General features: G+C 36.1%; 3 protein-coding genes across 5 annotated transcripts; 2 read left to right on the top strand and 1 right to left on the bottom strand.

Moving 5' to 3' along the window:
- The first annotated feature begins 26642 nt into the window (after positions 1 to 26642).
- LOC125469216 (phospholipid-transporting ATPase 2) lies at positions 26643 to 50232 on the top strand. Of its 2 annotated transcripts, XM_048566296.1 has the most exons (25): positions 26643 to 26872; positions 27526 to 27746; positions 28270 to 28483; positions 29533 to 29649; positions 30336 to 30428; positions 30565 to 30739; positions 31469 to 31635; positions 32543 to 32647; positions 33831 to 33928; positions 34033 to 34175; positions 34963 to 35059; positions 35188 to 35297; positions 35377 to 35541; positions 38473 to 38627; positions 38787 to 38867; positions 39015 to 39135; positions 39626 to 39732; positions 40261 to 40392; positions 46429 to 46582; positions 47423 to 47540; positions 47701 to 47874; positions 48027 to 48078; positions 48835 to 48962; positions 49180 to 49330; positions 49719 to 50232. In XM_048566296.1, exons 2-25 carry the CDS (start codon positions 27622 to 27624, stop codon positions 50055 to 50057), a joined length of 3321 nt encoding a protein of 1106 aa, XP_048422253.1. In that variant the 5' UTR covers positions 26643 to 26872; positions 27526 to 27621; the 3' UTR covers positions 50058 to 50232. The 2 variants fall into 2 exon arrangements, with proteins under 2 accessions (XP_048422253.1, XP_048422254.1); XM_048566297.1 differs by lacking the exons at positions 26643 to 26872; positions 27526 to 27746; positions 28270 to 28483 and adding an exon at positions 29751 to 29864 and having other exon boundaries at positions 29555 to 29649.
- Positions 50233 to 56747: 6515 nt separating this feature from the next.
- Positions 56748 to 58922, bottom strand: LOC125469297 (zinc finger CCCH domain-containing protein 2-like). The gene has a single exon (XM_048566484.1). It carries the CDS (start codon positions 58543 to 58545, stop codon positions 57211 to 57213), a length of 1335 nt encoding a protein of 444 aa, XP_048422441.1. The 5' UTR covers positions 58546 to 58922; the 3' UTR covers positions 56748 to 57210.
- A 1823-nt stretch (positions 58923 to 60745) lies between these two features.
- On the top strand, positions 60746 to 65076 carry LOC125469294 (double-stranded RNA-binding protein 4-like). Of its 2 annotated transcripts, none has more exons than XM_048566474.1 (6): positions 60746 to 61202; positions 61464 to 61640; positions 61971 to 62206; positions 62316 to 62535; positions 62930 to 63109; positions 64564 to 65076. In XM_048566474.1, exons 1-6 carry the CDS (start codon positions 60899 to 60901, stop codon positions 64869 to 64871), a joined length of 1425 nt encoding a protein of 474 aa, XP_048422431.1. In that variant the 5' UTR covers positions 60746 to 60898; the 3' UTR covers positions 64872 to 65076. The 2 variants fall into 2 exon arrangements, with proteins under 2 accessions (XP_048422431.1, XP_048422432.1); XM_048566475.1 differs by having other exon boundaries at positions 60748 to 61202; positions 61464 to 61631.
- Positions 65077 to 72089: the final 7013 nt, after the last annotated feature.

Raw genomic sequence — 72089 nt, 5'->3', positions numbered from 1 at the left:
AATTATTTCCGAATATTCTAACTACCTGTTCTAACTTTTTTGTTCACAAACAATAAGATATTCTATACTAGCTTTATCTAATTGGCAAGGAGACTAAATCAAGTGCACGTAATGTTTGCATATTCGCTAACTACCAGACTACAATATAAATCCAAATCAATTTTTGACAATTTTAGTGTGATCAGCTGACAGCATTCTAGATTTAAACCTGAAAATTATCAAACAAATGGTCATCCATGCAGGCTGTTTTTAAGTTCTTTATCCATCTTGGGGTACGTCTACCTTAAAAAAATATCACTAGAGTTAAAATTTTGCATAGTCTTCTCACAATTCACATCAAAATTTGGAAGCTTTGAAAATCATTGAGAAAGAAAATTTAAAATATGACCACACCGCGTCACCATAATATTAATCAATTCACTCAAAAGAAAATGCTGCAAATTGAAAAAAAAAATAATTAAAAAAATATAAACGAGGGTTTTCTCGAACACAGGGGACTATTATAAAATCAATACACAGTGAATAAGATAACTACAAAGACCTGCAACAGGCCAGATATGACCTGGCAGTTGAATTTAAAAAACATAAATAAAGAAGACCTGATTGATTAGTTGAAGTTGATATTCCATATCTCGACAAATTAAATCTTTTTAGATTTTTGGGTGGGACCAACAAAATCTTTTTTAGTCATAGGAAAATTCAGATTTAATATGAAATTGGATTTATGTTATTAATTTTTTGTTGGATTGGAATTATGTATTAACAAATATTTGGGCTTTTGTCAAAAGAAGGTTTGATGTCGCCCCAGGAAGAAGGAATTTCAGCATTAGTGTGGGTTGAACTTGATGCCCAAAATTCTATACTAACTAAGTTCAAAGGTTTTTCTACAAACGGGCTTATGGTAGTTTGGTTCAAGATATTTCAGACACGGTTCATGGATTTTATAGCACATAGTTTCAAATGAGATTCTGCATTTGGGCACCCCTTCGTTAATGTCATTTTTGTTGAATGCTTCTAGTGATTTAAACGCTAATATGTTTTGATTTGGTGTGTGGTGCTTTTTTCCTTGCCTGTGTTTTGTTTCTTTTAGGAAGCATTTTTGTCCAATTAGGTATTAGTGATGCCATTTGTTAGCATTGTATTTCGTATTGTACGTTGACAAATAATAGATACTTCAATTAAGCAAAATAAGGTGTATAAGAAATGCTCAAGTAAAGGCCCTGGGCAATGAGTATGGAGCCTGTATTAAATAAATATAAAAAGAAAAAATACGAAGGCCAACCCAACGAAACGTCATGGCCTTGGGTTTCAAGGTTGGTGTTGTTGATGCTGCTGTTACCCTATGATTATGTGATGAACTAAATGAAAAGGATAAACTAAAAGGTAAGAACAAAAGGTAAAAACGAACAGAAAAACTGATAAGGATGAACTATAAGGTAAGAACAAAGTCTCATAACTTGCCTTGAGTTAAAGCATCAAGTATGATTTCTTATTTTGAATTTTATCAAAATAGCATAAAAACTAAAAGCTATTGTGTTAGCATGTGTGATTGTGGAAATCTGTTAAAGCGATAATAGAGATAATGTACTAGTCTTAAAGGACCTAGAAGATTTATTCAATTAGTATTAGTATCTGTATTACTTGGGGTGTAAGTAATTATGTTCTTTAACTAGTATTAATAGATGTTAGGGGTGGGCATTTTAGTGGGTCTACTTGCCAACCCACCCAATATGGGTTGTGTTCTTAGCGTTAAAACTTTATTTTTTGGTAAAAACTCAACCACCCGTTTAATAGTTGGGTTGGGTTGAGTTGAAGCATTTTAACCTGATTGAGATTGACCCACCTGAACGACAATAATTCTTAAACATAATTGTATATTAAATAGATTTCTACAAAAATTTGAATGCATTTGTTTCTTATTGCTTGATTTGACTAATGAATTTATGTATTAATAGCATGTAGATTTTATGTATTAGTAACTTGTAGTGATATAATGTGACGACCCGTCCATACTTTTCATTGCAATTTCTTTTTTGTTGGTGTGAGTTGACGATTTTACCCTTTTTGGACAAAAGTGGAATCTGACGTAGACATGGTTTTCAGGTTTCAGTTTCATTTTCCTGGGTTCATACTATATTAGTATTCGTCACTACGAACGCGTGTTGGACTCAAATCGGATTTGTAACGAGAAAGTTACGCTCCGTTAAAGTACTTTAATCATGGGTAATTTTGTACATGCACGTACATATTTACTGTATCAGAAACACTGTCAAGTGGACAGATTTTGTACATTTAAAATTGTACAAAAACCATCAAATCTCTAAAAAGTGGATCCGGTCCCCAATCAACCACCAATCAAATTATTTAATTTTTTTTTTTTTCACCATTCACATTCCACCTTTTACTCCCCTTCAATCCTTTCCCCGATTTCCCTCCACACCAATCAAATTGTTTCCTTTCAACTGGCACCCAATCAAAACACTTGACTTCTCCGGCGAGTTAAACCGTCGGACCACCACCATGCCCTGTCCTTGCCTATTTTTGTAAGCTTAGGCCGTGAGCATCAATCCAGACGTGGAGCTCGACACTGCACAGGAACGTTGCCACTGTTCATCATCTCTTTCATGGAACTCCGGCAAGATTTCTTGGTTTTCCGACTTGGGTAAGTTCTGTCTTCCTTCCTTTGGACCTTAATGATGTTTTTGTTCTGCTCTAAACCTTAAGACTGTGTCGTGGTAGTGTTTTGTTACAGTTACACAGACCACAATTGAACTTTCAGTAAATATAGATCAACACGGACCACAATCAAACTTTCAGTAAATATAGATCAATTCATTACATTCCTAGCTTTAAATTGGTCTTTGTAGAATTGAATTTGGTTGAGAATCGAGCTCGTTAGGAGCTTTGGAAGTTGAACCAAAACCTGCAAAAATTGCAAGTTTTCACGAGGAAGGCGAGTATGGTTGTACTCGCGGTGCGTGGGCTAACGTGGACCTTCGATATTTGCAACGCGTGGCTGCCAGTGTAGCCACTTATGGCGGTGTGTCTGACCTCTGGCTGGCGTGTGGTCGACGTGTGTAAGGGAAACGTATCCCGAAGGCATACGAGATTAAGCAAGGTTCAGAGGATTTGTTTCGATTGCGTATTTGTGAGTGGGCAGTTTGTTTTTATATCTATGCATAGTTATGGTTTCCATAAATGCGTATTTACTCCATTGTTACGCTCATATTGCCAAGTATCGTTATTGTGATATTAAATGTGATAAATGTCGTTATATGGTTGGGATATTACTGTCATGACATTCATACATATTTGTACATGCTCATCTTGCTGCACCCTGGTGTTAGTACTCGTCTCAAGCCAGGGCCAGTCCTTCACGCGTATGTTCACATCTGCACCATTTGCTTGCCTTGGATCCAAGTTAGGTGCCAGTCTTGTCGTACATATTGCATTAGGCAATCCCGACTCATAAGTGACCGTGCTTCTGCACCAACCTTCACGTAATCGTAGTACTAGAGCATATTGATTACACCCAATCATGTTCATGTCAGAAATCATCTGTACAAACTCGTGTGTTAGCTTAGATGGATGAGCACTTGGTTATACTTGATTATCACATGATTATATTATTGCGGCATTTGAGATATCATGACTTGCCATATTTCTGGTTATATTACTGTTGTATACATACTTACGTAGTATATTTTAAGGAAACTATAAGTGTTTTATAGCAAAGGGTTACTATGTTCGAAAATAAATGTTTTCTTACAAACGTTGTTTTGCTGACCCACTCAACTTTGTTTTTCGCCCTTTCAGGTTTAGTATCTATGCTTACGTGTAAACGAGGATTCTAGCAAATCTCAGGAAATAGTTATCTCCAGTGGTATAACCCTCATCCTATTTTTATACTGTCTTATGCTCTGACATCACGTGTGAAATGGGTTCAATCCCGTTCACCTACACAGTTTTTTGATTAGGCACTTTTAGGTTTAAATTAATTCACATCCTTTTTCCACTACACTACACTTTTATGCTTCGTCACCCTCCAGATGTCGGCCAACATAACTCGATTCGAAGTCCAAGTGGCCATTCCAGGTCAGGGTGTGTCATATAAAAACACGATATAGGCCTCATTTGACATAAATATTGATTATTTGTCTCTCATACTCATAATAGGAATAAGAAAAGAAACCAAACAAGCCCAACCTGTGAAACCTGCCCAACCCAACTCTCCTAAGCATGGTTTGAGTGTTAGGTTTCCGAGAATATTATAGGGATAAGTTTGATTTGAATAATTAAATACACCCTGAAAAATAATAAATAGCGTACAATATGTTATTCATTATATAACCCATTGATTGTAATCAATAAAGCAACAAAGAAAGATGACAAAGAGAATTACTTACAAGATTCCTTAGTCATGTGTATGTCACTTCGTAGGATCATCATTATGCTTGTGGTCTTCTTTATGGTTGATCACGTTAAGCTACCTAAATGTTAAACCTCTAGAAGTATCCATAATGATACACCAACGACGAATGATGGAGAGATTGTTGTCCACTAGGTTCAACTTACATCTTTTAGACATTCATGTTGGCCATCAGTCTTCATGGGATTTATACATTTCTCCTTGCCATAATATCCACATTGAGCGTTGTGCAACCTATCATAATCAATCTTCAAGTCATTTCTTTTTCTTAAACCATTTCAAGCATGTTGAACAGACCAATTTCCTGTAAATTCCAACAACATTCTTAACATATTTGAACAAAGATAGTGGATGAGCATTACAAATGTCACATTTGAACTAAGGCAAGGAGAAAATCAATTGTCAACCAAAAAAAGTTGTTCAATTTCATAAAACAAAGTAAGTCAATATTAATGATAAGCTATTTGTCAAATGTACAAAGAAAACTACAAAAAAGAAAATCTTAAACTGAATAGAGAATAACAATCAAAATTTGGAACAAAGTTCTCCTAAAATATAAGCTATTTCCTAAATGAATAGAGGAAACAACATTGAAAAAAAAAATCAAAAGAAAAAAGAAGAAGCAAAATCTATATCAAAAAGTTACACTAAAACATGAAACATTTGCCAAATGAACAAATCAAACAACATTCAAAGGAACAAACAAAATCTATATCAGAAGTCACTTAAATAGGAGTTATTTACCAAATTTCACATATGTAAAAAAATAACATTACACAACCTATAAGAAACACAAAATCTTATTCTTCAATAATCAAGTGATATACAACCAAATTGCTAGATCTAGCTCCTACAAGAAATACAAAAAACACAATGCTCACATTCTTTAGAAATCAATCGATACTACTACTAGATAACCAGATTTAGCTCTTTTAGGAAATACCAAAAACACAAAGATAAGTATTCTTCTAAAAGTAAGCGATACTACTACTAAATGGCCAGATCTAGCTCCTAGAGGAAATTAAAAAAACACAAAGCAAATATTCTTAAAAAAATCAAGCGATACTATTATTAAATTGCGAGATCTAGCTCCTACTAGACAAGGATGATGTGGATTATGATTCGATCCCTATGTGTTTCCAAAAGTTGGAATGTTTTAATCTAATTGCAGCACTTTATCAAAGCACATATCAAAACGGTCTCTGGAGGTCAATTATTTATTCTATCATTTACTTGCGCAACTAGACCCTTATGAGTATTGATAACTTTCTAATGAATATGACAACCTGTCCAAATGATTGACAACTTGGCTTAAGAAGACTTTAAGAGACCATATACATACTTGCATTTGGGTTGTTTTAATGGTTTGATTTATGATGTGGTACAAACTAACACACAAATTAAACCTCTTTTTGATAGTTGTAGTATGTGAAAGTAGGGATCATTCTAGGCCGAGGATTAGGAGGGATGCTAGTCTACACTTATTTAACTCAAAAACAGAAAACTAGACTCAAACAACTCAAAACAAACTAAATTGACTCAAATAACACAAAACTAAGTTAAATTGACTCAAATAAGCACTAGAAAGAAGTTTGGACGAAAATTAAACTAAAAAGACTCAGAATACTAAATGAGGGTTGTTTTGACGAATTTTAACTAAAACTAAGTAGATTGCAAAAACAAACTAAAGTGTACGAAATTGGGTGAATTAAGGGGGTGAAAGGCTAGCTAAAGGGTCCTTCTCCACACATGACACATATGCATACAAATTGATTTCCAGTTATTATTCCTATAAACCATGAATGACAATGCCCCAAGTTAATCTTGAACTGCATAAATTAACCATCAAATTTTCCTAAATTCATTGAATTGGACTCAGCGACGCAATCAAATTATTCTTATCAAGTTTCTTATATGAACTGCATGATAGAGATACATATCAAAGATCATTAAGTTCTATGAAAATCATAAGCATTGACAAGGCATTCGTAACTATGAACTGCATTATACTCCTGCCACGAATTTACTTAACACAATCATGACTAGTGATTTCCGCTACTTATAAATATAAGTTCATAACTATTAGGTGAAATTCCCTTATATTTTAGCATCAGATTCATGCATGCAAACTAAGTGTGCACCCTTAATCAACATACAAGAATAAGTTATCAATCAAGCAGATAAGTAAATCACACTCATGTTTTACAAAACAATAATTGGATGTAATCAATTTATATAAAACATATGTCCATGACTTTGAATTCACCTCTAGCTAAAAAGAAATTAGTTCGACATGTCCATCATAATTGAAAACCAAATTAAAACAAACATTGGACTAAAACTAAGGATCGAATACACCTAGAAACGCTCTAACACTCTAATGGCCTTGGATGGCAGGCATGGCTTTAAGCTTCTTCTTCTCCTTCCTTCCTTCCTTGCAAAGATGCGGCACTCTTTGTATTTTTCTCACTTAAATTCTCTCTAAAAACTCTTTATCTTGTGCACTAGATATGTTATGTATTTATAGGCTAGGGTTTCATTGCAGAAATCCTTGGAGAACAAGGATAGGGTAAGGCAGATTTGTATTGGAAAAATGATTAGTTACATGGTAGAAACCAGGGAGAATAAGGAGAGAGTGCAGCATATTCTAGGGCTTCTAGAAAGGGAATATTGTGATAGGTTTCTAGAAGGACAAGAGATAGGATATGCGGCACCAATCTAGGGCAAGGGATAGGGTTTCTAAAACCAGATATTTAGGAGATTTAATGTGAAATTGAGTCCTTTTTGCAGCTGGAATTAAGGTAGGATAAGATAGGATAAGGTTTGGATAATATTCCTTCTTTTTAGCTGATTCCTTATCTTCAATGTCTTGAATCAATTCTTCCAGATGTTAAGTACATTCCTAGCCTTTTTTGATCTTCAAAAACATCCATCCACCTTGCTCCATGCATATGCTATCCATTCCAAGCCTAAAACTACTCTAAAATGCTCCAAATTGCCTTTTCTTGCCAACTTTACCATTTGGACCAACAAACACACAAAATGGCTTAAAACACTCTAATAAATAGAAACTAACTGAGTAAATGCAAGGAAATAGGCTAACAAAGTCACATAAATATGCTCTTATCAATTTACCTTCATTGTACATATTTTAATCAAATTGCTTTCTGAAATTCCTCCATTCAAAGGTTCAAAATGGTTCCCCGAAGTAGTTCCTCAAAGGCGGATATGGATAATGCGTTGCAACAGTTGCTATTATGCTATGATACAGATAATGATGATTATAAATTTGTGACATTTTCAAAATTATTAGATGTTTTACTTATGAAGTCCTGTGTTGACAACTTTCTGTTTATAGTTTGAAATCAAATTCTTGGAAAATGATGGATGACTTACCTTGTAATGATTTTTATCTGTATACAGGATGTCAATCTGCATTATTTGAGTGTGTTGATGTTTTATATGGTATTCTTTGTTGGCTGATGCACAAAAGATTAGGATGATGGGGAATGAAAACTTTGATCGTTTTTACACTTTATTAGACCATTGAGACATATCAATCATTTCTGGCTCCGGTAAAATGAATATTTAGATTTATCAACTCATGGGTTGGTGGTTTTGAGATGATCTTTGTGTTTTTGTGTTAATAATATCAACGTCGTTCATCATGTGTGGATTATGAAGAAATGTGGATTAGAACCTTCTTGGAATATGCTTTATTACATTAAGTTGGACGAGATCTTATATGAGTTTAAACATTTCCAACCTCTTTTGCTATCATATGATGGTAAAATTGTTTTTGAGGTGGATTGTTGTGCAACCAAGTCAACTTCATTTTAGTATGATTTGAAAAGGAAGATAGTCAAACATCTCAAGATTTTTGGGGTGCAAGAGGGATAACTTTATTTTTGTTTGCTCATTAATGGAAATGGTGTCTATTTGATGTAACCCTAATTTAAATGATCGCTACACTTGAATTTTATTTCACACAAGCAAGAAACAACAAAAATTGGAGTGCATGCAAAGCAAGAAAGACTAGAAAATGGATTCCTCAAAATAATAATTGTTGCTGACCGATGTTTGGGCAAAGATACCAAAATGAGTAGAGCGGACGATGTTTTACATCTATGAACAAGAGGGGCTTGACATGTGATGAGGAGGGCAGATGATAAAAAATCTGTAATTGAAAAGACATGCGTGAATGGGCACATGAGATGCCTAATTAATGGAACAAAATACCTATAAAATAAAAAATTAGATTCTAAGACAAATTCTTAGATGCAAAAAATGTCATGCATGTTCAAACATTCAATGAAGATCTTGAGAAAAGGGTTAGGAGATTAAGAAGATGCACATCATTGTGTGGCAAACTTTACTAAACATGTATGCAACTTAATTAATTTGTATGACAGAGGAATAACCATCGTGCTATGTCTATGGTGCATTCAAAGTAGACTGACTAATGCTCTATATGCATATTTTGTTTGGAAATGTTTTGCTTCTATGCCATGGTTTATCATGTGTGAGATGTTTCAAGATTGGCTCAAGGAGCACGAATGATGAGTTGGTGTGTTACAAAGTGTAGCATGAAGGTCTTAGTAGATGTACATGAAATGTTAGTGTTTGGTACTTCTAATTAAGTGTAGCTTGATAATTATAATTGTAATTTTGCAAGTGTACGCCTTCTATATTATTATGTAAATACCTTTTATGACTGTTTCCGCTATAAAATCATATTTATTATTTGGAAACCATTAGAGGATATTGTTTGGTTAATTTGCTCAGTGGAGGTAAATGTCCTTCACATTTACAATGTGGTCAACCTCACAAATCAGAAAATGTACAAACAACTTAATTTCACTAAATCATCCTTATCATGGCAACTATTAAACGCAGTTTACAATATTTTTCTAATCACATACCCTTGACAAGAGGGTATTTGTTCTTCATATTTAAACCGTTCATATTTGACACATTTATGTTCAGCTCTTTGTCATATTGCAACCCAGTAATCAAAGCAAAGTCTTAGTCGGTGAATTTTGCAACATTGTCGTTGCTAATAGCGTAACTATGTCCAATGTTGTCACTTACACCCTTCTTTGCTACTCAGTGCAATTTCATACTATAGACAATTTGACCACTAAAATTTATACGACTCAGATCTGCTAAAATTTGACCACTAGTATTTAATCATCTATCCTTCGTTGCCATCAAACCTCTTATGTAAGTCCTTCAGGCATGTATCAACCTTTGAATTGTTGTTAATCCATACCTTATATGTCTTAGATTCAAGCTATATGAGCTCTCTTTTCAATGCCATATCTTAATATAATTGTAAAAATCCCTAAACTTAGATTTCTTCAAGTACGATGAACCCTTAATTTCTAGGTAGAAAGGTTAACAACTCACATACCCAGATTTTTCTAATTTTTAAACCCCAACTTGAGCATAAAGATAGTGCGAAGGGAGATGACTACCTTTGTTCACAAGGGAATAACTTTGATATTGCTTGCTAAACCCAAGGGTAGATGCCGCGTATGATTATAAACTCGAAGTTCAAGTATCATATTCCTCAGAGCATTAAAAAACAATGTATAATTTATCGAAACTGAAACGAAGAACAATATCGAATGATATATAACTTTAAAAAAAAATTCAATAATTAAAAACATTAAAGCATCAAGTTCCACCCACATACAACTATACAATTTCACTGTTTGTGTAGTGATGGTTGGACATATGCTCACAGGAGACCACTTACTAATATATTTGGCAACTTGTGAAAGTAGGCCTATGTTCTTGAGGGCAAATAATTGCAAATGTGAATATGAAGACAAGCATTGTATTGCCAATTTCCTTGCAGAAGCCATTAAAGAAATTGATTATGAAAATGTAGTTCTAGTGATCACTGACAATGCCCCCGTTAGTAGAAATGCTGGATTACTTATTAAGGCTCACTATGCTAACATCTTTTGGACACCATGTGTTGTTCAAATCATTAATCTTTCTTTGAGATGTTTGGTATGATGAATGCAATTGGATTTCAACCATTGTTAGTGATGCTTGGTCCATAAATTTTTTTAAACTATAGCATGAGATTGTCTATGTTTAAAGAAGACTGCAAACTAAAGTTGCTCTCCATCTGAAACAAGGTTTGTTTACTCTGCTTTTTTTTTTTTAATTCAATTATGAGTTGTACTAATTTTTTTTTTTTTTTAATTTTTAGATTTTCGTCCATACTTGTGATGCTTAAAAGATTTAAGAAAGTAAACAGAGATTTACTACAAATGATCATTAGTCCAAATTGGTCATTGTACAAAGAAGAATATTTGGTTAAAGCAAACATGGTGAAGCAAAAGATATTGGATGAGTATTTTTGGGAGAAGATTAATTATATTCTTTTCTTTACAACTGCTGAAACAAATAAACCTTGTCTCTAATTGGTGAATGAATGATGGGATGCTATGATAGAAAAGGTGAAAGTTGTTATCTATAGGTATGAATGCAAGGCACAACATAAAAAATCAACTTTTTTATTGGAGAGATGGACTAAAAATAGCACTCCACTTCATTGTTTGACACATTTTTTAAATTCAAGGTTATGATTGTTTGCTAATTTTCTTGAACTTTTTTTTTTAATTTAACTTTAGCTCTATACTTATATTCTTAAAGTGCTATTTCTTTTGTTTTAGGTATTATAGTTCAAAATGGATTGGAACTATTGATGCTATGAATGATATGTTGCATTTGGAACCAGTGATGTGGTGGATTGTCCATGAAGCTTCTACACCTAGTCTGCAAACCATAACATTGAAGCTACTTGGACAACCTTGTGCCTCCTCGTGTTGTGTATTTGTAAATCCTCATTACCTGGTGAAATACAAATACAAACACAATCCTAGTGGAAGTAACCAAATTGGTGAACCACTTAAATCTCCGTGTTCGTTTGTCTAATTGAAATAAATTTCAGTTAAGCAAACCATTTATTAATAAAACACTGAGTTTTAAATAAGAAACATAATGGAAAATGAGGATCAACAAAAGAACAAATGGTAATATATTGCTTATCATTTATATTAAAGATTATTGCTTTGTTGTTAATATTATGATTATATTACTCTTGTTACTAACCAATTTGATTTATGGTGAAGCTTGCAAGCTTGTTAGAGAAAATGTTATTATTCATATCTAAGTGAACATAACATATACATATATATGCATTGCAAAGCAAGAAAAATAGTGTTGTGTCAAGCGCTCACTTGTGTAAAGTGTTTGAGTTGTGAAGATATTCATGGGCTGGGGAATGCCTTGAATCTAAAATAATGAACCTTGTATATGTCAGGTGTCGGGGGAAGGGCTTGAGTATACAATTGGATGATTATAAAATAATGAAATCTTGTATATGTCAAGGGGCTGAATATACAATTGGGCGTAGGGAGAAGTTCTTATATAAATAAAGTGGAAATTGAGAATTTAATTATAAAAATTGGACTTAAAGAATGAACGGGAGTTAACTCATATGCTATGGTATTCGGAGCCAAGTGATATAAGTATGGTATAGGACGTGCATGCTTAGATGCCTTAGGTATGTGTTAGTGAGATTAGAAGGGAGTGAGTACATTCATGCATCTTAGCATACATTTTATTTCAGTTAGTATTTTGTTGTTACTTTCATTTGTAAAGTAATTTGTGCACTAATGCTATTTCCGCTGCATATTAAATGAATTTTATTTAGTAAACTCAAGCGTTTATTATGTAAAATTTTGCCGTATGATGTATTGTGTTCCAGTTTTTTTTTTCATTTCTTCACCATGTCTTGGTTATAGAATTTATTTCTATAGCTAAGATATGGCTCATACCTTAACTCATGAATAGTCCTTATTTGCTGGTTGGGGTGTGATAGGGATAGTAAAACTTGTCTACTTAGGTTAACACATCCTCAATAACCCATCTTGGAGTTTTAGTAGAACGATTAGCCAACTACAATTTTACATGTGTCGCCTTTAATTCACCAAGACCTAGCTGCAAATACACTGAGTAAGGCAGTAAATTCACATTAGCACCTAGTCAAGCAAAAAATTATCAATAAAATTAATTCCAATGACAGAATAGATGGGAACCTACTTAATAGAATCTAACAGAGGAATATTTATCTTTATTTGCTTAAAAAACTAAAGAATATTAGACTTATAAATGACTTTCTTTACAGAAGCTTTCAAAAAAGGTACAAGTGCATGATATTCATTGTCATTTTCAAATTCTTTGAGCTTGTCAAGTTTATCATTACTCTTAATTTTCTCAACTGCCTTGTAAAGGCTATTTTACCACTCTTAAGAGTAACCACAAACTTAGCATGCTCAAATTCGGTCTTAGTTAAATTAACATTTTTAGGATTAGCTTGAGTGTTTGCTAAGAACCATCCTTTTTGATTAACGAACATAAAATTAATTATTTGGAAAGTGGACTCTTGATTTATTTATTTCCTCAACAAGTTGACCGAACAATGAATCTACTTTTTGACCTAATGCTTGAACATGATTTGCATATGATTGTTTATGTTGAAACGAAACGAACTAGGAGCATAAAATTTGTGGTTAGGGCACTTAAGGTTATGAATCATTCCTCCAAAGTAAATTTAGATGATTTCTAGTTGTCGAATTGTATGTCTCCGAAAAAGGAGAATACTGATTTTGATAGCTTCCAGTGGCAACATATTGTTCTTCATGAACCCATTTCATTTTCTGCAACATTTGACAATTTTTAGTGGAGTGACCAATCTCACAATAAACATCACAAACTTAATCAGCATCAGATTAATAAACTTGTTGAAATGTATTATATTTTTCAATTTTTTAATGCAACTACCTCTTTGGCAAGATTATTGTATTTTACTATCAATTCATCTTCTTCCCTTCATTGATAAATTCCTTCGCTACTAGAAGATATGGGAGGCTTAGAGCCAATCAACGCTCTTAAGTGGGTTAAGACCTTCCCATTGATGGGTTTTCTTAGCAATATGATCTAAGAATTTTAAAGGATCATCAGGTTCCTTTGACATAAAATTCCCATCACATAGACTCAAGAAATTGACGATCTCGAGCAAGAAGACTGTCGTAGATGAAACTAGCAAGGCGCCAATTTTCAAAATCATGATATGGGCACAAACTCAAGAGATTTTTACATATTTGCTACGTTTGGTACAATGATTCACTCTTTTTGATAATAGTAGAAATTTGTTGCTTTAGATGTAGTCTTATGATTCGGAAAAAAGTTTTGAAAAAATTCATCAGTCATTTCAAACCACGAATAAATAGACCTAGCCTTTAATTCATACGATCAACTTTTTGCTTTGTCTTTCAAGGAGAATGGAAAAAATTTAATCTCACTCCATTCAGTTGATCAGGTTCAATATTATAAAAAGTGCTAACGACATCTTCATATTCCCTAACATGCACATAAGGATCCTTATTCTCCAAACCATGAAAAATAAGGAAAAAGATGAATCATTCCATATTTAAATTCATAGTTTGGCATATTAGCAAGAAAGAGATGCAACACGAGTTGGATGCAAATAGTCTTTGAATGTTCTGGAGGGGGGAGGGGGAAGGGTTTCCCTCACTCCCATGACTGTACGATCACCCATGTTGACAAACTCACATCATTATAAAAAAGATCTCCAAACAAAGTTTTAGTTAAGGTTTGGATGCTTAACAAATATGCCTCGGTATATCACATGAAAATTGAAGAAACAAAGAGTACAATATGCTAAAAACAATACAAAACAAACAAATAAAAAAGAAACAAAAATACAAATAAATGGAAATAATTTACCAGCCTACCAAGTGGAGAAAAATCATGCACTATTTGCCAAGTTAATGTCTTAGCAACAATGCCAAAAATTGCTTGCTAAACCCAAGTGTCACATCCCAGGCCCGCTCCACCACCGTAGCATGATATTGTCCGCTTTGAGCTTACCATTCCCTCACGGTTTTGTTTTTGGGAACTCACGAGCAACTTCCCAGTGGGTCACCCATCATGGGATTGCTCTACCCTCCTTCTCGCTTAACTTCGGAGTTCCTACGAAACCCAAAGCCAGTGAGCTCCCAAAAAGCCTCGTGCTAGGTAGGGATGGGAATATACATTTAAGGATCACTCCCTTGGGCGATGTGGGATGTCACAATCCACCCCCCTTAGGAGCCCGACGTCTTCGTCGGCACACCACGACCAGGGTTAGGCTCTGATACCAAACTGTCACATCCCGACCCGGGGGGGACCACTCCCCAGCCCCGCTCCACCACCGTAGCACGATATTGTCGGCTTTGGGCTTACCATTCTCTCACGGTTTTGTTTTTGGGAACTCACGAGCAACTTCCCAGCGGGTCACCCATCATGGGATTACTCTAGCCTCCTTCTCGCTTAACTTTGGAGTTCCTACGAAACCCGAAGCCAATGAACTCCCAAAAGGCCTCGTGCTAGGTACGGATGAGAATATACATTTAAGGATCACTCCCCTGGGCGATGTGAGATGTCACACAAGTGCAAGTGTTGCATAGCAGTATAAATTTGAAGTCTGAGTGTCGTATTCCTCAAAGAGCATTGAAAAAGAATGCCAAATTTATCAAAACTGAAGCAAAGAACAAGACCGAATGAGATATAACTTGTAGAAGAAAAATTCAACAACGAAAAACATTAAAGCATCATGGTTCCTCTCACATACAACTATGCAATTTTACTATTCCTGTTCCTTTTTATAATTCAAATGAGATAAAAAAAAATGAGTGCTCTCAATTGGAAGATATAGCAATTGAGTTTTATCCATATAAAACAACTTGAAAAGTGATTTTCATTAGATATATTCAAAACAAAATGTCCATTCAATTCCTTATAGAAATAATCCCAAATATAATTTGTACCTCCAACATCAGATTATTAAGAAATTACTCTGTCGAAATCGTACCATTCTGTTCACTAAAAACATGAATGTGAAACAAAAGTACAAGAAACACATGATTAAACTTATGAATCATAACTAGCATTCACCAATTCAAATATAGAATAAATTAGATGTTGTAGGTACAAATTATATTTGTTTCACATTCATGTTTTTACTCTGTCACAAAAATGAGGGCCATAGAGCCAAATATAATTTATTATTTAAAAACTACAACTTAAATTCAAATCCAACGGCTAAGTTTTATGTTGTTAAATGTTTTTAAAAATGTTGTTTAAGTTTGTTGTTAAATGTTTTATTTTTATGTTGTATAATTTTCATGTTGTTTAATGTTATTTAATGTTGTTTAATATTGTTTAATGTTGTTTCATATTATTTAATGTTATGTAATGTTTAATGGTTTAGGAAGTTATAGGGAAAAGAAAAAGAATTTTTAAAACAAATTTTGAAAAGAAAAAAAGAACTGTAAAAATAAAAAAAAAAATTAAATAACAATTAGCTGCGTTAGTAGCTAGCCATTGCAAATTTGAATTTCAGCTTGGCCCGGGGCTGGCTGGCTGGTTGGTTTGAGCCGGCCGGTTGGCCCTTTGACCATTTTTTGTCCAATGGGACCCACGAGCTCTTTCGCTTGACCTTCGGTTGGAGACAATTTTAGAGTTATTGTCGGTCATCTGACCCTCTGGACCCTTAGGTTGGAGATCGCCTTAGTTCACCATGAAAAAAAAACACACTGTAAAAAGTTTAAGGGTAAAATACAAAAAACTACCTCAACTATTGGTGTCACAACACTTTCATACCTTATCTTTTAAAATTGACAATGTCATACCTCATCTTTAGAATTTGGTCCAATGTTATACCTTCCGTTACTTGGCCATTTACTTTTCAATTAAATGCTGACGTAGCTTGATTTGGGGCCCACTTTGTATTAAAAAATCATTAAAAATATTATTAAAAACTAAAAAAAAAATATTAAATATTAAATAATAATAAAAAGTAAAAATAAATAAAAAAATTAAAAAAAAAACCCTCATTTCGTCCCTCCTCTCTCTTCTCCCTATCTTCATCTTCATCCCCCACCTGCAAACCCCCAAAAAAAAAAAAAAAAAGAAAATTTCCAATTTGTCTTCCCCCACACCCATACTCAGTTTCCCTACCCCCTCTTCTCCCTCTTGCAACCCAAAAAAAAAAAAAAAAAAAAAAAAACCCCAAATCACATCGATGGGAAAATGGGTGCATAGAGAAGGTGGAGGATGGGTGCATAGAGAAGGTGGATTTGGGGTTTAGTGGGTTTTCAAAATTTTTTTTTCTTCCTCCTTCTCCTTTTTTTCTCTTATTCTTCTTCTTCCCCTTCTCCTTCTCCTTCTCCTTCTTTTTCTTTTGTAGCGGGGTTTGATGGTTTTCAAAAATTTTTTTTTTTTCTTCCTCCTTCTCCTTTTTTTCCTCTTCTCCTTCTTCTTCTTCCGTAGGGGGGTTGATGGGTTTTCAAATTTTTTTTTCCTTCCTCCTTCTCCTTTTCTTCCTCTTCTTCTTCTCCCTCCTTCTCCTTCTCCTTCTTCTTCTTCCGCGCCCGTGCGCACCTCGGGGGGGGGGGGGGGGCGGAATTTTTTTTCTTCCTATCTCCTTCTCTTTCTTCCGCAAGGAGGGGTTGATGGGTTTTCAAAATTTCTTTTTTCTTTTTTTTTTTTGGGGTTTGCAGGTAAGGGGATGAGGATGAAGATGGGGAGAAGAGAGAGGAGGGGGAGGGGGAGGGGAGTGATGAACTGAGGGTTTTTTTTTTATTTATTTTTTTTACTTTTTATTATTATTTTAATATTTCAATATTTTTTTTTAGTTTTTAATACTATTTTAATAATTTTTTAATAGAAAGTGGGCCCTGAATCAAGCCACATTAGCATTTAACTGAAAAGCAAACGGTCAAGTAACGGAAGGTATAACATTGGACCAAATTCTAAAAATGAGGTATGACATTGTCAATTTTAAAAGATGAGGTATGAAAGTGTCGTTGACACACCCCGACCGAGGTCAGGGCATGCTGGCCGTCATGTGGAAGTGACGTAGCCATGTGCACAGTGCGGAAGCTAATAAAGTAGTAACGTAAAAGTACGAATAAATAAAAACTAGCATACAAGGTAATAGTAATAAGTGCTTGAAGGGAAAATATGAGATTTATGTGGGATTTCTATTGACTAGCATGCATATATAATTCAAGATTTATATACGAAAACAACGGAAGCATGTCATCAATTAATATCAAAGCTCTAGTCATGAAAATCCCCTTCAAGATTCATAGGTTTATTTATGATGCATCAAAAACAATTTATTGAAGAACAAAGTTTAGGAGTAGTTTTATACCTCTTGATCTAGATCTTAGACCAAGGATGAACCACCTCCAAGCTCTTTGCTCCTTGAACTCCTTGAGCCTAGCCTCCCTCCTTGCCTCCTCCACTTTGTTGAGAATGAGTGCTCCTAGGTCCTCTTCAAGTTTCCAAATTTGAAAACCTCTAAAGATCCTCACCCACTAGTGTAGTGAGAAGGATGAAGGAATAACCAAAGGGGTGATAAAATGATTAGCTAAAATCCCCTTATGGTGGCCGGCCCTTTGAGTGTTAGAGAGAGTTATTTTCTTTTCTCTTTTGTTGTTTTGAACACCAAAAAAAAACCCCCATTTTAAACTTTCATTATAAAGTTCCTTTTATAACATAAAGAAACAAGTCAACAATTGACCTTCTCTCTCCCTCTCTTTGCCCGGCCTTCTTAGTGTTGTTTGGGCCTTGGGCTTTTATTATTTCAAGTCATCCAATGCTTGAATAAAAGCCCAATGGGTTAGGCCCAATGGGCCCAATTAAACTCGAACATTTCTTTAAGCCAAAAATGATCTTTTATCGCTTTTATGATTTCTTTAGACTTTCTAAATTAATCACAACACTTAATTAATCCAATTAATTATTTCCATCATCCATTAGTTACTCACTACAAGAGTGTATTGGTGAACAATCTTTTAGGTTCTAATTAGCAAGGCAGTGAGGTGATTGGCACCAATCCAATTGATTATATTTAATCCATCCACTTAGTGAATTAAAACTTACTTTTAATTCACCTTCTTCTTTGATGACTACATTTAATCATCTAGAAGAACTCACAAGCCATGAGTGACATCTAAACATATATCATGGCTACCCAAGCTAATGTAGAAGTTCATTCGGAGAACCTATTCAGTTGGAATTACAATGTAATTCGATCCTTCTCTAAAACAATACTCTCAATCACATCACTAGGGTATGGATATACTATGTCAAACCCCTAATGTGATTATACTTTCTTATATGATTCAATTGAGTCGCATAGGAACGTTTTCCTTTATTACGCTCGAGACTTCGGCTGAAGATTCCTGAATCATATCTCAGAGTATTCTTCCTCTCATAACAAGGATCAGAGATTCCTTGTTGATCATTCACATGCCTACATGTTTAGATACCTTAACCCCAACAATGCCGTGGACACTCCAATGGAATGTCGTTTGACATGATCAAAGATCAAGGACCTAATCATTAGACATCTACGATGTCTCAGGTCAAAGGATTACTTACATTATTCCAACCTTCAGAGTTACTTGTTTGACATGTGAGTAGACCTCCATGCAAGTACTCTCGTTCGATTGTGTTCAGTGAACTCATTCCCTTAATGAGCACCTATATACTTGTCTTAGTGTCACTACACGAATGGGATGAGACTTTCCATCCTTCCATTTGAAGCAGACATAGTATGTACCGGTCTATGCATTGTCAGTATCCCTCCGACAATCCTATGACCAGGAACCTTTTTGGACATAATGGTTATGAGAAGAAGGTCTCTGTGGTCTAATCATCATTAGATTACTTATTCCATCAATCCATTGTCCATGGATTTATCATTTAGGACATATTTCGTTCATTGAGATAGTCCTAATTAGTGTCTTTGCCTTCCGATGTATAAGAGTCATATATACATCATTACATTGTCCTGAAAGGTTTCTTCCAAATATTGACTTTCAGGGCATATTTCCAACAGTGCTAGCGTAAGTGAGACGCTAAGTTTAGAGCCAAAACGCCTAAAGCAGTCCAAAAGGAAAAGATGTGATAATAATACACCCGAAGGTGGCCCTACGCTGGTGATCGTCTGTCAGAAATGCCGGGAAGCCCTCTGGGGAACCACCAAAATTGCTAGCTAGCTAGAACCTGGAGGGGCGCAAAACAAAAGTGTGAGTGGGCAAAAACAAAGCTTTTCTAAAACCATTTTAACAAATAAGTTCTAACCCCTCGCCGTAAAACCTGTATACTTCCTAGAAAATAAACATAGGTACGTATATATATATATATATATATATATATATATATATATATATATATATATATATGCCAATCATGCGCAAGACTATGCCATGTCGGAACCTCAGAATGAAATGCAAGTGCTTAGGTATAAATCACATCAATAACATATAGTCTGGCAGCCGGAGTCACCTAACTTGACCTGTACAGCTGCATCTAGAGCTCAAATCTCAATCTCAATAACTAAACCTGCCCACGAGTCGGAACCACCTAAAGTGGTCTGTACGACAGGCCTGGGTGTAATACATATAAACGCTCTAGTGCTACGATCACGTGAAGGCTGTGCGAATAATCGCGGGTCACCTACGAGTCGGAACCACCTAAAGTGGTCTGTACGACAAGACTATACACCTAACTTGGATCCAAGCTGAGCGTGTGGTGCGGGAGGTGAACAACACGTGAAGGACTGTGCCCTACTCTGGGCGGGAGCACTAACACCGGGGGTGCAGGTTATGAGCTCTCTAAGCATCTCGAATCACTACTGAATATAAACACAAATAACACTTACCTGGCACTTACCTATGCGTCCACAGCACCCATTATGCATACGTATATATATATGACTAATAAAGCAACTAATGATGCATAAGTAACGATAATATAACACATGGCATATAACTAATAAGTATTTAAATCAATTTCTGGGAAAATATAAGTATATAGGTATATACGGAAAACCAAAAGCCCACTCACTGATAAGTGGAAGGGTCGTAGCCCCCCTGCCTCGAGTGACCACGCTCGTCCTCGGGATACGTCTCACCTATATGCGAAAATACTATAAAAACGTTAATTTTAAAGTACATAACCTTCCCTTCGTAATAACTTCTCATACATTGCTCAAATTGGACAATTGAATATACCAACGTGCTCTACACAACCTCAGGATCACACCCAAATTTTTAGAAAAATTTTCCACGCCACACGCGCCTCCACGCGCCAGCCACGCGCAGGCACGTGCCTGGCACGCTGACGGCGTCAACTGACGCCGTAGGGAATATTCCGTTAGTTTTAACGGATTCCGTCAACGGCGTCAGGAATATTCCATCAGATTTGACAGAATATTCCGTCTTCTTCCCCGGCTAACCTCCGGCGCCGTCGCCGGCGCCGGAAAACTGGAAAAATTTCAAACGTTGATATCTCGTTCGTTTTTCGTCCAAATTTCATAAAATTACTACCAAATTGAAGCTTAGACCTAGGAAAACACCAATATACCACTTTTAAGGGTTAAGAACCACGAGATCTCACCTGTCCACACAATCCAATTCCGGCCAACTTCGAATACGGTGATCCCGACGTCCAATTCCTTCAAACGAACTACTCCGAGACTCCTTGGGACCTCACCAAGCTACCTACAAGCTTCATTTTTCATAAAACGTGAGAAATTACGTTTGCATGAATAGTACCCAAATCGGACATCGTCGAATTGACGTGAAAACGATGGAGTTCTCACCTGAAAATGGTACGGTTGGGCTCCCACGAGCCTCACGAGCTCGAATATGTACTCAATTCCTTCGATCTGTGGGTGTTTGATGAGCTTTGGGTGTATGTCAGTATGTATGGTGAATGGGAAGGGAGAGAGGACTCGGGACAAAGATAGGGAAAGGGACAGAAGGGCTGTGGTGTGTGGGAAGGTGTGTGTGGCACCAAACATGCCAACAAAACCCCAAAACAAACAATAACCGTAACGAAATCGAACTAGGGGCAAAATTGTCTTTTCACACGTATGTTTTAAAATGTTTTTGGGACGGGCTGCCACAGTCGTGACACCAATAGTTGAGGTGGTTTTTTGTACTTTACCTAAAGTTCAAAGTAAAATTGATAGAAAATTGGCGAGAGAGCAGAAGTTGCATCAACCTTTTCATTTTATATCCTTTTTGCTGTTGTCGCCTGGTAAACGTCATATCTCCTTTTAATTTGAGAAATCACTCTTCTTTCATGGGCTAGGCCAATAGGTAATAAAGCTACTCTTGAACATAAAACCCAATTCTTTCTTGTCTTTGCCGAGACCTCACAAAACAATTTCTTCATCTTTTAATTTCTTTGCACCACACTTATGTTCATGCACATAAAGATCCATAGCATCTATGTCAAAGCTAAATAAAGGATAAATTACACAAAACTACCTCAACTATGGGTATAATCACAATTGCATACCTTATGGTTTTAAAATTACAATGTCATACCTCATTTTACAAATTTGTTGCAATGTTAGAGCTCTGTCAGTTTTCTCTTAATTTCTCTATTAAATGTTAACATGGCTTAAAATGAAGCCTACTCCCTAACTTAATTGGATTAGACAATAATTAAATACTTAAAAACAAAAATTAAATTATTTAAGTATATTTTTTAAATGTGGGACCCATGCACCCCAAAAAATCCATCACCTTTCTTCCCCATCCACTCGTGTCCCCCAACCTACCTTCCTTCACCCCAAAACTAGAGCCCCACTACCACCCTTTCATTCTCTATCTCCATCTCCCTTCTATGGTGCTCTTCCCCTCCTCCTCCACCACATTCCACTCTAATCCCTAATGATGCACCCTCATAGCCCTCTCAAAGGGCGATATCGCCCACTTCAAAATCGTGGAAATCATAGTTCGATCTGCCATGAACGATGGCCAAACAACAAAACTATGAGTGGTTTATGTTCGTGGCACTGAAAGCAGTGGAACGGTGGTGGTGGCGACAGTGCTTGTCGTCGAAGTTTGCCGTAAACTCACATAGGAAGCTCGCCTAAAAAACGGGTCGGGATGTCAATCTGGACTCACTTCCCACACTAACAATTCATAAAAACCCAAAACAAAATTTACATTCTTTTTCCCATTAGATAGAAAGAGATAGAGAGAAAGAGTGAGTGAGTGAGTGGTCGATGTAGAGAAAAAGAGAATGTATGGGCAGGGTGACATCATCCGTGGTGGCCAAGTGCACCTCTCTCTTCCAAGTCTGCCATTTTTTTGCTACTCTGTCATTTTTGGAATCTTAGGGGTTTTTTTTATATTTTATTTTATTTTATTTTTAGATTTGAGCTTTGTGTCATTAATTACTTGCTAGTGTTGGCAATTGGGTTTTTCTAAATTCAGAGTTTTTTTGTTATGGATTTTGAGTCTTTGACACATTTGGAAAGGACGATGAGGGTGTAACGGTAAAGATTAGAACAGAATGTGGTGAAGGAGATGGAGGTAGAGGAAGAGAAGGCAGCGGTGGGTTTTTGGTTTTGGTTTAGGAGCACACAGGTGGATGGTGAAAAAGGGTGATGGGTTTTGCAAGGCTGGGGGCCATATTTAAATGATTTTATTTTTATTTTTAATATTTAATTAATTTTTTAATTCAGTTGGGCTAAAGAGTGGGCCCTGCTTTAAGCCACGTGTGATAGCCCGTTTCGAAATAATTTACCGATGGTGTAGGAATGACGTTTTTGCCTTTACTCGTTAGTGGTTGTGTGTATGTGAATGGGCTACGTTTTGGGTTGGCTTTAGGGATTGGTTTAAACATACACACACACGTTCACACATGCATACGTGCACCTTTCTTCTTCCTTTCCTAGTTCTGTCTCTTTCATCCTTTTCGACACTTCTTCCATTTTCATCAAATTTGTACAGACAGCATCACACCTCACAATTTTGGCGTGGATCGAGGTTCCAAATACCCTCTTTGTGTTCCTTGTGACCTAACCAACACGCTCATACCCTTGGTTTGGCTTGGAACCCTCGAAAACCCTTTGAATCCGTGGACTCCGTCGATGATACTGTTCACATGCTCGTGATCGTGGGGGTTTTATCAAGTTTTAAGATCACAGGGAGTCTTAAAACCTTATCACGAAGCTCGGAGAGCAAGTTTGAAGGATTTTGGACGTTGGGATAACAAGTTCTAAAGTTGGCCGAATTTTGTGAGATTTCTCCGGCGAGATTCCAGCATTTTTGGTGCTTCAAAGTGTTATAAACTTCTTTCACTTGTCCTAAGCTTCATTTTGACATAAATTTTGTGAAGTTTGGTTGAGAAATGAGTAAGAAAAGTAGGTTTGAAGATTTTCCAGAATCCAGCGACGCACGCTGTCGGCGCCGGATTTCGGTGACTTGAGGTAGAAGACGACGGAATATTCCGTCAAAATTGACGAAATATTCCTAACGAAGACTAGCGGTGTCAAGTTAAAGTTAACGAAATATTCTGGTTTTGACGGAATATTTCCTAACGGTGTTAGGGATTCCGTCCGTGTGCCAGGCACGTCCCTGGATGTGTGGCCGTGCCTTGGCCGGCACGTGAGGGCGCGTGAGGCTTCAAAAAAAAATTTCTAAAAATATGGGGGTGTTCGTGGGATTGAGTAGAGCATGTTGGTATATTCAAACACCCTAATTGAGCAATGTATGAGAAGTTATTACCTAAGGTTGGTTATGTGCGTTAAATTGATGGTTTTATAGTTGTTTCACATATAGGTGAGGATTATCCTAAGGATGAGCGTAGCCACGCGAAGCTCGGGGCCTACGAATCTTCTACATATCAGTGAGTGGGCTTTTTTTTTTCAGTATATATATATTATGATTGGTATTTTTTCAGAATTACGGTTTAAATGTTTTATAATCGAAATGGTTTATAATTGAAATGCCATGTTGAATATCGTTAATATTATTATTGTGATTGTGTTGGTTACGCTTTGGTACCGCGGATGCTCAGGTAAGTCAGGTGGGTATGTTTGTTAGTGAAAGTTATGATGATGACGAGATTGAGTTATAGCTCATATTCCCGCACCTCGGTGTTTGTGCTTCGCCAGAGTAGGGCCTAGCCTTCATGTGATTGTTCACCTCTCGCACCGTATGCTCACCTTGGATCCAAGGCAGGTGCTAGCCTGTCGTACAGACCACAATAGGTGGTTTCAACTCGTAGGTGACTTGCAATACATCGCACAACCTTCACATGATCGTAGCACTGAGCGTATTTATATACACCAACCTATCGTATAGACCACTATAGGTGGTTCCGATTCGTGTGCAGGATAATGGTTGAGGAGCTATAAATTCAGCCGTACAAGTCACTTTAGGTGACTCCGGCTGACGTATTGATATTATTGGCATATTATGATTTGTTTTATCTCAATTGCTTGATGCTTATACTATTTGATTGGATATTTTGACATGGCATATTCTGGCATGACATATTTGAGCTTTATCATTTTTTTAGCACGATTTGATATACAAGTACGTATAGTATTTTCTTGGAAAATATACGAGTTTTACAGAGAGGGGTTATTACTTGATATTGAAATGGTTTGGAAAAACTTTGTTTTTGCCCACTCATGTTTTCTGTTTTGCGCCCCTCCAAGTTTAGGTAGCGGTGACGTTGGTGGCGAACGAGGCATCGAGGCAGTTTTGACAGAGCACCCTCCATGTAGGATTTTCTAGTCATCGCTTGTGTAGTACTTGTTTATTCTGAACTACACCTAGGATACTTGAACTTTTACTTTGCGTTTTTTTCCTTTTATTTTCGTCACTATCACTCACTAATCTTTTTATTGTAAATTATCTTGTTCGGCTTTATATCCTCATATTTTTCACTCTCGTACTTCCGCATTGCGCACTTGGCTACGTCACCCTCACGTGACGGCCAACACGCCCCAATATTTGGATCGGGGTGTGTCACCACGTCAGCACTTAAAAGAGAAATTGACAAAAAAACTAACGCATGTCTGACATTTCAACAAATTCGTAAGATGAAGTATGACATTGTAATTTTTAAAACATGAAATATGAGATTATGGTTCAATCTATAGTTGAGGTAGTTTTTTATAATTTACTCCTACATAAATTAATCAAATAAGCCATGTTGACCAAAATTACATAGTAAAACACAATTCAATAAATTACTAAAGAAAAATACTTAACGAGTATAATAAAAGCGCACTAAACATGCGCTTTCGACAAATTGTCAAATATAAAGTTTAGTATAGATTTTTGTGACAAGAAGATTGTTTAGGAGAAGAAGATAATCATGTGTGAGCCAATGGCCCAATGAATAGAGTTTTTTGGTGTCACAAGCTTCACAAAAAAAGAAAAGAAAGGGACAAAAATGCCTCTCAAACAAAAAACTTCAAAAGCAACCCAAAATAATGTATCAAATGTGGTAGGAGTATTTTCGTCATTTTAACAATATTTTTTAATAATTATTATTTTTTTTGTGTATAGTTTTTTTTAAATAATTTGTACCTCACAATAGGCTTCAATCAGTTATTCATTAAATATTATTTTTCTCTATTTTTAAACACGTTCAAATCATCTTAAGTGTATTGCCAGTTATAAAAAAAAAATTTGTATGTGGATAATAATGTGATTAAATTAGTTGTCAAATGATTTTTTTTTTTTTTTAACAAATGATATTATCTACACTAAGAGGGAGGGAGTGGACTTAGCCTCACAATGAGCTAGCAATAATGTGACTCAATCAGTTGTTTATTAAATATTATTTTCTCTATTCTTAATATAAATTCAATAAATATCGATTTTATTATGTGGATTCAGCTATTTTAATTAGGTTTTGAGGAGTTTCTTTTAGCATGCTCTAAGATTATTCATTTACTTCAAATATTTGAACTTTATTTTTGTCAATTTACGCATATAAATATATTTTAAACGTGTAAATCGTGCATAACACTCTGTGATTCGAAAAATGTCATGCGCACATCAAGTGTGAAGGCTAGTGTTTAAGAAAGCAGACAATGAGCTTGGTGCGATGAATCATGAGGGTGCGTATAATGGACAATGAGACACTAATTTTAATCAACACTCATTTGCGCGGGTCGCGTAAGAGTGTGCCCAACTACCCATACCCACCCAGCCCAGGACCTGATGGTTCCAACGGGCCCCCCCAGTGGGTTAACAACTTAACGCAGGTTCGATTCCTGACAGCAGAAAAAAGTTACATTTTTCGTTTAGTGCTTTCTGCCGCGTCGTCAACAGAAGGAAAAGAAATACAGTCAAAAGTGTGATCTGAAGACGAACAAGTCCGCGTCGGATTTAGGTGCCCTAGCTTTCTGAATTCTGAATTCGCTAGGGTTTTCTGGTCTTTCATGCCGATCTGTGTTGAATGGTAGTTGGGTGGGGATGCTTGACGGGCTCAGAGTACCGGAATAACGCGCCAGAGGTGACTCAACTCTGCCTCCTGTTTTCTACATAATATTGATTTCTTAGTGTCATTTGCTGGGTCAGTGGATTGGATTGCCATCTTAATTTGTGTTATTTAGATTTTGCTTCATTTGGAATTTACAACTCTAATTGGGGTTGGGTTTTCGGGATGTCTTCCGTCTCCCTTTTTTCGTGTTCAATTTCGTGAATTTAAAGTGAAATATATGAATTTCCTTCAAAATTTCGGAAATTTCCATCTCTTCATTCGTTTCTTTGTTTTGATAGGGTCATTTATACGGTGATAATTAGCTGATTTCCTGAAATTTTGGTGATTCGGGGTGAAAGTCCGGTTTCATTCCCCTTTCGAGGTCGCTTGCTTTAAAGTCCAATACTTTCGAATCCTTGTTTGTACTTAAATTTTTGAACGGCATGGTTCAGCTATTTGTTAGTGTTTACTTGAGGTTAGCAACTTTGAAGTTTGTAAGATGAAACATCGGCATTGTGTGAATTTCGGTGTTCTTGGAAATATTACTGCATTAGGTTGCCTAAATCATGTCATGTTGGGTGACCTTGTTTTGTGTCTTACTTAGATTCAGCCATGGTATTTGTTCCTTGTATAATGTAGTTCTTGTTCTAGTTCACCGTCTGATTCATTAAATTTTTTTTTTTCAGCCTCTTGTGTCTTGTATGAAGGTTCTACATGCTGCTGATCACTGTAGGTAACTTGGAAATAACATTTGAACCTCGTCATATGCTTGTAGTTCAACAATGAAGCGCTACATCTACATCAATGACGATGAGTCATCCCAGTATCTTTACTGTGACAATCGCATATCAAATAGAAAGTATACTCTGTTGAACTTTCTCCCAAAGAATTTATGGGAACAATTCAGGTGATTCAGGAATTGATAATTTTGTTTTTATATTCATTCAATAAGCTTCTGATTGGGTATATGTTTAAACATTTTAATTTGAATATGATGTTCAGTGGACTTCAGTCACTTCATGTCCATTGCGTTGAGATTCAGACAGATAAAACCTCCATTCTATTAACATACATACTCTCTCTCAATTTGTTAGATTCTACTATATTTAAGTTTTTCTTGAATCCATCATAACATTCATGAAGATTATTGGGATAATGTGATGTTTCTTTTATTTAAAAAAAAAATGTGATGTTTTCTATTTTGCCACTGTTAATTTGTACTTTTGTGGTGCATTAATTAGTCTCGTGTTATAGAGACTGCATAAATCTGTCTAATTTGCCGCCTTGATTTAAATTGTTGTGGTTCAACAAATAGCTCTTTTGCTTACAATTTCTTCAGCTAATTTGTTTTGTTTTATCTTATGTTTTGAGCACTCCTTTTTTGTCCCCCAGCCATCCTTTTCTCTAACAAATTTTATCTCTATTTTCAGCCGCTTCATGAATCAGTACTTTCTGCTGATTGCTTGCCTTCAGCTGTGGTCACTTATTACTCCAGTGAATCCTGCTAGTACATGGGGTCCACTTATCTTCATTTTTGCAGTCTCTGCGACAAAAGAGGCATGGGATGATTACAACCGATACCTCTCAGACAAGAAGGCAAATGGGAAAGAAGTTTGGGTTGTTAGGCAGGGCATCAAGAAACATGTATTAGACCTTCTTCTTGATTTTCTTTACCTTTTGAAGTTAAATAGAATAACAAAGTTAATTTACAAGTTGTTGTCAATCAATAAAATGGGTTAACTAGCTTGGCATCAACCAGCATTCTTTACTCTGCTTCATGCATTAGCTATTACCAAATGGTGGTTGGCTGGTTTATGAGATTTTTGAACAAACATTTTGTTATAGTTAACTTGATGGATGATTCTGACATAAAGGATGATAGATAGAATCATGTCTGATTATATCTAAACAATTGTCTTCTTTCATGTGTGCATGGACCTCCTGTTTATATGATTGCCTTATTGTATGTGTATCTTGTTTTTTTTTTTTTCTTTGGTTGAATACGTGCATCTACATGCACCAAAACTTGTGCACATGCTATATTGGTGAGACCATTTAAACTGGTTCATGAACTTAATTGATTGATGAATTGTTTTGTAGCGTGTATCTCTTTTAGGTGTTAAAAGTGGGAACAACCAACAATAACTCTTATGGACAATAAAAGGAAAAGGGGAAGTTATACTAATGCCACTATAACAACAGGCATTGCTGCAAATTGCCACCTGCCTCAACTTTTTTGTCCAAAAATTGCACAACCTATTTTGACATTGCACACTTCTTTAAAGGGTCACATGCAAAGCGAGTGAAACTTGTTGGAGATAAAAATGGAGGGAGTTAGTAGTAGGTGAGACATTGCAACAAATTGAGGTGGAAATGTTCTTCATTTTTTGTTTCGAGGTAGCAATTTGCAGCAGGGGTTCTACTCCATTTGGTATTGGTACAATTTTCCAAAACAAGAATAAATGAATGAAAAAGAAAGTGCTGTTATCTATATTTTTTTATATTACCTTCTGATGCCTGATTTTACAATTGTTTTTTTTTTTTTGGTGGTTTGGTGGGGGGGGGGGGGGGGGGGGGTGCTGGCCAGTGTCTCTTTCAATGTCTTCTTGGATGGATATTTGTCATCTTCCTTTCCTCAGGCTTTACTGGACTAACATCTTTATATTTTTGTGCATTGGTTTCCCTACTCTTAGATAAAAGCACAAGATATTCATGTTGGTAACATAGTCTGGCTCCGAGAGAATGATGAGGTGCCATGTGATCTTGTTTTGATTGGTACCTCTGAAGCACAAGGCCTGTGTTATGTAGAGGTAATATTTCAATCTCTTCTTTGATTTTGATTCTGAATTGACGACTCTCTCTCTCTCTCTCTCTCTATATATATATTATGTATTTATGTATGTAATTGTAGCCTTACAGGATCCTTCTATACCCTAAATGATCAACTTTGTCAATAATTGGGATCAAAGTTGAAGAAAATTGAGTAGGAGGTTTTCTCATCTCAAGTTGCCCTTAGAAATGACAGGTTTTTCTGCGCAGAGAATCTCTTATATATAATTATTTGTGTGTGGGTACACAGAGAGACAGAGAGAGTAATGTTTTTCTGGGCAGATTTTTGTGCACATGTTTTCAGACTGAATCTGGAATCCTGGATCGCACAACTGGCAAAATGCAACTTGATTGGTCCACATTTAGAACATGTTCCTGTATATAGAGATGAAATTATGTTAAACGCTATAGTAAAAAGCCAAGATGACACAATATTTCATAAAGATACCAAACATTCAATGCATGAAAAACATGATTGGAAGAAATTTTAAAAGACCTGATGTTGCACTCTATTTGTTTAGACTTTTGCTGCATTACGATTTAAGTCTACGTGTGGTAGCAATTCTACAGTTTCAGTTATTAACTTGTTTTCATTTTCTTTTTCTATGTTATGGATATGATGCCCTTAAGAATTTGAAGGACCTAATAAGGTGACACGTTTTTGCAGACTTCAGCCCTAGATGGCGAAACTGATCTGAAGACAAGGGTTATACCCCCAACTTGCATGGGGATAGATCTTGAATTGTTGCACAAAATTAAGGCAAGAATTTTCATTGCTAAGCAGGATCAAAAGTTCAACATTTCTTGGCAAGATTAAAAGAAAATTTTTCTGTTGGTATATCATATCATATTATCATTTTTGTGATTATTTATTTGTTAAAACTTTTGCTCTGCAGGGTTTAATTGAGTGTCCCAATCCCGATAAGGACATCAGAAGATTTGATGCAAATCTCCGGTTGTTTCCCCCGTTTATTGATAATGACATGTGCCCATTAACGATAAAAAACACACTACTTCAGTCTTGTTACTTGCGGAATACAGAGTGGGCCTGTGGAGTAGCAGTGTACACTGGTAAGTAGACAAAATGCCAAGTTGTAGCTAATGATACACTAGTTTGTTTTATTTGTGTCCTTTATATTGTTTTTTCTTCTTGTAAAATTTACTCAAAAATTAAAGTTGGTGAAGCCATTGACAAGCATTTCATTCATTCTTGACATTTAAGTATTTCATTTCTTGGTTGTGGGAATATTCATTCTTGGTGTTGATTTTTCTGTTATTGGGCCAATTTTTCTATTCTTGACCTTTTTGAGGTGATATAAGTTTCCGTGGTTACAAGTTGTCTAATGTTTTGTTGGTTGGCACCGTGAAATAAAAAATGGGATTTAGGTTGCATGTTGATCCTGTTGGATTTGAAGTTATTTAACAATTTAGTGGGAAAGTTGTGAGCAGTATGCAATAGAGTTTAACCACAGGACCTAGTTTTTCCACAATATTATGATGAATCTTTGACTGGATTTTCGAAAAAAGAGAAGAAATGTTATAAAACTAGTTTTGTAACATTTTCAGCCAAAATAGCATAATTTAATAGTTCAAGAATTTCTTTCCTGAAAACTAAGTGCTAATTTTTTTTGGGTGCACTTTCTTTTTCTCTCTTGGGAGAAGTTTGGATCTATATTCTTGATGTAGGTAAACTGTAGGTACACCACAGTTATATATGGTTTATGCCTGTGATGATATTGCCATCAGTAAAAAGTAATTGTTCATTTTTGTCTCTTCTATAATTCCTTTTTTACTTTTTAGGCAATGAAACCAAGCTAGGTATGAGCAGGGGCATACCTGAGCCAAAGCTTACAGCTGTTGATGCCATGATTGACAAGTTGACTGGAGCTATATTTGTTTTCCAAATAGTGGTGGTGATAGTTCTAGGCGTTGCTGGTAATGTGTGGAAGGATACAGAAGCAAGGAAGGTATGTCAAAGTGTGAAAGCTTGCATTTTTCTTCAACTGTTCATCTATTCAAATTGTTTTTGACATTGGTATTGAGTTTACAGTTTTCCTGAGGTGCATAATATCATGCTAATAAAGACTATAATGATAGTGAGGACTTTAAGGCCACTGAAAGCAACTTAACCATTGGGATTATGAAAGTGGAGGATAATGGGAAGTTTGTTTTGGGGCATCTTTGTCGGGTCATTTTGTTCACACGGATTGGAGGGCTTTGGTATCTTAAGATTAATAGTCCTTTTAGCTGTTTGGTTTTAGTTTTCAGATTAATTAAACTGGTTTTGATGCTCTTGGAAGCTGTCACATTATCAGTGTTTTCTTTTTTAATACAAGCAATGGTGGGGGAAGGGGAAAGGAGGGGGGGGGGGAGATTGAACATAGGACCTTGGTTTCAGCGGTAAATGCTCGTAACCACTTGAGCTACAATCCCCTTTCCGGGTTGTGGATGTTGTATGTATTTCATCAGTTGACATCTTGTCCGCATTTTGCTGTACTCTTGTCAGTAGCTTTCAAATAAATATTTGTTTCTAATAAAAAACTAGTATTTGCATATTTTCAAAATGAAAAATTACTTCAAACTTGTGAGATAGTTATAGTGGCAGTTAAACAGTGAACATATGACTTATCTGTGTGCATTGGTTTCTTAAGCTGATGTCTATCTTTTCCATAGTTTTTTTTTTTTTTCCATCTATTTGACAGTTTGACTCTACTCAGATTTTATAATTTTTCTTGGCCTCTTAAAGCACATTGCTCTTCTCATACTTGTAATGTAAATGTGAATTTGTTTTTAAAAAGTTTCGTTTGCCTTTTTAATTATTGAACCTTATTATCAAGCATCCCAATTTATTTTGTCTTTTTGTTCTTTTTGCAGCAATGGTATGTTCTATATCCAGAGGAAGGTCCGTGGTACGAACTATTAGTAATCCCTCTTCGATTTGAACTACTTTGCTCCATCATGATACCCATATCAATTAAGGTATGCTTGTGAATATTATGCTGATAGTTTTTGTTGACTACATTGTCGTCCCATGGTTTTGCACCATTCTCATTTTTTGTTTTTTGAAATTCAGCCAAGGCCTATTTTGGAAGAGAATGTTTTTTAAGATCTTGAGGTTTTCTTTCATCATTAAAAAAGATCTTAAGAATTTCATAATGTGTACCACTAGAGATCTGCTCTAAAGGGACTCTGGATCGTAATTATTTCTTAGGAAAGAGTTCCGTTACCATAGCTCTGCTCTCTTATTGCTAAAAATGCTTTTTAACTTGAACTCAGATCCTCTCTGTGAGTCTGCCTGTTTTTTTTCCTCAACCTTACAAGTAACTATCTTTAGAATCATCATGTTATGATATATTAAAATTGGTCTCTTCTTTAATGATTGGAAATAAAGTCTTCAAAAGAGTAGATAAAGTACCATCAATTTCACACATGATTTTGGCGAAGAGGAACTGTTGTTAGAAGAATTTTGTCAACTCCAACCTTTAACACACAAAATGAAGGAAGTAAATGATTTTGTAAAGATACGCTTTCTCTGCACTTTTATCCAGGTAGTACTGTTAATTGTTAACGATTAATGATTTTTTTTTTTTTTTTGTTATTATTTTTTGGGACAAACCGGTCAGAATTACAATTCCTGTGGACATCCCTGTCTTTATGAAATTTGCGAAATTCAAATCCCACATATTACATAGGAAATGCCCGCACTGCTTATAAGAATGGCTGCTATGACACCCAAGATCAATTTCTTGTCCAACAAATATTTATATGAATTTTTTTTTTTTTTTGTCATTTTAAATATAGAGATCCAATCTTTTAAGAGTTTATTTTGATCAAATGTAACTTAATTTTTTAAATAATCGGAGCATATCAGAACTGAAAAATATATCAACTCTATAGAGCTGTTAGTTTGAATTTATTACGGCAAAAACAGAGTTAATTGAATTCCTGCATTAAGTTTGAAGAAGAGGCGGGCTGCCTGTTATGTCTTAGTCAGGATGCATTACCCATTAAGGTGATCATGATACTATTGTGGCACTGGCAGCATTTAAATCTTTTTTCCTTATATGAACTCCAAATTAGTCATGTATTTGTTGTCTTGTCAGTTTTGAGGACTGCATTCTAATGTTTAAAATAATGAAATGCCATTTTTTCTTTCTCAAAGGTATCTCTGGACCTTGTGAAGAGCTTGTATGCGAAGTTTATTGATTGGGATAATGAAATGATTGACAGAGAAACGAGTACTCCAGCCCATGCAACAAAGTAAGTTGAAGTGGTATTAAAAGAAGGAATGACATCCATTTTTTCCTGAAAGAATCGTGCAAGATTGATTATTGTATATAAGATGTCTATGCTGTATGTGGCAGCACAGCAATAAGTGAAGACCTGGGACAAGTAGAGTACATTTTGACTGACAAAACTGGTACCTTAACCGAAAATAGAATGATATTTAGAAGATGCTGTATCAATGGAATTTTCTATGGCAATGAAAATGGGAATGCCTTAAAAGGTTTGGTTCTTATGCAACTTTTGCTGTATATTCTTTTATGCCTGGTTTTTTGTATTTTAACCCTCTACACTGCACATGATATTGACAAAAAATAACTAAGATTAATACTGGTTCCCCTAAAATTATCGTATATATAAATCGCTCTTTTTTCCATCATGAGACAGGTAAATGATTACACAAATGTCTTTCAAATATGGAGCACTTGTATATGCCTTGACAGATGAATCAGCTGAAGGGGTTTCTGCCCTTAAGTGTTAAGTTCTGGTGTATGAGGAAATATTTGTATATGGATGGCATGAGTTGCTGCCAATACTTAATATTAAAATTACAGCTTTCCATGTGCCATCTTTGAGTCACTGGTAATAGAATCTGAGATAAAATAGTGGACAAAGTTGTCTAAAGAAGATGGCTCCTTCATTATAATTCTACCCGACCATTGCTATGCAATCTAGTGGAGCAGCCTTTTGATATTGTTAGAGTTCTAATACTGTTATATAAAGATTAGTTCCACTATTTTCTTTCCTTGTGGTTGAAGTGTTCTTGTAGCTGGATTTTGAAATTGTTGCTTTGATAGGCCAGTATCAACCAATTTAAACAAACATTAAGTGCAATGAAGCATATTCTGTTACAAATATGGGAGATTTTATTGCTGATTTATGGTTATGTTAGGCGTGAGCTTATTGGTAGAGATGTACTTGTTTTTGTGACAGACTTTTACTATCTCTTTGGGATTTGCGGACATTTTATGAACTTCAGTTTCTGATGTATTCAATCCTTTGAAATGCAGATGAGGAGCTCATAAATGCTGTTGCTAGTGGCTCTTCTGATGTTATTCGTTTCCTTACAGTTATGGCAATATGTAATACAGTGATACCTATTCAAAGGTAACCTTCCCATAAGGAGATCTTTATGCCTGAAGCAAAAGCATCAGATAATTATAAAAAATGCACTTAAGTGTGCACCCTGCGAGAGCCTGAAAATCTTTCTTGTCTGTTTTTTCTGTTGTTTGTAGCAAAAGTGGAAGTATCTTGTACAAGGCACAATCTCAAGATGAAGATGCTCTTGTTCATGCTGCTGCTCAGCTACATATGGTTTTTGTCAATAAAAATTCAAATATTCTTGGTAAATTGCTTTGGCTATTATAGAATAGATTGGTCCTAATTGCAGAAAAGATGATATATTTTCCTCTAATAAATTGCAGAGATCAAATTTAATGCTTCTACAATTCAATATGAAGCTTTGGAAATTCTGGAGTTCACTTCTGATAGGAAAAGAATGTCAGTAGTGGTGAAGGATTGCCAAAATGGAAGGATTATCCTTTTGTCAAAAGGGGCAGATGAAGCAATTCTACCTTATGCATGTGCTGGTAATAGTTTTTTTTTTTTTTTTTAATAGTATGTAACTATGTATATATAAGAAAACCCTGCTTACTGCTGCTGCTGATTGCTTTTCCAAAAAGGGTGCAATAGATAAAAATGTGTAGGATGCCATTCAAGACTCAGGTTTCAGATTTGAAAACTGATACGTCCTTCACATTAGGTGTTGATTCCTATAATTGGACTTGCCCTCTGCCAGACTATATGTGGATTATATGTTTTCCTATTGTCAGGGTTTTCATGGTGGTGTTTAAATGTCTTTTGTTGGGAATAGTGCTTAGAATAGTCTGCTATTGTGGTTGGTAAAGGAGAAGGATATGTCTGAAGTCTACGCATCAATTTTAAGTTGCTGCTAGTTTGTAATGGGTAATGGTGAAAGGGTAAAAGTTTCAGAGTTGTTGGCTGGAAGAAGTTTTTATGCTGATGCTATCTATAAAACACCATGAGAGTGTTTCAGTTTAGATACTATTTATTTTCCTTACAATTGGAATTTCAGCTTTAGGAGGAATGTCAGTGATTTGGAGGTTGGAAGGGGCTCCTTTCCTTTGTTTCCTTCAAGGGCAAATTTTTGGAGTTGGAAGTTAGATGGGTGAGCGAGGTTCCTGATAATATAAGCGACAGCATGCCTTAGAAGGCTATCTGCCACAAACTAAAGGTGGTTCTAGGTCTCGTGCCGTAATTTGGCACATGTTGGATGATGTTGGACCTATGTTATGGTACTACGTACTTTTGCTATCTAGGGTTTCTGTTATGTTTTCTGTGGGACTCTTTTGCTATGTTTTCTGTTGGACTCTTCTCAATAGTTAAAATTACACTGGAAGAGCACTTTAAATGAATTAGTCAAGCACTAGAAAGCTAGTACTCTAACACTACAAATGTACTACAAAGACTCTGAACATAGGGCTTTCAAATGACACATTTGAAGGTGTCATTGGAAAGTCCTCTCAAATGTATTGCATCTACTCCTTTTTTGCAGTGCGTTCGTAACAAATTTGGCCTATGTTCCATGGAACTTTTAAGTCCCTCATCCAAACGCACCATTAATGATATATAAGTTGGGGGTAATTTCGGCCATTAGCACTGTGGGCTAGTGGTATTTTTCTCCACTCATAAGTGGAAGGTCTCAAGTTCGACTCACATCCATGTGAGTTTGATACGTAATAATTATGGGTGGCCTGTTGTGTGGCTTAGGCCCCTCCTTTTAGAGTAGAATATTGTTGTACCAAAATAAAAAGTTGGGGGTTGGAGAATCTTTGCTTCTCTCTGGGTTTGTGTGCTACATCCTAGCCTTAGGTGTGATTCAGAACCCTACTGGTGTGATGTTTGTAGTCTTATCCTTTTGGCTAAAAAGTACAAAACTCCTCTAGCAACTTTTTAGGACCATTAATTGAATTACTATTTTACCCCCTTGTCCCCAACCACATCCACAAGTGATCCAACTTTGATATGATACGGTTATGAGCTATACAATTACTAAAACTAAGCCACAAAGAAAGCACATTATATAGTATCTGCATCACGATTGCTGCTTTACAAGTACACAAGAACCTGGATCCATTACACTCAATCCGTGTCCAAAAAGGAATGCAAAAGTTAGACACCGTTGAACTAAAAGTGGTTCCTATGGGCTATTTGGTTTTTATCTCATCATTCCATAAAATTTCCCGATTGGTCTTCCTCAATGTTGGAAAATTGAAGAAAATGCATTTTTCTTTGTTATTATTCTTCTCCATCATGTAAGAATAATAAATATATACAAGAAATGTAAAGCTGACTTGGGAGATAACATAGGGAATAAAACGTAACACCCAAATTTACTCCTATTTTTATAAATAAGTGATAAAATAATTAATCAGAAGGCTAATTGATTCATAATCCCATAACCTACTAAATACCTGGATCAAATATCAACTCTAGATTTATTTAGTCCACACTTTTCTACTTGGCAACACTCACTTCAAATCAACTCTAGATTTATTTAGTCCACTCTCCTACTTCACAACCTCTCCACAAGCTTATAGCTGTAAAAATAATAACAATTATTATTATTTTAAGAAACATCAATAATTTTTACATGTTATCCCGTTTGTCCTACATCGGTTTGCTTTAAAATCGCACACTAGTTTCTTACGTTTCATCTCCTTTCCACCGTTTAGTCAGCTTTGGAAATCAAAATGTTCCCTTGAAACTCTGGCTTTGTGGGAATGTGAACACCTGCTGTATCATGTCCAGAAGCGAAGGCCTTACATTTCTCTATCGTCACGGGTACACCTTTCGTAAAAAGGGCAAGGAGAGTGCAGATCAAGTGTTTGTTCACTGGCTCATTACTCATTTTTAGTTTTTATCGAAGCTGTTTAAGGGAATTTATGAGTTCTAGGTCATTCCAAATTGGTGTTCAAATAGTTGAGCATTCTGTTAAAGGCTTTGGGGAAAGAAAGGAAGTGGGGTTGTTTGGTGTATGCAATCTCTGGATAAATTTGATGGAGGGAATATGATAGTTTTGAGGATTACAATAGGGCAGGTGTGGAATATGTTTGGGATCATGTCTGATTTTCGTCAGCATTGTGGTCATTGATTTTGGGGGATTCCTTATTCATCTATTACGCTGGGTTTGCTAGCTGCGGTGACATGATATTTCTTGTAATTTGTTTATTGTGGTTTAGTTGTTTCTTTGATAATGTGTAATCTGTTGTCGGTTTAGAATTTTACGGTGTTATTTTGTTGTATTGAAAGTGGTCCGCAGTTGTCGCATGACTCTCATGATCCATGATTATGAACGTCGCTTTTGCTTTACTAAAGTTTGTCTCTTCTCAATAAACAAAAGAGAATAGTCTAACATTGCATCTACTTGAAATTTTTCTGTTAGCGTTTGTCATATACCAGTTACATTGTCATTCAATAATCCCAATTATATACCTCAGGACAGCAAACAAGGACATTTGTTGAAGCGGTTGACCAATATGCTCAATTGGGACTACGTACTCTGTGTCTAGCATGGCGTGAACTAAAAGAAGAGGAATATCAAGAATGGTCTTGGATGTTCAAAGAGGCTAGCAGCACATTAGTTGATAGGGAGGTAAAGAAAATGTCTGAAATTTTTTCCTAACATTGATTGCTCAGATATACATACGTCCATTACATTGGTAATCGGTATGTACATACACTGATACGCAGACATGGAAATTATGTGCATCTATACTATACATTTGCTTATTTAATTTAACTATTTTTGCAGTGGAGAATTGCTGAGGTCTGCCAAAGATTAGAGCATGACTTTGAAGTTCTTGGAGTTACTGCAATAGAGGATCGCCTGCAGGTGAATCTCTCCGTAGACCTTTGAAAGTTATTTCTTAGATGTAGGTTTTGTTAATTTCTACTTAATGTCTAATTTTCTGGAGTGTTGAATTCCGGTTAGTTTCTGGATACTAAACTTGTCATGTTGTCCTTGGTATGTAAATTTCAGGATGGTGTACCAGAGACGATTGAGGCGTTGAGAAAAGCTGGCATAAATTTTTGGATGCTGACTGGGGACAAGCAGAACACTGCCATACAGATTGCTCTTTCGTGCAATTTCATTTCCCCTGGTAGTTACAATCACATCTCTTGTATCAGTTTTCGTATATGTTTTGTGCACTTTGTCCAGCTTAGTTACATACATGTGACAAACCTGCCCTGTATGAGCAAGGTTATTTTTAGCTGAGTTAGAGCAGTAAGAGAGGTGTATAACTATCTTGTTTTACTGCTTTGCCTGTGACTCATATTTAATATCTCGATTATTTCGCATCTACTTTGTCACATGGACAAGAAAATTTGTGCACCCTCAGTAATATTCTCTTTTTGCTTGTCTATAAAGACTGATTGTACTTACATGATAAAACTCAGGTTGTCACTGACAAGAAAATACCACATGTATGAGTTCTTAATTTGTATGAATAAATAATTGAGAAAATATATGTATATAAATATATAGTTTAATGGACTTTCATTATATTGCTTCTTAATAAATGTGGTTTTCTGTTTCTCCATATTCTTTACACCATTAATCTCTCCCTCCCTCTCTCTCTCAATTGACAGAACCGAAAGGTCAGCTTTTGTTAATTGATGGCAAAACTGAAGATGAAGTTCGTAGAAGTCTAGAGAGAGTTTTACTTACAATGAGGATAACAACTTCAGAACCTAAGGTACAGCTTGTACACTTATCACAAACTCAATTTATTCCTGCTTCTTTGTGATTTTCTAATGCAACTTTATATCAAAGTATTGAGAAAGGTTTGTGGTCATATTAAACTATTATAATCGAGTACGTAGTTATTCTCTGTTGTTTTAGGGTCTGATAGACTGCCTGTCATGTTTCTTGTAGCTCCTTTTGTGGTTTCTTAATAAAACATTTTCTCCTTTATATCAAAGTATTGAGAAAGGTTTGTGGTCATATTAAACTATTATAATCGAGTACGTAGTTATTCTCTGTTGTTTTAGGGTCTGATAGACTGCCTGTCATGTTTCTTGTAGCTCCTTTTGTGGTTTCTTAATAAAACATTTTCTCCCAGGTGGTCCTGTTTTTTCAAATACATTGTTATGTATTCTCAAAAGTGTTTTGTTTTCCCATTTCTTTGGCTTAGTATGTAATTGGTTTGACCATACTAGATTTGTGGTGATTATTCTGCTCGTCTGCTCTCTTACTTGTAACTCTTTACATTTTCCTTCAACAGGACGTGGCATTTGCCATCGATGGCTGGTCCCTTGAAATTGCACTTAGGCATTATCGGAAAGCTTTTACTGAATTAGCAATATTGTCAAGGACTGCTATATGTTGTCGTGTGACACCATCACAAAAAGCACAGGTGTTCCTTAGATTTATTTAATTTTATAATTAATTTCAGTTTTTCTTGTACCAATTTTTCTTTCAAGCTTGGTCCCTCCAGTCTAAATGCGGAATTTTAAGAGTGTTCATTGGTTATGCTTTGCTTAGTTAGTTACGTGCTTTTTCCTCAGTTATGACAGGGAAGGCTCCCATGCAAGAAAAATATGCAATAAGCCCTGGATTATCCAATTTTCATTATAGTGAGCTAGTAAACTTCTCTTTGTTAAAAAAAAAAAAAACAATACGTGCATGTGCTTCCGAATGCTCTATGCAGTAACAACCATAGGTGATACCATATGCTTCCTTCTAACTAATGTCTAAAGTAAGTTGCTGCAAATCAACTGTAACATACATTGCAATGACCAGTTTTTATGATGAATTCTATGATTTATTTGCCATCATGCTTTGATTTTCTTGATATAGCATCAGCAGTACGCATCCATTTCTTTAAATGGTCTTTAGGGGCTTCTATTGTGCCGGTTTCATACATTTCTACTTGGTAGAGATGCTAACTGAATGAATAATTTTTTTGAAATTATCATTGTTTTTCCACATTTGTAGAGGATGTGTGTTTAATATGGAGCGATATGTGTGTTGAAAAACCCCTCACACTAGACCTTGTTCTTTGATGTAACCAACGGCAATAGACTAAACTAGCAAATATAGAAAACTTAGAAAACACACAAGAATTATACTGGTTCGGCAGAACTTATGCCTACGTCCAGTTGTGATTTCCCTAGGTAGAGAAATCACCGCTTCTTTGATTAATAATAGAGATTACAGAACTTATGCAAACCCTAGAACTAATCTCAAAACTCTCTGCTGTTTTACTGTTATGCTCTCTGCTGAAAATCAGCCTTGCCGCACCCTATTTATAGATATAGGGTTGGCTTACATGTCCTTTACAGATTATAATTCCTATTCTAAGTGGAATAGGAATTTAGACTTCCTTTCCAATTCCAAATAGACTTCTAGGATTTCTAATCTAAATTGAATAAGGAAACTAAGATTCTTTCCTAGCCCTTTTAGGAGAAGAATTGGTGCACCCTTTCCCTAAAACAATCCTAAACAGAAAAGGACACAAATTGACGAGCCAAAAACTAACAATCTCCACCTTGGTGAGTCAAACCAAGTCTTGATCGTTTGCACCCCAGAGAATCTTTGAACCTTCTTGAAGTAGCTCTGGAAAACTTCAAGAGTCTTCACCTTGGCAACCTCCTTCTTGTCTCATTGCACCTCAGGTGAGGAGGTGCTCCACTTTAATCAATCAACGAGATTGATCAAGTTCAAACAATGCTTGAACTTCTTGGCCGGCACTATCTTTGTAAGGAAATCTGCGGCATTGTCATCCGTATGAACCTTTTCAATCCAAATTTCCTTAGACTCCACCCAATCTCTGATTCTGTGATACCTTGCTTCAATGTGCTTTGATCTTCCAGAAAAAAACCTGATTCTTTGCCAAGTGAATGGCACTTTGACTATCACACTTAAGCTTCACACAATCTTGAGTGATTCCCATTTGACTTACCAAGCCACTAAGCCAAATTGCTTCCTTTCCAGCTTCGGCCAATGCAATATACTCTGCCTCTGTGGTCGATAAAGCTGTAATTGGTTGCAGTAGTGCCCTCCAACTGATTGGTCCTCCTGCGCATGTAAACACATAACCAGAAGTTGACCTTCTCTTGTCCAAGTCCCCTGCATAATCGGCATCCACATATCCTAACACCCCTGCATTTTCCTTTTGCTTCTCAAACATAATCCTTTGTCGCCAAGAACCCTTCAAATAACGCAAAATCCACTTGACTACATCCCAATGTTGCTTTCCTGGATTTGCCATGTATCTGGAAACGACACTGATTGCTTGAGCTATGTCAGGACGTGTGCATACCATTGCATACATGAGGCAGCCCACGGCATTAGCATAAGGCACCTTCTTCATTTCTTGTTGCTCTTCCTCGGACGTAGGACACTGTTGTCCACTTAACCTGAAGTGAGCTGCCAAAGGAGTCGAAACTACCTTTGCTTCTTGCATGTTGAACTTCTCAAGAACCTTCTGAATATACTTGGCTTGTGATATCCAAATCCTTCCAGCGGTCCTATCTCTCTGAATTTCCATGCCAAGGATCTTCTGTGCGGCACCTAGATCCTTCATGTCGAACTCCTCGCTCAACATCCTTTTCAAGTCTTGAATTCTAGACTTGTCTTGACAAGCAATTAACAAGTCATCCACATATAGCAATAGCAATATGATCATCCCATCTTGGAACACATGATAGTACACACAACAGTCATACAAACACCTTCTAAAATTAATTTTCAGCATGAATGAATCAAACCTCTTGTACCACTGTCTTGGAGACTGTTTCAGGCCATACAGGGACTTCCTTAGCTGACATACTAGGTTTTCTTTCCCATATTCAACAAACCCTTCTGGTTGAGCCATGAATATCGTCTCCTCTAAATCCCCATGAAGAAACGCTGTCTTCACATCCATCTGCTCAATCTCCATGTCATGCTGAGCTGCCATTGCTAAAAGCAATCGGATAGAAGTATGCTTGACTACAGGTGAAAAGATCTCATCATAATCCACCCCTTCCTTTTGTGAGTACCCCTTAGCCACGAGCCTTGCTTTGAATCTCACGGCATCTTGTTCATGTAGTCCTTCCTTTTTCCTAAATACCCACTTGCATCCAACTAGCTTTCTGTCTTTGGGTTTAGGAACCAACTCCCAAACAGAGTTCTTGTAAAGAGACTCCATTTCCTCTGTCATAGCACTTATCTAACTATCTCGCTCATCACTTGCTATAGCTTCTCGATAAGTGGTCGGATCTCCTTGACTAATGTTAAGAGCATAATTAACTTCGTTTTGGTCAAACCCAAACCTGTCAAGTTTCTTCTTGTTCCGCTTAGGTTTGTCCAGTGCTATGCATCTTTGGAATGCAGGTGGATTGTTAGGTGGAGTTTGACTCTTTTGGGATATCTGGCGGATTGGAGTACCTTCAATCTGCCCTGTTTCTTGCTCCACCTGATTCCTAACTGGTGAATGATGCTGATGCTCTTCTTCTTCCTCAAAACCATCAGATTCGGCCTCTTGCACAATTTGCTCCACCTGAGCTTCTTCTTCATCTGAACTGATTAACGGAATCTTTGTTGCTTCAATTTCAGCATCATCCTTCTTCTCCCTACTGCTCTCGACTTTATTTAGAGGCATGGTTGTCTCATCAAAGACAACATCTCGACTGACAACCTTTTTCCTGTTGTTGAAATCCCAAAGCTTGAAACCCTTCACTCCTTTCTCAAAACCTAGGAATATGCAATGTATAGACTTCGGTTTGAGCTTGGACCTTTCATCACTTGGAATATGTGCATAAGCACTACAGCTGAACACCCTGAGCTTGGAATAATCCACCGGCTTCTCAGACCATACCTCTTCTGCACTCTTAAAACCGAGAACTGTAGATGGTGATCTGTTAATCAAATAACTTGCATGATTAACAGCCTCTGCCCAAAAACTATCAGGCAATCCTGCATGAAATCGCATGCTCCTTTCTCTCTCCATGAGAGTTCGGTTCATCCTCTCAGCAGCTCCATTTTGTTGGGGATTCTTCTTTACTGTGAAGTGCCTTATGATGCCTTCCTGCTTGCAGTAATCGGTGAACTCATTACTTGTATATTCACCTCCATTGTCACTTCTCAGATACTTGATCTTTCTTCTAGTTTGATTCTCGGTTTCTGTTTTCCATTCCTTGAACTTTGCAAAAACCTCGGATTTCTGCTTCATGAAATAAATCCAAACCTTCCTAGAAAAATCATCCATGAAAGTAACAAAATACCTGGCTCCACCATTTGATTTAGTTGGAGCAGGACCCCAAACATCTGAGTGAATATAGCTGAGTTGCTCCTTCGGCTATCTGCACTGCTACTTGCGAATGATACCTTTCTTTGCTTCCCAAGAACACAATATTCACAAAAGTCCAGTTTGCAAGCTGACACGCCTTCCAACAGGCCTTGCTTGTGTAATTCTTGCAATCCCTTCTGGCTTATGTGCCCGAGCCTATGATGCCATAGTTCAGTCTTGTCTTCTATACTTTGATTTACAGAAACAGCTGCTCCCCCGACTATAGTGGTCCCAATTAACTTATACAACTTATTGGGTTGTAGGTCACCCCGCATTACCACTAGCGATCCTTTGGTTACCCTGAGTCTTCCTTTTTTAGACTTGTACCCATAACCGGCCTCATCTAAAGTACCCAAGGAAATCAAATTCTTTCTTAGTCTAGGGACATACCTGACGTTCCCCAAAGCTCGTATCATCCCATCGAACATTCTGATTCGAACAGTGCCGATTCCTCTTACAGGACATGAAGAATCATCCCCCATTAAGACTTCCCCGCTGCTGACTTCTTTGTAAGTATCGAACCATTCTTTTACTGCACACATATGAAACGTGCATCCAGTATCCAAAATCCAATTGGAAGCCTTGGAGCCCGATGTTACCGAAAGAAGTTCCCCGTCACTCTCATGTTCGGTGACTGCACTAGCGGAACCTGAGCTTCCTTCCATCTTGGCTTTCTTTTCTTTCCAAATCTTGCAGTTCCTCTTCCAATGATCGGGTGAACCACATTCGAAGCAACCTTCCTTCTTTTCCTTTTTCTTCTTGGATTTTGACCTACCTCTGTTGCCAGTTTTCTCTTCCCTTGTCTTTTCCCGCCCCCTCTCCTTGCCTTTGGCATAAAGGCCTTGAGAGCTTTCAGTTATATCATCTAGTTTAGCATATGACTGAAGAGCTTGAATTACGTCTTCAAGCTTCAAGGACTCTTTTCCAAACATTAGAGTTGTTCGAAAGTGCTTGAAAGACGAAGGTAGAGACCTTAGCAGGATGATAGCCATATCATCATCTTTGTAAGTTTCTTCGACTTTCTGAAGATTAGCTATGCAATTCTGGAACCTGCATACGTGATCTTCAATATCACCTCCTTCTTCTAGTCGAAGCCCGAATAGTTCATCCTTTAGAAAAAGTTTATTGGACACGGTTTTGCCCATATAAACATTCTCTAATTTTTCCCATGCTTCCTGGGCAGACATCTTTTCGGTGATGTGTGACCGAACTGATCTTGTGAGATGGATCTCGATGGAACTCTTGGCCTTCTTGAGAACCTTATTCCATGCTGCTTCTGGCATGCTTTCCGGCTTCTTACCATCAAGTGCATCATCCAAATCCTGCTGTATTAGTACGTTCTTCATCATCCTTTGCCAATCCGTGAAGTCATCCTTGCCGTCAAAGGGTTTTAACGCAGGTCCTTGATCCGCATTCATCTTCCCTTTTAACATCGTAGAACACCTTGATCCTAGCTCTTGATACCAATTGTTGAAAAACCCCTCACACTAGACCTTGTTCTTTGATGTAACCAACGGCAATAGACTAAACTAGCAAATATAGAAAACTTAGAAAACACACAAGAATTATACTGGTTCGGCAGAACTTATGCCTACGTCCAGTTGTGATTTCCCTAGGTAGAGAAATCACCGCTTCTTTGATTAATAATAGAGATTACAGAACTTATGCAAACCCTAGAACTAATCTCAAAACTCTCTGCTGTTTTACTGTTATGCTCTCTGCTGAAAATCAGCCTTGCCGCACCCTATTTATAGATATAGGGTTGGCTTACATGTCCTTTACAGATTATAATTCCTATTCTAAGTGGAATAGGAATTTAGACTTCCTTTCCAATTCCAAATAGACTTCTAGGATTTCTAATCTAAATTGAATAAGGAAACTAAGATTCTTTCCTAGCCCTTTTAGGAGAAGAATTGGTGCACCCTTTCCCTAAAACAATCCTAAACAGAAAAGGACACAAATTGACGAGCCAAAAACTAACAATGTGTCACTTGAGTAATTCATGTTCTTTAATCATATGATATGACTGTCTGGCATATCATATATATCTGGGCGGTTCTGTGCCATGGCAGGAAATATTGGAAGACAATTTGATTTATGTGATGCTATATATTGCAGCTTGTAGAGATTCTAAAATCATGTGACTATAGAACATTGGCTATTGGGGATGGTGGAAATGACGTGAGGATGATACAACAAGCTGACATTGGGGTTGGCATCAGTGGTAGAGAAGGACTGCAAGCAGCTAGGGCAGCTGATTATAGTATTGGAAGTAAGTTAATGATAGCTCTGTGTGTGTGGTTGCTGGTGTCAGTGTGCATGTGTCTCTGCAGTCTAAAAATTATCAGATGTATTTTGTTATGCTTATATTGCTAGAATATGATTTATCTTATTTTATGTGGCCAACTTTTCCATGACGTTAAATATTTATGCACCTAGAAATAACTTCTTGTAACCCTGTTGTCCTGTATTAGTGGTCCACTCTTGTTTTCTGATCATAGGAGATGTTGGGTTGTTCAAGGTGTTTTCTTGCAAGTCTTTTTGTTTCCCTGGTTGAAAATTCAAGCCTCTTTGTCTGGTCTTTAGAAGTTAATTTGGAAAGTGAGGGTGCCCACCAAAGTACAGTTTCTTTGCTGTCTTGTTAATTGGGGTTGTATGGGATGAAAGCAGAAAAATCTTCAAGGGTATCTCTGTGGGACAGGAAGAGATTTCTGGCTTCTCCTTTAGCTTCCTTGACAAAGCACTTTAAGGACGTTCCATTTAGTTTGGTTCATTTGGATTGTTCTGCTGTTACTAAGTGGTTTAGTTTGCATTTAATTTGGCTTGAGTGTTTGGGTTATCTTTAGTTGTATGATTCTGATGGACTCTTGGCCATTTTGTTATGTACTTCTCTTTTCATCTTCAATAATTTTCTTGTTTCTTACAAAAGAAATGCAGAGGTACATGCATGCCTGGTTAGTTCTAGGATGAGCATAACCTACAAAGGAGATCATATTCTTGTCCTTTTTGAATGCATTTATTAATGTTGTAATTGTATGTATCTTGCTTCAATACATATATATGTATGTATTTTCAACTCCCTGACTGTATGACTGCTTCTCCTGGCTTGCAGAGTTTAGGTTTCTGAAAAGACTAATACTTGTGCATGGGCGTTACTCATACAATCGTACAGCATTTTTGTCCCAGTACTCCTTTTATAAATCCCTGGTGATATGTTTCATCCAAATTTTGTGAGTTTCCAATTCCATGGGCAACGTTTCTCATTTTCTAGCTGATTCTTGGTTTCAGTTATTTCTGATAGCATTTGTTGTTTGATCTTTTCTTGATACCTTTTCTTCGCCGTCAGCATCATCACTATTTTCTGTTATTCTGACATTGGAACGCTGCCAGTTTCTCTTTTGTTTCAGGGGTCTCTGGAACCAGTCTTTTCAATTCAGTTAGCTTGATGGCTTATAATGTTTTCTACACGAGTGTCCCAGTTTTAGTCAGTGTTCTTGATAAAGATCTCAGTGAGGATACCGTGATGCAGCATCCACAAATTTTGTTTTACTGCCAAGCGGGGAGGTTTGGTTTTAAGCTGCATTATCCTTGTTCTGTTTTACAGTCCATATGTGCAAGACTTTTTCACTTTAAACTGCAGTGGGCATCTGCTGTCTGAGCTAAGTTATACTTTCCATTGGTCATTTAAAATGAACTTTTTGATGTTCTTGAAACAGGCTTCTGAATCCTAGCACATTTGCTGGATGGTTTGGACGATCCCTTTTTCATGTGAGTGCTCATCCCTTCAATCTCTTTAGTAATCTCAACAAAGCGCCCATTTGGGTCTGCTTCTCTAGAAAGCACTTCTTCTCATAATCAGTTCAGCTAGAAATGCCTTTTATTAGGAACACGTTGAGTTTTTTTGAAAATCAAAGTGCTTCCTGCAAAAGCACCTGGAAATTTCTTTGATGACCCAAAAGCATTTTTAAGTTTTTCTGCCAAACATAGTCAGAAGCGCTTTTGGTTCTCAAAATACACTTTAAGCCCTTCATGAAGGAGTCCCAAACAGGCCCTAAATGTGGGTGTTAGTAATAGATATTTGAAGCTTGCTGTTACTTGTTAACGCTCATTGAAAACCATCAGATTTTAACAGTTTCCTTGTTTAATGCGGGAAAAAATTTGTTGGACCACTCAAAACTGTTAGATTTACCATTTAGACTCCCAAGCGAATTTATCGTCTGAGAAGTGAATCTCAAGAGATTTTTCTATAGAACTGGTCGCAGTCCCTTTTGGCCTGAATAGTTTTGTTGGCAATCACTTTTTAGATTTTCCATCTTGATGATCTGCGTGCATGTGGTAAGTGATGGTGGCGATGCACTGGTTAAGATGCATTTTCTAATTGGTTATTCAAGTTATCTCTAAGATTACGGGGGCTCGTGAATGAAAGGACTTTTTATTTCTCAAAACAACTTTAGTTCTGCTCTGGTTTAGATTTTCTCCCTGTTACTTCTCTCCATCAATTCTAATACCAGGTTTGGTTTCCAGGCAATTATTGTGTTTGTGATTAGCATACATGCCTATGCCTACGAAAAAAGTGAAATGGAGGAGATTTCAATGGTTGCTCTCTCCGGATGTATTTGGTTGCAAGCTTTTGTTATGGCATTAGAGACAAAGTAAGTGTTATCATACCTGGCTTTCGTATAGCTTTTACTGTTTCCAAGTAATTACTAGAGAAAAATATACACATCCTTTGCAATCACGGTGTGACTTGCTTGGTAATTATTATATAATTGTTCGAGTCATCCCTTGTTTAATAGAATTAAATAAAACTCAAGAGAAAAAATGTTTTTGATTTTTTTCTGACTACCTGTTTTTGTTTGCTTTGTGCAGTTCCTTTACACTATTGCAACATCTTGCTATATGGGGAAATTTAGCTGCCTTCTATATCATCAACTGGATCTTCAGTGCCATTCCATCATCAGGAATGTATACAATAATGTTTCGCTTGTGTAGACAGCCATCTTATTGGATGACAATATTGGTAAATTTCTGTTCCCCTTTCTTTGCAGTTATTTTTTCAGTGTGGCTTCCTTCTAAATATCATCATCATTGATTTCTCGGTAGGGAAATCATGTTGAATAGGTGTTTCCAGGAAAGGCACCGCTATGAACCACCAAATGGTTCGCAGAACAGTACACGATGTTGTATTAGTTTAGTGGTTTCTTTTGGGTTATACAGAATCACCAAATGGTCTACTGAGAGATGAAACATTCATCGCTCAGTAATCTTGTATTATCCAACAGATGATTTAATTTATTCGTTCATGTTCCTTTTTAAATCAAGAATGGAGGGCCAGAATATGGCACTGGAGAGGAACGAGACTATATGTACACCTGGTGATACTGATGGAAACTTTTTGTGCATTGCAGCTCATAGTTGGAGCCGGGATGGGTCCGATTCTTGCTCTGAAGTACTTCAGGTATACGTACAGGCCAAGCAAAATCAATACGCTTCAGCAGGCGGAACGATTGGGTGGTCCTATCCTGTCTATTGGGAGCATTGAGCCACAACCCAGAACCATTGAAAAAGATGTTTCTCCTTTATCAATAACTCAACCCAAGAACAGAAATCCAATTTTTGAGCCTCTACTTTCAGATACACCAAATTCAACTAGAAGGTCCTTCGGTTCAAGCGCACCTTTCGATTTCTTTCAGTCCCAGTCGAGATTGTCTACGTCGAATTACGCAAGAAATTGTAAGGACAACTGAGTTGTACAATTCTTTAGCAGCATTTAACCAACTGAACTCATTATACGTGCCGACGGTGGTTGAACTGTCATTGTATGTAGCAGGTATAGTCTGTCAATATACATGGCTTAAATTCAAGCATTGTATGCGTTATCCTTTTTAATGGTAAAGAAAATGATAATTCAATTACTGCAAATCATGAGTGCCAAAAATTCCAAGTGAATAAATATAATTGCAGATGCTAGAAGTGTTTGGTACTTTGAGCTAGGATTGTTTTTGTTTTAACTTTGTCGGCAAGGCAAACGCATTTCCTTGTATTTGAAAAATATTAATTTTTTTTTTTAAATTTACTATTATTAAGGGAAGTAGAGAGTTTGAAACTATCACATTAATTTAGGGAAAGCGGAGAATTTCTAATCGGGGATGTATAAATAGAAACTCTACATCTTCTCTATTAGGATATTGGACCACATGCAATTGGAAAAATAATAATGGAAAAGGATCCTCGTCGAATCCTTTTCCTAGGGATCCCGTGATCTCACCCGTTCATCGTACATCGTGTGGTCAGAAGTCATTTTAAAATTTAAAATTTAAAATTAAATATAAATAGTATCTAACAAAAATTGATCGCACGATATACGATGAACTGATAAAATCATGAGATCCCTAGGAAAAGGATCCGGTGAGGATCCTTTTCTGATATTAACAATGTTGTTACAATGGACGAAGCCACCTTAGGCTCATAGGGGACGGATGCCCCCACTCTTTTGTTTTTGTTTTTTTTTTTGTTTTTTTGTTTTGGTTGTGGTTGTGAAAAATGTACTCTTTTAGTTGTTTGTAATAGTAGCATTAACTCTTCCATATGCTACTTCTATTGTTGAAAAACCATTTTCGCCCAAGAAATTTATAAAGATAGATTGTGAAACTGTAAGGAAGATCAATGGATGAATGATAACATGGTTACTGTTATAGAGAGAGCGATGTTTGATGGTATTGGTAATAAGGTTATCGTTTAACACTTGAAACATAAAAACGCATCAATAGATATTGTAATATGTTGTATGAAAAACCTTATGAATTAAGTTTGTTGTTTGGTACATTCTTGAGCTTTTTAATTCGTGACTTTGTTGTTTGAGGATACCCCCATCCATGCAGATCTCTGGTTTCGTCTCTAGTTTTAACTGCAACAATTTTATGAATTTCTAAAATTTATCCTTTGACCAAATATTAGAGAAGACATATTTGTTAATGACATTTATATTTTAAAGTGATTGGAGGGATAATACAATGGGATGAGTTTAGCATCACTCAAAAAATACAAGGTGAAAGAAGATCTACAATCATTCACGTATTTGTTTTAATAATTTTCTAGATGTTATGTTATTTTAGAAACTGCGGATGATCTCCTTTGTAATGTTTTCTCAGTTTGAAAGAAGAAGGAAAGCACAAAAAAATAAAAAAATAAAAAACACATCCTTATTTACTTGCAAAATGCAATGCATGAGTTCACAAAGTTTGATCTGTCCATATTATCTGCATGAACGTCAGAAGAGTCACCATAAAAGTTTCTGCCTCTGGAGACAAATTGATCTATAAACACGGATTTGGATCCTTCCCTGAGCTAATGGAGAGAATCCTCTTGACCCATCATTGTAAATCGTTAGATTTTTATTCAACGGTTATAATTATTGTAACTTTAAAATGATCCTCCTGTTTGTAGCCGTTAGATAAAAATCCAACGGTCCAAGATAATGGATCAGGAGGATCCTCTCCATTAGCTCAGGAGAGCATCCAAATCCGATAAACACCACAAGGGGCCTATACAAAAATGTACCCATTTACAGGTGTCAGCCATACATATTACCAGGACCTATACAAAATGTACCCATTTACAGGTGTCAGCCATACATATTACCTAATAAATTCTGTCACGAGCATTGCTGAGGTCTGATGAGCATGGCACGGGCTTTTGTCCCCAAACCTAAATTTAACAAACAAACAAACAACCAAAAAAAAAAAAAGAGGATGAAGAAACTATCCTCTTTCCAATTGTATGACAATTTGCTCCTTCACTTGCAATTTTTATTCTTTTTGTTTTTGTTCTGAAATAATTTTTTTTATTTAAAATAAATAAAGAAGAAAAATGATAGTCTTGCTGTGGTAGTTTTTCTTTTTTTTGTTTTTAAATAGAATTTGTTTTATTTTAAAATCCTAATTAGAAATGAGTATTTTTAGAATTATGAATTATTCACTTTCTTGCCTTCTGGCTTCATCTATACATACATACATATATATATATATATATATAGATCAAATGAAAATTGAGATTGGGGCATCAACACACGTAAAAAAACTAAGATGAAACGACGTCATTTTATCATGTAATGTTGACTTTCAACTCAATAATATAACGTTATGTTAAAAAAGTTTTACACATTACATTGCATATGAAAATAGACCAAAGTAATACAATAACGATGAATTCATTTTATATAATGCAGATATCGTCATTGGATTTCAGCATGGGCTGCTCCCCCTCCCGCCCCACACCATTTGTATTATTTTTAAGTGGTATCTGACAAATCATCACCTAAACCAATCACTAGGGACCATTGCGCATTGCATAATTTGCATTGCACCTATAGCCAGTACGCAGCCAACAACAAACCAACCCTACAAGAAAAGGGCGTTGCATTTGTTTTCCTTTGAATTTCGTTTTCTCTTAGGTACGGACTACAGAGACTCATGGGGTATTTCCCTGCCATTACCATATATCCCAGCTGTCCTTCAGATAAGTATCCCTCCTAGGGAGCATATAGAACAGAGTGTTCTAGTACATCCATCGTTCCCTTGATCTACTTTTGATAAATAACGTTATTAAGATTCTCATGCTCTAAGTGACCATTTTTTTCTTTTTTTTTTTTTTTTTTTTTTTTTGCAAACAATAGCGTCACTGAGTTCAATAGTTAGTTGTTAGAAAGAAAGAGAATCGATGAGGATTGAACTCAATCGTGCCATAGTGCATAAACATGATTGCTTTCTGCCAGAACAATAAAGCTTTATATGCTTTACATGACGATTTAGTAATTGAATTCCATGCTACTCACAATATTCATGGCCGTTTCGGTGTGATATATGATCCATTGAATGAATGCACAATAGAAACTATAAATCTTATCCCAAAAAAGTTGTAGTTAATTTTGTTTTACTTTCATTTGTTAATTGTTCTTCTTTTTAGTGTGTAAATGGTGGTATAATTCAAACTTTGTGAAACACTTGTAAAATAAATAATATTAACGTGGAAAATTTCACTAGTGTTGGATATATGTCAGCAATCTATGATATAATTAAATATGCTAATAAATAAAAAATGCAAATAGAAAATTAATAGAGTATGAACAATGAAATAATATTGAACAGAAATATTGAAGATTAAGGCTTGCATACCGCAATGTCCTTGAAACAGAAATTTCGTCCCTACTCAATGCTTGTAGTTCTACGGACATCTGCTTCATCAGGATTCAACGATCAAGTCAGAATTCCAGCACCGAAAAACTTAACTTCTGGCCAATTTCTATGTGATTCTCTCAATAAGGATGTTTTGGATTATAAAAGAAGAATTGTATTTTCTGTGTTCTAAATGCCATGCAGATGGATGGATGTATTTATAATATGATTATGCATGTTTGCAATAGGTATAAGGAAGGGATGCATCCGTTGGGAGATCTTCTCAGAGGGGTGATGTGCTCTCTGCGTTTTTTTTCATTGGCTTCAGACTTCATCTGAAAAAATGAGTCTGTTAAAAAATAATTTAATTAAATTCGAAATTAATTAAAAATAATTAATTAAAGAATTTAATTTTCAAAGCCCCAAGGCCCATCTTTTGATAATTAATTAATATATTAATTAATTATCAATTAATTAGTACACTCCAAAACCCAACCCCAAGGGTGAGCCTAATTTTATGCTCCAATCACTTTCTATAAGGGACAAAGCCTTATAAAGTGAGGAAACCTTTTGGGAATGACCAATGTAGGACAATGAAATTTCTACTCAAAATTTCCAACAACTAGTAGAAGGGATCATATGTATTCACATATCGAAGGACAACTTTTGTTTCAAAGTATGCTTATTTAAATGACATTTGAAGCCACGTAATACTTCATAAGTAAGAGGTCTTAGGTTCAATTCTCGCTAAAAACGAATTTGAACCGCATTATTGCTAACCCATGGTGAGACTAAGCCCATCCTCCTCTCTCTTAGTGTAAATAACATTGTTTGTTCCAAAAAAAAAAATGACACTCTTGTAAGACACTACAGATATGATTGCAATCCAGCCGTAAATTTTAGATCTTTCCTTGATGATCATCTCAACAAAAGTCATTCAAATAAAAAAAACACGTGATGGTTATATTAAATGATTATCTTATTGTGTTCGGCTATTTTTTCTTTACCAATAATTGGATGTCTTAATGAAGACGAATTTGTCCCATTTTTTTAAGGATGACTTATATATGCATGATGGTAAAATATAGATAATTTGAATCATTAAAAGAAGTTACATAGAACCCTACGAAGTGTTCCTCAAATTAGTTTATTTGAAGGACTCACCAAAAAAAGAAAGAGATGGTATAGATATCAAAATTGTTAATTTGGTACAAAGAAGTTCAATTTGGAAAAAAAATTCATTATGATCGGAACACAGGTGGTACATCACGTATTTTTATATAAGTGGTGAGAAATTTTATTTTTTAAGTTATTAACTTTTTAACACACATTCCTCCCATTTGTATAGTGACACGTAGTATATCACTCTATTTTCCGATCACATTAAAAAATCTCTCTTCAGTTTGAATGTTGAGAGTATATTGAGAAATACAGTACCATGCATGTGCTTATGATAAGTAATCATATTGCTTCTCGTATTTCCAATTATAATAAATAATCATATTGCTCTCGTATTTTCAATTTATTTACGATGGAACTTCAACTTCTTTGGATACCGTAAAATAAATCACTATTTTATTAACTTCTTGACTTTGAGAATATTCAACTTCTTTGGATACCATAAAATAAAGGGTTCTTTAGATATAAGTCCGGACAAATTACATTTCATAAACAAAAACCCATATAAATTTAAGTCTCTAAATAAAACCCAATTTTCAAACAAACTGACATGTAAGCAAAAAAGTGACCTATTGTTACAATATATTTACAACTTATGCCACAACTCCCTAATTAAGTCAATAAAGGTTATCATAACTCACCCTAATTATGATGAGCAACAAGCTCCTATACTGTTAATATATTATACCAACAAATTTACCTATATTTTGTTGATTAAATAATAAGTATATTTATCCAAGAAATATCAATAGTATGCCTAATAAGTGTATTTATATGAGAAATATCGATAATATGCCTACTAATAGAGGCTCAGAATGCATGATAAACATGTATGAAATATTATACTAATTTACCTATATTTTGTAGATTCACTAATGTAAATAATAAAATATATTTTATATGAGAAACATCAATAGTTTGCCTAATAAGTATATTTATATGAGAAATACCAATAATATGCCTACTAATAGAGGCTCGGGATGCATGACAAACATGTATGAAATATTATACTAATTTACCCATACAAATTAATTTACCTATATTTTGTAGATTCACTAATTTAAATGATAAATATATTTTATATGAGAAATATTAACAATATGCCACCTAATAGAGGCTCAGGATCCATGATAAACATGTATGAAATCTAATACTAATTTGCCTACATAAATTAATTTACCTATATTTTCCAGATTCAAAAATTTAATAACAGGTGCATTATTTTTCAAAATGACCAAAACTATTAGTACTAAGTAGGTACACTAATCTTTTCAAAACAAAAAAAATAGGTACATTGATGTTCGAAAAATAAAACAAAACATACTAGACACATCATTTTTTACCCCTTTTGTTTTAAAGAAAACAAAAGCATGGTTTTTATTAAATCGCAATAGGGTACATTAATCTGAAAATTTATTGTTGAATTCAAAACGTTTTGAATTTTTATTCCTACGTCAACTAAAATTTCAAAGCCATTACACACGTTACAAGAAAATTAAAAAAGCTTTCCATTTTAATTTTGATATCAACATAAACTGCTATAATGACTTAACTGAGGGTAATTTGGGGAATCCAAATAATATTAAATATCACGCACAATCTCGATTAGGTAATTTGATTAGGTGGAGCTAGTCATTGGGTTTTTGTTAGAAAAATATATTATTGTGGGTTTTATGTAAAAAAAATTGAGTCTGAAGGGGTAAAGTCACATTTTCAGTAAAATAAATCACTATTTTATTAACTTCTTGACTTTGAGAATGTAAATGCAAGTCGTAGTTGGTTGGTATGAGTAGTGCGTAGTTTTGGATCAAAAGGGAAATTAAGGGTGTATGCCTTGTGCTGTGCTTGCAACCCCTTGTTCCCATCAATGTTATCTTATCAGGTGACTAACAAATCAAGGTGTTTGTTGTATTTGGATAAATGAAAATCCAAAATCAAGCCAGAAACGAACACTGCTGCATGCCTGCCAAGTAGCTAATCAAGATTTTCCATGCCACCTATGCATCTTGGCTGATTAGGTTTGACACGCAAATATCAATTGTAGGCAGAAGATTAAAGAAACCAAATTTAATTAAAGAGAGCTTGTGAAATAGAAACTGCATAATATATATATATATATATATATATATATGAATATTATTGATTGATAATTCCTCTCCAAAGCATTTCAATATCAAATAGATACATGAAATTAACATCATCAACTCATCAGCTAATTATAAATACACTCGGCGTCCGACTTCAGAAAAGACAAAAGCATCTCCAAGAAAAAATTAACAACAATTAATACTTAATTGAAACAAATAAACAGAAAATAATGGCAACAATTAATAATGTACGGCTCAATTCCGTATGCATACGCGTACGTACGTACGGCTGGTGAAGCATGCAATATATACAGTTGGCCTGGGAATGGGATGGACAGATACGATCGCCATCCATCCATCCATCTTTTATTAAGTTGGATCTCGTCCGTCCGTCCTTCACATCACACGATGATGATCAACTGGCTCCCAAATCATGGCAGTCAGAGAGTTACCAAAGTCCTTTACATCAAGAGGTCATTAACCCAGCCAAGATCCGGGTCCGAGTCACCGGCTGAGGTAAACCCTCCTCCGTTAATGATCTCCTTATTGTTAATGGGAATATTGGTATCACGATCAAAACCCAATAAGCTTCCATTTGTTGATGAGCAATTTTCATCCCAGTCAAAAAAATTGATTCCGCGTCCTCCTCCGCCTCCAAATGGTCGGCTTGGGCTCGGAGTGGACGGCGAATGAATAAACTGTTGTTGCTGCTGCTGCAGATCGTCATCAGCAGCAGCATAATTCATATTCATATCAAATGAAACGTCCACCCACCTCTTCTGAGAAGCTGCAGCAGAGGCAGCGGCAGCTTCATGGAATTTCATGGCCTCCAAGGAGCTCATGAGCTCAGCAACCACTTCGTTGTAGCTCATCAACCCACATGTGCTTGCATGCACCTGATCCAAACCCCCCAACCCTAACCCACCACAGGGAGACATAACTGGCGAATTATGAAACTCGTCCACCGACGAGTAGTGTTTAGCTGCTGGCGACACAGGCGGCGACAAATGATGAGACATACCGCCCAACAGAGTCGAAGTTGGAGACGACGTCGCCCCTGCTGAATGACAGAACAAACAACAGTACTGTTTATTGTTGTTCGAACAGGAACGGGGCGATCCCACCGATGAGTTGTTCAGGTGGTACTTCTTCTTGGAACTAGCCATGGGGGAAAGCACCTGATCCGCCGGCAAAACCCTAAGTTGACGTGGCGTGTGCGCAAAGAAGCACACCTTCCTCTTGCAGTTCTTCCCGTCTTTGCAAGCCTCAGTTCTATACCTCGCCGGGTGCAGCCAGCACTCAAAGACTCCGTGCGAAAACTCACAGCTGTCGCCGCGGCTGCATGATCCACGCCGATAGTCCGCGCACACGGTGCCTGAGTAGTTATGACGGCGCGGGTCCCTCCGGCGAGCCTTCTCTCCAGGGTGGGCAAAAGGGCAGTCAGTCCAGTCGTGGCTGCGGCTGCGGCTGCAGCGGCGGACCTTGAACTCAAACATGCGGAAGTGGTCGGAGGAGTAGGGATCGACCTCGTCGTCATCAGAGTCATCAGAGCCATCAGAGCCGGTGTTGTAGGGAAGGAATTTACGGAGGAGGGCCTCGTCAACGGAGGAGAAGCGCGGGGATCCGCAGTCAGCTGCGGCGTACATGTCAGAAGAGGGAAATTCTTGGGGGCTGCGGCTGGTGAGGAGCTTCCTCGGTGGGACGTCAATGTTGGTGTCCCTGAGGAGGGTTTTCTTGAATGATAGGAGCTGGTGGGAGGGGTGGAACTTGTGCTGCTCGGCGCAAACACTACTCATCTCTGATTGATATGATGGATGAAAACCCTAATTAACAATAATAACAATAACGTGTGTGTATAAACCGAATTGATTCCCTAGCTAGAGAGAGAGTGGTGGTGGTGTTTATGAGAGGGGAACAAGAGGGTAGATTATATAGGTGGTTGAGGGAGAGAAGCTTAGTGAGAGAGAGAGAGGGATGATCGATGACGAGGACAGAGAAAGGGGGATGGGCAGAGAGATGCGTGGCTGCATAGCATTAGGGTTGAGCATGCAAAAAGGGTATGTGGCAGCTTCACAATTCACTTGTCACGCAATAGCTTGGCTATGTGTTTGCTTATTGGAGCATCTCCGTTTTCTCACAACATGTTTTTGGATTTGGTTTCAGAAGCCTACACCTATTACATTACATGCACATAAAGAGGTGTTAAAGTTGTATATTATTTCTTAAAAACACACGGGGAATGAATACGAGATTCAATCCTTAATCTTTTACAAAATTTAATACGAAGAATCTATTTCGTATGTGTTGTAGTAAGACATTAAGGTCAGAAATTAGGATATGATAATGTTAGAAAAACTACATTGGAAGACTTTGTGAATTTTAATGCTAGCCTTTTGAATTTGTCTTTACTTTTGGTTAGCTACTATCACAAGCAACATAAAAAGGTAACACACTACCAGGCTCAATGTTCTAAAAAACGCTAGACACTAGTTGGGCGATGGGTAGGGGTCTAGTACTTAGACGGCCTAGGCGGATTTATGTAAATTTATTATATATCTTGTAAATAAATGCTTATTTACACTTAAAAAACTATATTTGTATGGATAATAGAAGAATGATAAAATGCAAAAATAGAAGTAGAAGAATACACCAAATACATCCATCCAACAAGTACAATATTTAAAAAACAGTAAGCATATAATCATAATGAGAGGTATTCTTGGATGAACTAAATTCTTTTTATTCATGATCCTTGCATTGGATTGGACATAAACTAAATTATTTAACGTTGTTGTATTTAGTTTATTTCTTGTTTCTTTTTTTTTTTTTTTTTTTTTTTTTTTTTGTATATATCCCCTCAAAAGTTCTCCAATTCATTTCACAATTGGATGAACTTGTAGTCAATCCATCCTTTGCAAATTTGGTACACCATTTCCATAAGTATACCACCATGAAACTAAAAAATAAAAAAGCACACAAGTAATTTAAAAAAAAAAATTCAAAGCCGTGTAGGTGAGGCCTAGCCCGCATCCTAGGCGGCCGCCTAACTCCATACCAATTTTTTGAAACGATTTGTCCTGAATCACGGCAGGTCAAGAACAAGTGGAAGAACGAGCTACACAGTTGCTACAAGACTTTTGAAAGTCATGAAGAAGTGGAAGTACGCGCCGCACAATTACTACATAACTGGTGCTTCTTACAGAAAGTATTTTAGGTATTTTTCTAAACTTTATTTTTCATTTTTACTAAGAATTGATTTCAAAAATATTTTCAACAAAAGAATTTTTTCAGCCATTTTAAACATACTTACAAACCAACCCTAAAATAGTACACACAAATTCGTTCAAGTCAGAATGCAAATGCAAGATTAAAACAATCTTATAACCATGAACTAACATTAAAAAAATAGCAACACACAGTGTACGACAATTTTCACGAGGTAAAACTAAACCTATCCTCTAGAGAAAATTTTCGGGCACTTTGCTAGTCACAAACAAATCCACTATAAGCCGAACAAATACAAAATATTAATTGTTGACAGAAATTAATCTTACTAGTACATCTACTAAAACATAGAATCATAGGTATGTCCTCCACGCCCATGCTACGCTTGCGAGTTAAATTAATGTTACCAGAAACTAAATTTTTTTTTAAATTTTTTTACGACGACTGATTTACAATACGGATAAGGGGAATAAATTGGTATTAAAGTCATCATCTACAAATCCGATTCAAAGACTTCTTAGTTACAAGAAAAAATAATATCACTCAATCATAATACTAAGTTGTAGCAACATCGTACTAATGAAGAGAGATAAATGACATTTTACAGTGTTCGAACATAAAAAACAAAAACTAAACCAATCTTGTGAATGAAATGCCCATCACAAGGCCCAATAAAGACAAATGAACACAACCCAAGCCCAAATTAGTTAACTTGAACAAGAAGGCGAAAAAAACATAACCAAGCAAGCAGCAAACTCAGAAATTGAAATTCACAATTATTCGCAACCAAACGAATATGAAATAAGAAAATAAAAAAAGAAGTCGAGTAAACCGCATCAACAAGGCTTTTCCCATATATATTCCATTTCCCATCGCAAGAAACGATAGAGCTTGCATTGTTATTTGCTAAAAGGAAAGAGCAGGATGTACAAATCCAGGCTGCAGGAGCTCTGCCAGCAAAGGAAATGGCGGTTGCCGGAGTACAACTCCACCAAGGTTGGCCTCGACCATAACCCTCGCTTCTCCGCCACCGTCACAATCAACGGCCTCGACTTCCACACTGCCGATATCTTCAGGTCCTCCAAAGAAGCCCAAAACGACGCTGCTAAGCTCGCATTCGACCACCTCTCTGATAATCCCCAACCCAAACCCAGGAATCCCATTCCCAGCCCCTCCTCTTTCCCTCAACCATGTCCTCCCTCTTCCTCCTCCGCTTCCTCGTTCTCAGGTATACGCTAGATCCCAAAACGACGCCGTTATTTACTTGATAATTCTGCCTATGAAAGGAAATCTTTATTTACATGTATTTTGGATTTTTCTATTTTCCTAATCCTGTTTGCATATCCTCAATTGAATGCCGAAATTTGGAAGGTTGATTAACTATGTTAGTTACCAGTTGAGTTTGATTATCTAGGAGATAATTTATGTCTAATTCGAAACTGAGTTCAATATATTACTTTGTTTTCACATATGGGTTCTGTTATTCCAGCGCTTCCTTCGACCCCGGCCACAGATTCCAATACTACACGAGAGATAGAGATAGTGGAACCGAAGACTCAAGAGATAGAGATAGTGGAACCAAAGATTCCTCAGCTGCCACTTCAGTGTAGTGGTAACGTATCAGGTGCTGCTTATCAGGCGAATGCCACCTTGTCGGGTAAGATCGGTATATTCTCAGGCGAATGCCACCTTTCAATGAGCCTTAACGTTTTGAAGATTATTTTGCAAATAAAAAAAAGATATCTTGCAGAAGCTTCTCCTTTAATTTAATTATTGGTGGGAACCGAGCCTAGAAATAACATTTTTTATCTCAATTTTGGAGCTAGCTTTGCTAGAGACTGTTGAAAATTAAACGCTAATTTAAACGGATTTGCAAAACATAAATGGGACAAGCATATAATGCCTTAAATTCTTTAGCGTATGTGAATTGTCTGAACTTCGTCTTGATTATCATTAAGTCGATTTACAACTAATACTCTTCTAATATGGGGTATAGATTTGCAACATTTGTACAAGAATCAACTGCAAACTTATGCACAAAAGAGAAATCTGCTTCTACCTGTGTACTCTTGTGAGCGGGAAGGTCCACCACATAACTGTCGTTTCAAGTGTAGGGTAACTATTGATGGACAAACATATGAGGGTCAAGAGTTTCTTCCCACACTGAAGGATGCTGAGCATGCAGTTGCAAAAGCTGCTTTAATGTCCCTTCTTCCAAATGGAGTTCAAGAGGTGGAAATTTATGTATTATGTGCTCTTCGTGTTTTTGTTAAATATGATAGTTTAGAGCATCTCTAAATATCTTTTATCTTTGTGTGTTTTTCTCTTTTTCTTTCCGTAGGATGATTCTGGTTTATTCAAAAACCTTTTACAAGAACTGATTCAGAAGGAAGGTTTTTCTATACCAATCTATAGCTCAAGGATGTCTGGCGAACCTCACATTCCAGTTTTTGTTTCATCTGTGGAGATAGAAGGAGAAACTTTTATGGGTCAAGAAGCAAGAAGCAAAAAGCTGGCAGAGTTGAGTGCAGCAAAGGTTGCTTACTATACCTTGAGAGAGCGTAAGTGTATCTTTTTAACTTCAAATTAGTGTCAGCTGCTGGGTATTTATATTCTTTGTAATTTATTACAATGTTTCTCCATGGAAGTTGAGTGCTTAAAACAGTTATTTTACTTCTATTCTTTTATTTATTCAAGTTGTGTTTGTTTTTTTCAATGCATTTGTTACATCAAATTCCATGAAATATGTTTTTTTATAGGTTTTATGGACTTTATTCAGTTTCATATCTACAAGATGTGCTTTGCAATAATTCTTTTACAAGATGTGCTTTGCAAGACCTTTTCCATTAGAAATAATATCTGATGAGATGGAGAAGCAAAAGATTACGCATCCTCACACTTGCTGAAGAATAGATGTGTTGTATGCTTCACAACATTCTGAACCTTCCTCTTCAGGTAAATCAAGTCAGCTACCTTTGGTCCTGTCCTCTCGGAAAGGGCAAGAAGCTTCAGAGATCTTATCTTCAAGTTCCCAGTCAAATCCAGCTTCTGTTCAACATCAACAAGTCAGGCGTAATGCACATGCGATCTTGTCTCCGAATACGAATACTAAAGAGAAGAAAAAGGAGAATAATGGTATTGTTTTTCCTGAAAACTCTTTTCTATTTTTATACCCTACCGCTGTACTATCATTGCTTTCATATGTTTCAATTTTTTTTTTTTTTTTTGTCGGGACAAAATAAGTACATCAAATTAGAGTGTGCTGGTTAGCTATAAAGGTCTGATTAAACAGTTATTATGTTTTTTAACTAAACTCTCAGCTCTCTGAAAGGAGCTCTGGTTTTAAGGAGAGTAGCAGCAACTATTCTCTATTTGCCACGAATTGCATTTGTGTTGGACAGCTCAAATTCTTTTTATTTGTGAAAATATTAATAGTTACCTTAAGCTTAAAAAATAAATAAAATCACGACCGAGAACCAGATCCTTCAACCCATTCAGAACCCAATAGGTTTTGTCGATGGAGGAGGCAGAGAACTTTCTGGCATCTTTTACTATTCAGATGAGGTATTAAGGCATGTTATATTTCTAGCCGCACGATTTCATTAAAACAGATCAGACGGCTGAGAGTGTAGTCCCATTTTTTGGCAAAAATGGGCATCCCTTCCCTCAAGGGGTATTTGTTCATGTTTCTTCACTCAATCAATTGTTAGATTTTGGAGGGTTCTCTTAGAATTCTAGATGTCACTCAGTGGTTAGCTTTCAGAAAATCCCCATGATGTCTGGGACGAAACAAAGACCTTTCCACTCTCTCTCTCTCTTTTGAAATGTTGTTTTACCATTTATGTTTTTGTTAATACTATAAAGAGTATGCCAAAAAATTGAGCTCTTGTGCCGAAATTCAAGATTTGTGAGAGTACTCATGGTCTTGCATATGTGAATACTTCACAATTGCTGCATCTTGAAAGGTTCAGATGCAAATAAGCATCTATTGGAAAGCTATTGAAGTATAATTCATTAGAAAAGCAAATTCTGTATTGAATTTATAACTTGTTTTTCCTGCATACATTAATTAACATGTACATGAAAGCTACTACGGAAACACTACAAATGTGCTCCAAAGACATTTGTAGTGCATGCATTCTTAATAAATTAAGTGCATGCATCCTTGGAACTTAAGTTTCTCATCCAAACATAGGGTAAAGAAACGTAACGTCATCTCAATCTGTAATTTAGATGTCTGATGAAGTACATACCCTCTGTTGACTTTGTAGTTGACTACTTCTAATAATTCAGTTTATTAATACAAACAATCGTGCTTACAACTCCGATTGATACAAAGGAGACGATAACAAGTAAAGAAAACAAACCCAGACCCCAAGTATCACAGAATTTCATGGCATTGCAGGACTAACTCAGAATTTAAATGGGGTATGAACTATGAAGGTGCATAAGAGATGTTGATATTGAAATATCCTTCTCTCTATTTGTTATATTTTTGTATGATTTTGTCTTCATATACTCCATAAATATCACAATCTTACACGTAACTGAAGTTTTCAAATCACTGGGCTTTTCTTCTTTGATTACAGTAACAGCACAAGGAAAAAGTCAACACTCTGTATCTTCTGGACCTTTCACCCCTACATCAGGTGGGGAAGGATTCTCTTCCTCTTATGTTGTACATGGCCGTGCGCAGGAGATGAACAACGGTGCTAGCCCTGTGTCCCAAAATGGCTCCACTAATTGCATTATGGACTCTTCTCTTGACCCACCAGCTAGAAGGAGTATGTATAACAAGGTCTCTGTTTACCCACGCAAGTCAAATATGGAATATCCTGAAGGTACCACTGTGTTGCCCATGAGCGATCAAACGTGGGTTGCTTGCTCACACAGATGAAGGAAGATGTTTATATAGGCCTGACTAAGTTCCTTGTTTAACTACGAGAGACACATAGGCTAAGCTTACGTAGTTATGTGCTTAGATTGTGTTGTGCTGCTCCATGCATGAACCTACTGGACACGGTATGTCTATATACAATAGCCGTTGCCTTTCGTGACTAGTGTATAAATGTGCTTTTCTATCTAAGATGCATTTCCTCTAACATTAGACCGAGTTATGTTCATGTTTTGGGTAAATATGCTTGCTATCAAAGGTGCATTTCCAATAAAATAGGTTTTGCGCGTCTTATAATTGAAAAACTAGGTTACATGAAAGAACCAGATGAAAGCTGGAGATAATATTGGATTTGCAAATAGAAGCAGATGGAGAAGTTTCTGCCAATTCTTTCGTACAGCTTATGCACGTCGATTTTTTCATTGGTTTCTTGTTGAAATTTGGTTAATTCAACAAAGCGACGGGGCAAAGCGACGGGGATTAATTTCCTCCAACTCTCACATGCAGATTCTCCTAATTTTGCTTAATTCAGACCGCACACTGAGCAATAACGAGTGAGAAGTCAATTTTATAGCAAGAAAAGAACCGAAAGACAAGTTTAGCGTGAAGTGGCAAAAGTACAACAGTTGCATGTTCTCCTATTCTTTTTTTCCCTTTCGTTTTTGTTTTCTTTAAATAGTGGCACGAGTTTTTTTTTCTTAAAAAATAAAAAATAAAAAACTAATTAAAAGAGTTTGAAAACTTTGAGTTTTAATGATAAAGACAAAATAAAGAGTAAAGTAAATAGTACCAGGCTTGACTTTTTAATGTAAAAATATGATTTTTCGTTAAAGTGAACAGTACCAAAAGTTTTTCGTTAAAGTTTTCAAATAAAAAATCATACGAGTTATTTTTGTAGTTATTTTTGTAAAACCTTGTCTTGTATCTGCATTTGGGCGGGCTTGGTTTTAAGGGCCCATTTGTGTTCAGTAATACGAATAAAAGACCCTGTTTGATTGGGTAATATAGTTGAAGATTACGACGTTTGATTGATTTCAATGGGATGAGTTGTTAATTTGTCCACTATTTATTCATGTTACTTTATGAATGCTTGCATAATCTGTATCTCATTTCACTAACTCTTTGGGTGCATTTTTGATAAATTGTCATTGTTTTTTCTGTTAATTTTTAAGTCTCTATGTGTGTTGTTTACCCCAGACTTTGGACATCAATTTGTTTTGTTTTCTTAGTGGTTTGATGCATTGTGTTGTGTTTTTCGGTCAATTGACTTGGTTCATATGATTAATTCCCATAGTTTTCATGTCATATTGGTTGAATTTATTTTAACTAGATTTATTTTTGTTGCAACCATATCTCATATAAACAACAAGTGGAAGGTTTACAGGATATTAACCAATTAGTTGGGCTATTAGTTCCTTTACTTTGTGATGTCCCTAGTGTGAGTGAAAAAATGTTCAGGTAATTTATAGTTTAGGAAGATTTAACGATACCTTTTCTATGTGCTTTACTTTATTATGTTTTGATAAACGGAGGTTCAGCAACAGGTTACCGAAATTATCACTTATATATATAGCCTCCACCACAAAGTAATTTCCTTAGAAATGTGTAGTACTACTACTACTTTGTCTTCTGGGTTAGCGTTCTCTAATTTAGATTAGACATTAGGGCTTTGAGCTTGGTAAGGTTTCTTTTCTTGATGTACCTCAATTTTTTTATTCATTGTTTTTCTTTTTGGAGTTTTTGCTTTACAGATAAATTCTACATTTAAATTCTCTTTTTGTGATCCTGCAGATTTTGTCTTTGTAATCAAATAGTTGATATCGCTGACTGATTTCATTCTTCTTCACTTTCAAGAAGCACCAGTGTTTAATGAAGGTATATAATCCGTTTAGACATTTAGTTTTCAATGTATCAAGTATTTTGTGTTGTTAGTTTTCTGTTATTTTTGTTGTTGCTTGCCTTTTTTTTTTCTATTTTTTTTTCATTTTAATCCACTTCTCTTTCACTTTTGTGCAACCCATTGCCCTCATTTTATAATCTTTCATTGGATAATTTGATCGCCCAATCTATTCTCAAGAGATATCTTTGGTTTTAAACTGTTGTAACCAGTTTAATCCTTAAATTGTTCAATGTTAACCCCAACATTTTATTTTTGTTCTATACGCATTGGAACCAAACTTAATTGGTGCTAAAAACGCATAAAACCTTTAACTATACCATGAATGCAATGTTAGCCAGTAAATAATTATAAAAGTAACTTCGCCATGGGCTATAATCATATCCAGCATCTTTCCATGATTGTTACCAACCTTTAAAATCAAATTTAGCATCAGTATATTTTACCTCTCTGTTTCAATCTTAACCACTAGCGGCTACAATTTTGTATTAATCACCATTATCGATTGTTCTTAACATATGATCATCAGATCTCAATATGTCGACCGTCGTTTTCCCTACCTTATCTTATGTGAAACGATTATATTTGCACTCACTTTTATTCATTGGAAACAGTATTTGTGTCTCTCCATATCCAATCCTTGGTGCAAAATGTTTACAATTTGATAAGTTTCAGTTTCCTACAGCCAAATTGAAATCAATCTGAAAGAACTGCGTTTATTCGATGTCTTCAAGGTATAACATTGATCACTCTCAACTTTTAATTTCTTTTTCAACATTTTTTTCCTTTTGCATTTCTAAAAAAAACCTTTATTAAATAGATACTGATATGGTCACTTACAGCATAAAAAAACTTCATTTTTTTTTTGTCAATATTTAAGTTTTTCTTATTTTTCTTCGTGAACTAGGTCAGCCCATAACTCTGTAACCATCAATGTATATAACTTATCCATTTTTATCATAGTGGTATCATGAACTAGGTCAGCCCATACTTTTATTTTTTTGAGGTGGGATTGGTCTTAAAACACAAGAACCAAAATTTAATTGATCCCATTGTTCTGTACACAAATTCCATCGACCCAAAAATCTCACATGGAAAACAAACGTATTCATCTCTTTTTTTTTTTTTTTTTTCTGCTTCTCCTTAGTTTTTACCTATTTTTTTTCATTTTTTTTTCACAGTTTCCTTCATGATTGGGTTTAGCACGCAGTTTTTAAACCGGTTAAACCATATTCGTTTTAAGTGTTTTGCTTCATTATTTAACATTCATTTGGATTTGTGATTGATATCAACTTGGTCAAGTTTTCATTATTTGCAAAGCATGTTTAGAGTAATGCCTTTAAATTGTATCAATTTTTCAATGAAAAATCTTAAATGCCTTGACATTTATCCAATGGATAAATTCATTATATTCTTTTCGGTGAAACACTAGAGGTCCTATACACCAGTCTCTCTTTTATCATCATTAGCAAACCTTTCTTAAATTGTTCAATGTTAACCCCAACATTTACTAATGAAACGATTGTTTGTTGACAGTTTGACCTGAGTACCTCTAGAAAATATCTATGCATGGACCACTACTATAACCTGTTCGCAACCGATGAACTTCAAATTATGGTGCGTATCGCGTCATTTTGCCTTTCTCACTATTTATTCAGCTATTACATATCCAATCGTAATGATTCCTACAGAACAATGTTTACTTTTCCCGGCAACCTCTTAATTTTACAATGTTTTACAATTTCTTTTCTGCTGCATTATAATAGAAATGTGAAGAATAAAGTCAATTTAAAAACCTAATATCTATCTATGTTCTTCGTTGTCCCAGAAAATTTTTCATTATATGAAGAAAATAGATGGATGCTCCACCCATCCTGCAGAAAAAAGGTATACAACAGTACAGCACCGCAGCAACGCGCGGGCAGCCTAGCTAGTATCTACTAGAAGTCATCATCTGTTTTGACTACAATGCAATGAATCTGGTTGATTATTTCTACAATTTGGAGAAGACATGCTCTTAACTCAAGTTCTTGACCAGAGGCTAGTATTGCTTAAAGTTTGTGGTATGTATACTAGTATTGCTTGGAGTTTGTGGTACGTATAACTACAATCATAATTTGCAAATCACTTTACCTCTATCCTAACCGAGCTTCAACACTAGGAAAATGGATATGGATTTCGAAGAGGAGTAACTAAGACAAGCACGACATGTGCTCCAAAAATACACTACACCATACTCCCAGTGTGTAGGAGTTTGTGGTATGACTACAATGCAGACATCCAAACATCCAATTTTCTCAAGATTTGATTGTACTAGGGAAAACACCTTTTCTTCATTGCAAGATGGACACGATGGTTATATATTTACTAGAAGTCATCATCTACTTTGACTACAATGCAATGTGATTGTGTCTATAATGCAATGTCCTTGACAAAAGGCTAGTACTACTTGGACTTTGTGGTATGTATAGCTACAATCATACTCTACAAACCAGTTTTTCCCTATCCTAACCGAGCTTCAACACTTGGAAAACGAATATGAAATTCTAGGAGTACAACAAGCACGGCATGTGCTCTAAAATACACTACACCACATACTTCCAATGTGCTAGGAGTTTGTGGTATAACTACAATGCAGACGTTCAATTTTCTTAAGATTTGATTGTAATAGGGAAAACACCACTTCATTGCAAGATGGACACGATGCGCATATATCTACTACAAGTCATCATCTGTTTTGACTACAATGCAATGAATCTGGTTGATTGTTTCTACAATTCGAAGAAGACAACTCTTAACTCAAGTCCTTGTCCTCGCAGAGCTTCAACACTAGGAAAATCGATATGGATTTCTAGGAGGAGTACAACAAGCATGACATATGCTCCAAAAATACACTATACCACATACTTCCAATGTGCTAGGAGTTTGCGGTACTCAAGATTTGATTGTACTAGGTGAAAACACCTCTTCTTCATTGCAAGATGGACACGATGGGCATTTATCTATTAGAAATCATCATTTGTTTTAACTACAATGCAATGAATCCAGTTGATTGTGTCAGTTAATCAAATTGTGGAGCTCCAACTACATGGGTATTGTGTATGCTGTCGTTATATAGAATGGGTGCATATATGTATATGAATGTAATTATAAGAACAAAATAGAGGTAATTTCGAATTTTTTATCTAATTACTTCCTATCATAAATAATGTCTTTGATCTCATTATTTCATACTACAAAGACATGTTATTTATGATGTGAAATAATGAGATTAAAATTTTGAAATCACCTCTATTTCGTTCTTATTACATTATTATACATATATGTGGCACTATATAAATACAGCATATACAAAAACCATGTAGTCGTAGCTCCACAATTTGACTGACACTATCAACTGGATTCATTGTATTGTAGTCAAAGCAGATGATGACTTCCATCAGGTACATATATGCCCATTAAGTCCACCTTGCAACAAAGAAGCTCTTTTGCCGTGTTTAAAATGTTGAATGCTCCATTCAAGGTCACTATAACGATATGTGTAGCTTGGTTCAATCAAATATTGAGAAAATAGAGCGTGCATTGTAGTTATACCACAAACTACAAAGACACTGGAATGGTGTTTGTGAAAGTGTATTTTCGGAGCACGTGCCGTGGTTGTTGTACTCCTCCTCCCAGAAACCCATATCCATTTTCCTAGTGTTGAAGCTCTTCCTAGTATTGAAGCTCACCCAAGATATGGACGACATAGCATAAGATTTTAGGGAGTGTTCACGTTTTTAGTGTTCAAGTTTAAAGTATAAGAACCTTTATAGGTATATTTCAAGCGAGAGTGTTCAAGGTTAAAGTAGAACCCTTCAGAACCATGAAAATGAATTAATTTGCATTTTTATGCCAAAGTGCCACCATCATAGAATTGAAGGAAAGGTGAGTCCTGCCTTCGGAAGCTGGAAAGTGTCGAATGTTACTTCAAAACTACGGCAGCATTTCTGAGAGCCAGATTTCTTTGGAAATTCGATGTGCGGAGGTTGGTCGTTGGATCATAATAAGGTGCCTGCATGGTGGAAAAAAGCATCAATCTCCCCTGTGAAGATGACGAAAGTGGCAAAGGATGAATAGGAAAGCTTTAAACATTTACTAATCAAGTTATGTGAACATCAATATGAATGCATCTCACAGAGAATCTCTCTCTAGAATCATTGATCAAATCAACCCTTTACAACAAGGAAAAATAACACCCAACATATTTGAATGTCTGGCGGGATTTCGAATCAGCAAAGTTTGATCAACTATTATAAATTTAGGAGTCCAAAAGATTTTCATCAAACTTGGGCCATTAATTTTACATTTAGTTGATGCCCAACAACAGACCAGATGGAAACCTGAACAAATTTGGCCTTGCCTCAGTTACGAAATTAAATCTCAATATCATACTTAAATCAGATGAACCAAGTTTGGATAACCTAGCATTCCAACTAACCAAAATAGTGGACTCTAAGCGCAGAAACACAATCTTCCTTGACATTCGAATGTGATATATTCAGCTGCAGATTGTAATGACCAAGGAAATGAAAATATAATTCAGCTGAAATCTAACCAAGTAGAGTCACCCCTAGAATGCGTATGGTCCCCTAATGCGGATTAACCAAACAAGACCATACCAAACAATAATAGATAGGCATCGACCCATTGCGAATTTACTAACCATGATCACTCCTAAAATGTGTATGGTTCCCTAATACGGATTACCCAAGTAGAACCACTGGCATGCTTATGACAGTATGATCACTCATTGCAAATTTACCAAGCATGATCACACTGCTACATGGTGCAGTTTCATTATCACACATCATACATCAACACATCATGAATCACAATTGTAAGCATATAGACTACAATTCCACGTGACAAATGAATATCTAGTCACACCAATGCACAAGTTTTACAAAATAACTCTATATGATCCCCGACTTATCTCCTCATACTAGCATTCACACATTAACATTACTCTCATCTAGATGCCCAATAAACATGTAAATCTTGGTAAGGTGCTACTTGCATGCAAACAGAGGTGGTCATCCCCATGATGGCACATTGACCAAGGTAGGCCCACTAAGCTTGGGCCTATAGTTATGCTAACTTCAGTATGTATGAATGATTTTGGATATGTAGATCAAAAGTCAACCCTTAGTCAAGGTGATTTTCACTAAAGTTAGTTACCATAATTATTCTCATTCTAAATATCTGCACATCGAAATTCCGATCCAAAGTATCTAAGAGCGTCACATTACTTACACAACAACATACTAAAGTTTCATAACGAT

This window comes from the organism of the source record quoted next, unplaced genomic scaffold (genome assembly GCF_019419815.1).
Source record: "Pyrus x bretschneideri cultivar Hongxiangsu unplaced genomic scaffold, Pyrus_bretschneideri_v1 Contig41, whole genome shotgun sequence".
Lineage (NCBI taxonomy): Eukaryota > Viridiplantae > Streptophyta > Magnoliopsida > Rosales > Rosaceae > Pyrus > Pyrus x bretschneideri.
This window is presented reverse-complemented; position numbering and strand designations above follow the sequence as displayed.

What these genes read in the sequence shown, in the direction of transcription:
- LOC125469216 (XM_048566296.1), top strand. Translation starts at nt 27,622, where the DNA reads ATGAAGCGCTACATCTACATCAATGACGATGAGTCATCCCAGTATCTT. An exon ending in AGCTGATTATAGTATTGGAA is followed by an intron (nt 46,583 to 47,422) that starts GTAAGTTAATGA and finishes CCTGGCTTGCAG; the next exon opens with AGTTTAGGTTTCTGAAAAGA. An exon ending in CTTATTGGATGACAATATTG is followed by an intron (nt 49,331 to 49,718) that starts GTAAATTTCTGT and finishes TGTGCATTGCAG; the next exon opens with CTCATAGTTGGAGCCGGGAT.
- LOC125469297 (XM_048566484.1), bottom strand. Translation starts at nt 58,545, where the DNA reads ATGAGTAGTGTTTGCGCCGAGCAGCACAAGTTCCACCCCTCCCACCAG.
- LOC125469294 (XM_048566474.1), top strand. Translation starts at nt 60,899, where the DNA reads ATGTACAAATCCAGGCTGCAGGAGCTCTGCCAGCAAAGGAAATGGCGG. An exon ending in CTCCGCTTCCTCGTTCTCAG is followed by an intron (nt 61,203 to 61,463) that starts GTATACGCTAGA and finishes CTGTTATTCCAG; the next exon opens with CGCTTCCTTCGACCCCGGCC. An exon ending in TTCCAAATGGAGTTCAAGAG is followed by an intron (nt 62,207 to 62,315) that starts GTGGAAATTTAT and finishes TTCTTTCCGTAG; the next exon opens with GATGATTCTGGTTTATTCAA.